The 72,089-nt window shown below is 39.9% G+C and overlaps 2 protein-coding genes across 4 annotated transcripts; both read right to left on the bottom strand.

Annotated features, from left to right (window-relative positions):
• Positions 1–18,709: 18,709 nt before the first annotated feature.
• LOC135410174 (toll-like receptor 7) lies at positions 18,710–32,486 on the bottom strand. 2 transcript variants are annotated; one of them, XM_064646615.1, is made up of 3 exons: positions 25,776–32,486; positions 24,494–24,618; positions 18,710–22,211 (listed from the first exon to the last, which is right to left on the bottom strand). In XM_064646615.1, exons 1-3 carry the CDS (start codon positions 25,903–25,905, stop codon positions 19,071–19,073), a joined length of 3,396 nt encoding a protein of 1,131 aa, XP_064502685.1. In that variant the 5' UTR covers positions 25,906–32,486; the 3' UTR covers positions 18,710–19,070. The 2 variants fall into 2 exon arrangements, with proteins under 2 accessions (XP_064502685.1, XP_064502686.1); XM_064646616.1 differs by having other exon boundaries at positions 24,494–24,622; positions 25,776–25,866.
• A 146-nt stretch (positions 32,487–32,632) lies between these two features.
• On the bottom strand, positions 32,633–56,578 carry PRPS2 (phosphoribosyl pyrophosphate synthetase 2). Of its 2 annotated transcripts, XM_064646617.1 has the most exons (8): positions 56,388–56,578; positions 45,545–45,728; positions 42,905–42,925; positions 39,377–39,475; positions 38,167–38,291; positions 35,506–35,679; positions 33,766–33,925; positions 32,633–32,909 (listed from the first exon to the last, which is right to left on the bottom strand). In XM_064646617.1, exons 1-8 carry the CDS (start codon positions 56,507–56,509, stop codon positions 32,817–32,819), a joined length of 978 nt encoding a protein of 325 aa, XP_064502687.1. In that variant the 5' UTR covers positions 56,510–56,578; the 3' UTR covers positions 32,633–32,816. The 2 variants fall into 2 exon arrangements, with proteins under 2 accessions (XP_064502687.1, XP_064502688.1); XM_064646618.1 differs by lacking the exon at positions 42,905–42,925.
• Between the last annotated feature and the right edge of the window lie 15,511 nt (positions 56,579–72,089).

The following is a 72,089-nucleotide window of genomic DNA, read 5'->3' as shown; positions in this document are numbered from 1 at the left end:
TCTCAGAGAAGGTTAACCCGGACTAACCAGACAGTGCCTGTGAATTTACATTTAATTATCTCCAAGTCTTGTGATGTCGTTTGTTATTAGTCGTACTATCATTTGGTTATTCATCATGGAATTCACATTGGACTCTCACCCAGACGAACGCCACTGCGTAAGAGAGTTTACCAGCATTTTCAGCTCAGTCTAGCCAATCCCCTTGAGAGGAAGATTAACTTTTCTGATTTCCTGATGTAGGAAAGTCTTTGGATGAAAATGATGCATAAGAAGAATCACAGTATGTGGGGAGCAAATTTGGAAAAGATAATAAGCATTCATTTCCTCCCAGCTCCCTAGATCTTTTTCTTAAACTCTTTTTTCTCCACTAATGCAGTCAGGGATGTGAAAGGGAGAAGGGAGGGCTCTACCATTGCTATTCATTACATGGAAAACTGAAGGTCTTTATTCAAATGACAAGAGGCATTGCCAAAGAAAAATATAGAATCTTGTAAATATTTTGCCCACCTTCCTTCCCTTTTTTCCCAGGAGATATATCACATTATGGCTGTAAAAGATGGTATGAGACTAAAGAAAAGGCAGAGAGAGTCTATCCTAACCAAAGCCTATCCTAACCAGATGATGTTCCAGCACCTGCCTCTCTCCACCTCTTGCTTTAGCAGACCAATGGATCCCAGGGCCAGGATCATTGTCCAAGGCAGGTTCCCATGGAGCATGGTAGAGAGGTGGTAGGGAAACTGCAGAGACTCTGCACTGCAGGACATGTGGTTCCATCATATAGGTGCCATTAACTGGGCATCTGTTGATGCACAACACAGCAGAGCATGAAGTGCCAGTCGTCACCAGCCATGGACACAGAACCTGCAGTCACTGAGGGAAATACTGACAGTCACTGCATGTCAAACTCCAGGAGTCTTTCTGACTTTAAAAGAAGGAAGGTATACAAATGAGGCCTGCAGCCATGAGATATGTGGTGAAGGGATTTCCATTATAGCCTTGAGGTATGTTGTGAAGGGATTTCCATGAGATACGCAATGAGATATGTGGCTAAGGGATTACCAAGGGCATGATGGCATGCTGAATGGGTGATTATCAGGCAGACACTGGATGATCCTTTTACCTTCAGTCAAGAAGTAGAAGAGGAAGTGATGCTAAGGTGTCATGATTCTGTTCTGCTCTTGTGCAAGACTCACAGTCTTTGTAATCTCTCTCTTTTTTACTCTCAATATCCTTCATTTACATATAAAGTGGCTGCTCCCTGTCCCTCATTTATGAAGGCAGTAACAGAACATTTGACCACAGTCTCACCTCCACTTCTCCCAAAATTATATATTGGCTTAAATTGGTTAAACTGGATTTAAAATCCTCATTGACAGAGGGTGAGAATATGACCATATTGCAAAAAGTCAATGGTCTTGCTTCTCTCTCTTCCCCAAAATAGGGAAGATTTCCGTGGTAAGATTTGCACCTCGACTGCATTGGAGTATTCCCAGGAGCACTTACACATAACACTGTACACTCATGTTTTGCAGATCTAGTGAATTTATTGGGGAAATATGAAAGAATCTATAACCTCTTGCTTCAATAAACTGCACTATTAGTTAATCTGTGTTCATGAAGTTCTTATTGAACTTGACCAGATTTACAGTGATGAATCGGTAATCCTGACTATTGGTGAATCTCTGTTTGTAAAGGAGACCAAGACTGTAGTGTAACCTACATTATTGTTGCATCTGAGAACATGACCAGACTTAAGAGTGATAAATTGGCTAAAATCAGAAATCAAGTCCAGCCTCCACCAGCCCCTCTGCTCTCTGAAGACCAGCTGGAAAGAGCAAGGGCATGAGTTGTCTGCTGAATTGCTCCACTCTTAATGCAACAGAAGGAAAAGTAAATTAGATTCAACCTTTAAAGATTTGATAAACCAAAATAAACTCTGTCCAAGCACTAGAGCAGGACAGGGGCAAGGTGTGATTGCAGTCCAGATTGACAACACAAACTTCCTACATGAACTCATAAGCAGCCACTGCACTCAGGCCCTTAATTTCAGGTGCTTACCCAAGTTCCTCAATTCATTGCCACCAACCTGGGCTGCACTGACGTTCAAGAGAGAGTGGGAGAGGAGAGAGAAAGAGAGCGAGAGAGAGCAAGAGAGAGCAAGAGAGAGCGAGAGAGAGAGAGAGAGAGAGAGAGAGAGAGCGAGAGAGAGCAAGAGAGAGCGAGCGAGAGAGAGAGAGCAAGAGAGAGAGAGAGGGAGAGAGGGAGAGAGGGAGAGGGAGAGGGAGAGGGAGAGGGAGAGGGAGAGGGAGAGGGAGAGGGAGAGGGACCCCCTCTGTAGGTGCTGCTGGGCTTGAGATGGAAGGAGCTCTGACTGACTACACACCAGAGACTCACACTGCTGATTTAGGTGCCTGAAATCAGGTGCAATGAATATGGGCCTTAAAAGTCTTCATAAATATGTTTCTAGGTTTCTTAAGAAGTCAAAGAAGACCTCCGGAGCATTTACAATGCTCAGATTTTGAACTCTCACATATTACAGTATTATTAGGAACCTAAGTGTTGTTGCAGAGCCAGCCCAGCTCCTACCATCTTTGTGCTTCATTGCTTTGTATATTCTTCTCTTTCCTAATATCTTTGTAATGTATTATGTATTTTAACTGTAAGCTGTTGCATTCTGGTGTTGTATCTGACTATTTGCATGTGTAACACTTAGGAGCTGTTTAAGTACCAGAACAAGTAAAAAGACTTTTAAATAGGAGAAACAAGCAACATCTTTGCAACGAGAAGCTTGTTTAAAAGTACAGCTGGAGTGTGCATGTGAACTGTTCTTTTCTCTGTGATCTACACTTGGCTTCATAAGAAGTTCAAAAAGCAGTAATCTACTGATCCTAATGGGCATGTGCAAAAACCCTTAATGATTTAGAGTGTTCTTCAAATGTTCAGCAACAGTACAACTAGGTGTTTCTGAAGAAAGATTTTCTGCAGGGGTTTCGTATGTATGTAAAGAGTTGACAGGGCTAAAAGCTAGAGTAACACCTCAAAAGTTACAGAAAATAGCAAATATGATATTATACTCTTTCTGAAGTACAGTAGCATGGATAAGTGATAGCCAGTTAGTATGAAAGCAAGTAAATGCTTTCCTTTCCTGTCACAATGCACTGCAGCTTCTAACCACAATAGCAAAATTGAACATTTAGGAAATAGAAAAGCAGAAAATGTTCTTGAAAGTTTTCCACAACAGTTCCAGTAAAAGACGTCTAAGAGCAAATTTAAAATGAAAGTTTAACATACCATTTTCTGTGTGCTTTCAGGTCTGGCAGATTTGATGCTGGAAGAGACTGTAAACTGGAGCAGAGGAAAACAGCATAAAAATTGTTCCCACTGGTTCAGCTGAGGTGTAGAGGAGAGTACAATATGACATAACTCACTCAAGGCAACAGTAGTATACACAGTATCTTCTTTCTCTTCATCTGAACACCAAAAGAGGGCAACTATGAAATATTTAAAGAGAGACCATGAGATTAATCAGCTAGGAGATATGCATTGTGTAAGGGTAACATTCATGTGAGCAACAAATATTTGCAGAAGCTCAAGTTCCTTTTTTTCTTTTCCATATTTACTGTAAGCCGCATAAAGGGAGACAAAAATTGTTAATTGGCATGGAAGTCTAGTAATTTTTATAATAATTATTTGGAGTTTATTTCTGTAGCTAATAGCTTCAAGGACCCAGATCTTACTAAGAATCACTTGCATGCTAATATAAGCAGACAAATCTCTTAAACTGATTACTTTATGAAAGAAATGTCTATTAAGTTAATGGGACATATGGAAGGGAACCAAAACCAAGAGAAAAAGGGTAATGGTAAGGGCATAGAAAACTGAATACAAAAAGACAAAAACTGCATGGGAGAGTGCACACAAGCTGGATTGAGAATGCTTATTTCTTCAAGCATCCAACCACAGACCTGGTACATGACACTGGAATATGAGATGCTTAATGTCCACTTGCTTTAGTTGCAAGTAGGTTTTCTAAATCACAGTATCCAGTCACCCAATGCTGGAATTTTTGATAGGTGCTCAATGATTTCAGAGATCTTTCTCACACTTTATGCCTAAAAACTGTGGAAATTTTAATAGCTGTATCAACACTTAGCATTTTCATTTGGAATAATCCTGATTTTTTTTTTTTTTATATTAGGAACTTATTGTCATCCAGTGAAGAACTCAAGGGGTTTCAATTCTATGTAAAGTGAAACTGTAGCTTTAGCTGAATGCTAATGGAAATGCAGAGCACTTCTTTGTTTTTTGGTTTGTTTTGGCTTTTTTTACCTAAGAAATGTGGGAAGTAAAATATTTCCCTTCAACGAGTTGGAAGCAGGGTAAATTCAGGGGAGTTCAGAAGTCAAGAACTTCTGAACTATAATTTGATTTTTAGAGGCACAGGGAGTGCCTGATTTACTGATTTCAAAAGTTCAAATTTTCCTCAGATGTTGCGCAAAATCTCTTTAGTCTCCTGTGAAATACAAAGAAACTGAAAGCAGAAAAGTACTTCCTACTGCATCATGTGTTAAGGGAAGACCTACCGGTAACAGCAAATGTATACTGCTGCCTCACTGAGCAAAGAATACAATTTAAAATAAAGCAGGTGTCTTTAAATGCCTTAATCTTTTATGTAAAAGTTTGTTTGTCAGTTGGCTTGTAATCAGATTAGTGAACTCCCATTTCCGTTTTTTTCCCTTTGTGTTCTAAATGAAAACTGCAAGTTGCTTTAGCTTATTTATCAAAATCAGGATTCTTCTCTGTTCATCTCAAAGACGGATAATTTACTTAAAGTTCTAGAGAAAATCTTTTCTCTAAAGTGCTAATCCTCATATAAAGAGTGAGGATACAACCCCTCATATTCATGGTTAATACAACATTCACTGTGAGATTGCATAATTTACCCAGGAAATTATTCAAGGAAACTAGTTAAGTTACTCAATTTTTGAAATACCTAAGTTGACTCTTCAAATTGCTGTTGCTGATACTAGTTGCAGAAATGTGTTTGCAAGCACTAAAAGTAACCAAAACAATAAGGAGAAGACAGCAGTGGAGGAGATTGGCCAAAAACAAGGGCAGAGGAGCACTCAGAGCTCTGGTGAGGGAGGAGACCCAAACCACCCAGAGCGCTGAGGTACCGCTGAGGGAGCCTCCTGTACCACAGAAATAGATTTGGCCATTTCTGAAAGCTGAGGCTGCCCCAGGCTACATCCGTGCCAAGACTGACTGACTGGTGTTTACAACAGGTTAAACTTGTGTTCTGGAAGCAAAGGTGCCTGCCACTTTTACTGAAAGTGAGTTACCTTCAAGAGAGGCAGAAGGCATCCAGAAACACCTGAAATAAGATGGAGCTATTTTCCAGGCTCTCCAGGGTCAGCAATGCAGCTACACCTCTCCTTTTGCTTCTTCCTAAGAGACTGATAAGATAGAGTAGCCAGAGAGGGCATCCCTACCTTTCTCTGGAGTGCCAAGGCAGTAATGTTGGAAGCAGTGGGGCACGCTAATGCAGGAACTGCTGGCAAATAATAAAACTGGCCGGTTCAGAGGAATTTTGGCACTTGTAATTGGAATCCTACTTCTTAGTGATGAAATTACTAGCCTGCAGGACCACTGCTTTGAAAAATTTCATGTAGATAATTCTACCATGAATTGGGTAATCCTCCTGGTTTTTCTCAGGCAAAGGCAGTGAGGGAGTACTGGAACAATGTCTGCAGAACAACATGGAACTCAGACACTGCTGGACCCAAACAAATCACATAGCAGGAAAGCAGCTCCATATCAGCAAGCAAGTAACTGTAATGAAGCTCATATTAAACACCCAATAATATCAATTTATCATGAAATATGATATTCTCATTTATCATAGGCCTTGATATTGCCTTTCAAACAACTGTGCATGACATTTCTATGTGTAAGGGCTACTACTCAATAGAGGTTATTTTGATTCTAAGTTCATGAACTGCACTTGAAATTAATTGATTTCCTTTCTACCTCTATGTGTAGTTTTACATATGCAAAATATCTATATGCTATAGGAATATATATTGTGTAGTGTATATATATGTATATGTAGATATGGTTGCAGATACACCATTAAACAATGTCCTAAGTGTTTTAACTCGTGTAACCGAGGACAAAGGCCTGCCACTTACAGTGGTGCAGGCTTCCACTCACATTCCCCATGCCCTTCCTCCCAGGCCCTGGAGCCTGTTCCAGAGCCACAGGGGCAGATTTTCCCTTTACCCTCACACCATTGTTCTCTGGACCATACCCCTGCAAGCCTCAAGGGTCTCCTCAGAGCTGAGGGGCAGTGGCACATGCCTCACTCCCACTTTTCCTAAAAAGTAACTCTGGAAGTGAAGAGTTGATGTGTACCACTGTGACTGGTACGCTCTACTCTGCCCCCTGGTCATGTGGCTAACTAACAACATTTTATCAGGCAAGCAGCACCTGTGACTGAGTGGGTCATATTCTCTTGAGCCTCATTCTCAGGCTCTGGAGGTGTGTGAACCCAGAAGAAAATCCATACAGACATTTTTTCCCCTCCCTCCCAGCCTCAAGATTTTTGGGCACCAGGTCAATTCCTCCCCTCCTTATTGTCCTGGAGGGTCCCAGGCCCATAGTTTACCAGGCCACCCCAGAAGAGGGAGAAGAAGTGGAGCAGCACATGGAGCACTGTCTAGAGATCCAATTGGTTGCAAGGCATAATGGGGGTACTTGGACCTGAGCTGCTGCTGGACAGTGGGACCCAACACCCTCCAGTGGCAGAGACAATTCTACCATCATTTGCATACTCCGAGGATGAAATGAATGATGCATATACATATTTTGTGAGTCTAGATCATAATTGTGATATTGATGCAGCAAACTGTGGACCAAAATTTGACTTGATCTGCAGGGGGTTTAAGTCACTAGAAATCATAAGCAAGGATGTATTATAAATTCTATATTACACTACTTATAGATTGTACTACATTGACTTGGTTTGTAGAAATCTTGTGCCATTTTAAAAATAATTTCTGTGCTATAATAATCATAATATCCTGCCACAACACATGCTTTAGTTGTAACTACAAATTAGCACCATCATCATTCTGCCAAAGCCACCCACTATGGACCCTGCAAACAGGTACAGACATAGAATCATAGAATATGCCAAGTTGGAAGGAACCCACAGGGATTGTTGAGTCCAACTACTGGCCCTGCACAGTGACTCCAAGAGTCACACCATGTGCCTGAGAGTATTGTCCAAACACTTCTTGAACTCTGTCAAGCTTAATGCTGTGACTACTTCTCTAGGGAGCCTGTTCCAGTGTCCAACCACCCTCTCTCTGGGTGAAGAACCTTTTTCTAATATCCAACCTAAACCTCCCCTGATGCAACTTCAGGCCATTCTCTTGGGTTCTGACACTGGTCACAGCAGAGAAGAGATATAGAAAAGAGGCCTGCCTCTCCTCTCCCTCTTACAAGGAAATTGTAGACCGCAATGAGGTCTCCCCTCAGACTCCTCTTCTCCAGGTCAAACAGACCAAGTGACCTCAGCCACTCCTTATATGGTTTCCCCTCAAGGCCTTTCATCATCTTCGTTGCCCTCCTTTGGACACTCTCAAATTGCCTGATATCTTTCCTATATTGTGGTGCCCAAAACTGTACAAAATATTCAAGGTGCCAGTGCAGAGCAGAGCGGGACAATCCCCTCCTTCGACCGGCTGGCGATGCTTTGCCTGGTGCTGCCAGGACATGTTTGGCCCTCCTGGCTACCAGGGCACTGCTGGTTCATATTCAACTTGCCTTCAACCAGGACCCTCAGATCCCTTTCCACAGCACTGCTTTCCATCATCTCATTCCCCAGTCTATCTGTACAGCTGGGGTTGGCCCATCCCAGGTGCAGAATCCAGCACTTTCCCTTATTGAACTTCATGTGGTTGATGATTGCCCAGTCCTGTAATTTGTCAAGGTCTCTCTGCAGGGCCTCCCTGCCTTTGAGGGAGTCAACAGCTCCTCCCAGTTTTGTGTCATCTGCAAACTTGCTCAGTATCCCTTCCAGTCCTTTGTCCAAGTCATTTATGAAGATGTTGAAGAGCACAGGGCCCAAGATGGAGCCCTGCAGAACCCCACTAGTGACAGGTCACCAGTCCAATGTTCCCCCATTCACTGTTACCCTCTGTGCTTGACCCATGAGCCAATTGCTCACCCCCCACATGATGTGTGATGTATGATGGACATTTTGTACAGGATACGTGACAGACAGTATCAAAAACTTTACTGAAATCCTAAAAGATCACATCAACTGGCTTCCCTTGATCAAGTTAGGTGGGTTACCTTGTCATAAAAGGAAATCACGTTGGATAAGCAAGAGTTTCCTCTCATGAAGCTGTGCTGGTTGTGACCAATGACTGCATTGTCTTTCGGGTCTTTTTCAGTAATTCCCAGAACAATCTTCTCCATAACTTCCCTGAGCACTGAAGTGAGACTAACAGGCCTGTAGTTTCTGGGGTCCTCCTTCTTGCCTTTCTTGAAAATTGGAACAATCACCAGCTTCCAGGCAGCTGGGACCTCTCCAGATTCCCAAGACTGCACAAAAATTATCAAGAGAGGTTTTGAGATAACATCATTCAGCTCTTTGAGAATTCTGAGATGAATCTCGTCAGGCCCCATAGATTTGTAGGAAACCAGCTGGAGCAGTGGGTCCCACAAAATTCAGGGTTGACTAGGAGTTGATAATTTTCACAGTCATGGTCCTCCAGCTCAGGACACTGAGACTCCCTTGGTCCGTCATCTGTCTTGAAGACAGAGGCAAAGAAAGCTTTAAATGCCTCTGCCTTGTCTCTGTCCCTGTTTGTGAGGTGATCATCCTCATCCTGAGACAGGCCAATGATATTTCTATACTGCCTGATATTTCTACACTGTTACCATTAATATATTTGAAAAATCTCTTTTTATTGTCTGCCACATTTCTGGGAGGTTCAACTCCAGTCGAGCTTTGGACACATGAATTTTCTCCCTACAGTGGCAAGCAGTATCACTGAACTCTTCCCATGTCACTTGAAGGGCCTTGAGTGGAATCTGTATGAGGAGCCCCTTGATTCTTACCTAGAGGCTCTCAACTGTGCCATTGTCAACTAGGAGCTCCATATATTCTAATCCTTCTATTACATACAGTGCCAATCGTCCACCTCTTCTGCTCTGCCTATCCCTCTGAAGAGCCTGTAACCATCCGACAGGGCACTCCAGTCACAGGACCCATTCCACCAGGTTTCACTTATGTCAATGATGTCAAATCTCTGGGACTGGGCCAAAGCTTCAAGCTCCTCTTGTTTGTTCCTCATGCTGTGTGCATTGGTGTAGAAACATTTCAGGTGTGGTACATTGTAGGCAATACCTCATGAAGCAGATTGAGGCATTCCATTAGTGCTGGTTTTCTCACATTTTGGCACACCATCCCATCACTCATCACTGATGAGCCTGGGTTTTCCCCTTTCCCCTTTCCAAGCTAGTTTAAAGCTCTATCAATGAGTCCTACTAGCTCCTGTGCTAGAGATCCTTTATGTGTATGTATATGTGTGTGAGTAAAACTCCTAATTTGAGCAGGGAATGCAGCAAATCTCTGTGATGTACCTGTTCTGTGCAAGGTCTTTTATCCTTTTCCATCTTCTACATTTTCTTACAAATACAGCACAACTCAGGCCTGGAGAAGAGACGGATGAGTGTCCACAATCACACCGCATTTGTCACACACAACTGCAGTGGGTCTGGCTGGAACAGAGCCCATTCTCTCCACAGCAGCCCCTATGGTGCTGTGCTTTAGACTGGTGACCAAAGCAGTGTTTATAATACACCAGCATTATGCCCGTTTTGGGAACTTGCAGAGGCTCAAGGCCTTCTCACACTGGTGAGCAGGCTGTGGGTGGGCAAAAGTCTGGGAGGGGTCACAGCCAAGTTTCCAGAGCCCAGTGGACCAAAAGGAAAACCCAAGCCATTATGGTTCCACGCCCAGCAATAAAATTGGGGTGGAGGGTGGAGGGATGGGGATTTAGCTAAACCAGCTGTCACAGAGATGTCAGCTGGGTGTTGCTCTGCTGGCAGGAAGCAGTGAGTGATGGCTTTTTGCACTTGCCTTTTTTTCTTTTTCATATTTTTTTAGTTAGTTTATTAACCTGGCTTTTTCTCCACTCAAGAGCTCCTCTGAATCTGCCTCCCCAATCCTCTTCCACACCGGGCTGTGTGGGGCATCACTCAACACACCAGAGACCACAGCATTGGCATTGACAGCAGACGCCTGACAAGCAACTGAGAGAGAGTCTTGTACAGTGAAAACATGCTCAGATTTCACTCCCAACAGTCCACTGCTTCAGCAACAGCCTCTCAACATCTGACACTTAAAACCCCTGGAGTCTTTGGCAAGAGGTTCCAGAAAGGCTGCAGATGTCAGGTACTCTGAAAGGCAAAAACGTATACTTCCACGAAGGCAGGAGAACAAGGCAAAATAAGGTTTCTAGACAAATATGAGCTAAATCCTCTAACTTATGCTATGCAATGTGGCTTTTTTCATCATTTCAAAATGATGCTGCTGAATGAGGAATGTTTCCCACCAGGCTGAACTGTTAGCTGATCTTCAGACCAGAATCCAGGCATGGAGGGGAGAGCATAGAGCATTAAACGCCAAACACCTCACAATTCTCTGTTTCCACAGCTTTAATTCTGTCAAAATGGATGTGGTTTTCACAGAGCTGCTGGAATTCACCCATAACTCTTCATAAGCATTTCAAGTGCGCAAAAGGCAGCAGACACAGTTAGCTTAATTCTGCCATTTTCCTTCTGCTCTTTCCCCATCTCATTCTGTTAAATAGCGTTGAGTAGGTTTACTTACAACCATCTGAGAAATACAAACTTCAACTGCTCATGAAATGTTAACTCAGACTCCCAAGGGAATTTAAACATTGTATCCCTTCTGTCAGACCACAAAAAGAAGAAGGACACCTTATTATAAGGATGTGTGCCAGTCTGGTGTGATTAACAGTTCATCTGTATGTCCAAGACAGCTGCAGCACAATTCATGAACAAGGTTGACATGACAGTCGATGTCTACATTCTTCCCCATTTGGCCTGTGCAGGGCACGGTCTCCAAAAAAAGAGATTCTTTTGAAAGATTAGAATAGAAGCAGAAGCAATCTCTTGGCACAAGTAATTTTGAAGCTGTATTTATAGGACTTGTGCACAGAAAAGGCAAATGATTCAGAATTTTATTTGGAACAAAGATATGATCTATAAAGCAACTGAATTGATATCATGCATTAACTGTATTGTATACTTTTTGGGCAGTAGCTTTGGTAAAATTATGTGGTTAGAGTTGGGGGTTAACAATTTAATTGCAGAGTAATATAGGTTAAATTATCTTATATTTAAGAAATTTCTTTACCAAATAAAACAATACTGTTAATTCATTGTGTTACTGTGTTATAGGCTCCTCAGGAAGGATTGGCAGGGCACACAAGGCAGGTGATGGATCTGTGTATAAGAGAGGGGTTGAATTGTATGGTACCTGCTTTTGGTGATGACATGGTTGAGAGTCTTTGGGTAAGGATGAAGATGGATGTTATGGGACTCTACTATCAACCACACATCCAGGACCACAACACTGAAGAAATATTCTATAAACAATTAGGGAATATATCTGAATGAACTGCCCTTGTCCTTATGGGTGATTTTAACTTCCCAGATATCAATACCATATGATATGATGGAGACAAGCATTCCTGAAACATGTTGAAGATGATTTCTTGGTGGAGGTATGAAATGTGGCCACTGAGATTTGTTGTTTGTAAACAGAGAGGGGTTCATGGGCAAGAGGGGATTGGTCATAGTGACTACAAAGTAGTTGACCTTCACATTGTTGCATGTCCCACGCTTTTTCACAGCATAGTTAGGGCCTTGATCCCATCTTTAGGAGTAAGTGAATTGGAAAAGGCAATTGTTATTGAACAAATTCAAAATCAGGCTTCAGATGCAATCGTAGCTTTACAAGAGGAAGCCCACAGTTTGTCCTGTATTGTACTACAAAACCAAATGGCTCTCAACTTTTTGCTAGCCTCACAAGGAGGCGTGTGTAAGGTCATCAACACCAGTTGCTGTTCTTACATAGACCAAAGTGGAAGAATTAATAAAGATTTGGCTGCAATTCGGAAACACACCAAAATTCTACATCAGGTAACTCTCAAAGATGTCTCACTGGGTTTGGGAGACATTCTCCACAAACTTACTTCATGATTACCAAACTGGACATGGATAAAACAACTGTTTATATCACTGATATACATAGTTAGTGTTTGTATAATAGCTCATTGCATGAACCAATGATGTAGATATTGGTCATCTCTTTGGTATAATGCTAGGTATAAGTAGTAGAGATTGGACAAGATCTTTAAGTTTTGTTCAGTCTCTAAAGGGGGGACTGATGCCTCAGAGGTTTTGATTTTTTGATTTTTTAATTTTTATAGATTTTAGAAGTAGCTATGTAGTGGATGTAGATTTTAATATCTCAGTATTTCCAGTAGAAGTAACTACAGCAGCACATAACTCAGGTATCATTTCCACACTGAGGTCTCTATCAGCATAATTAACATGCATTCTTTTACTGTCTCACTGTATTATATCTCTTACCAGTATTTTCCAGTAAAAGTAATGGCTGTAGCTTAACGGTTTCACATACCAAACCCCATCCCATATCAATCCCTCAAAATTCTGTTAGCTGTTTAGTCTTCTTTTCAAGGTGGAATTGCAGAAAAGCACCTTAAGGCCTGCACCAAGGATGTAAACATAGGCAAAAGTGACCTTTAAGCCCGGAACTTTGGAGGGCCTCCAAGGATTCAATGTGCTCCGAGGAGGATGAAGATGATGAAAGAGGGGTCCCAAAGTCCCCCAGACTCAATTCCCAAGGGGGTGTGCTGGGGGGCAGAATGAGGCAGAACCAGGAGGTGGTTGAATGGGGGCTGGATGGACATCATTATAAAATCATAGAATCTGTGTCCGAACACACGCGCGTGGGTTTGTATCTCTGTGGGCCAAGGCTCATTAAAGCTCTGCTCTCCTTATCTTTTCTCCAACCTGGAGTCTTTTTTTCTCCTTGATCTTTTAGACAACAGTTTGGCAGCAAAACTAGATATGGGGAGAGCAGAATTCTGACTGCTGAAGGAGCAAATTAGTAAGGTCCCCTGGGAATCTGCTTTTGAAGGTATCGGGCTCCATGAAGGCTAGTCACTTTTTAAAAGCCATCTCTTCAGAGCACAGAAGGAGGCAATTTCAAACTCTTGGAAGTCAAGCAAGCAGGCAAAAGTCCACCTTGGATGAGCAGGGATATTCTAAAACATAGGCAAAGTGGAGTTTACTGCCTTCTTCGGCTCTGTCTTCAACACAATGAGGGGCCCTGGGACCCCTGGAGCCCTGTACTGGAAGACCATGACTAGGGGACTGATAAACTGCCAGCCAAATCTGAACCTTTATGAGACTTGTTGCTCCACCTGGCTCCATACAAGATTCATCCCAATGTACTGAAAAAGCTGGATGATGTTGTCATAGGGTCTTTCTTCATTATTTTTCAACTGTCTTGGGAGTCTGCAGAGGTCCCATTCAATTGGAAGCTGGCAAATGTTGTCCCAGTTTTCAAGAAGGGTAAGAAGGAAGACCCCAGTAATTACATGCCTGTCAGTCTCACTTCAGTGCCCAGTAAAATCACAGAGAAGTTTATTCTGGGAGTTGTTAAAAAATACTTGAGAGACAATGTAGTCACTGGTCATAGCCAGCTCATAACCACAAAGGGAAATTCCTGTTTAACTAACTTAATTTCCTTTTATGACAAGCTTGTCCATCTAGCTGACAAAGTGAAACCAGTAGATGTGTGGGGATTTTTGGACTTTAAGAAAGCTTTTGATACTGTTTCTCACAATCCCTTCTGGACAAATTGTCCAGTGTGCAGCCAGACAAGTCCCTAATATACTGGTTTGGGCTCAAAGGGTTGCCATAAATGGGGTACATCAGATTGGTGGCCAGTCACCAGTGGGGTTCCCCAGGGCTCAGTTGTAGGACCAGTGCTCTGGAATATTTTTTTAAATTATCTGGATACAGGGATTGAATACACTCTAAGGAAGTTTGCTGATGGTAATAAAATAAGAGGAACTGTGACTCCCTTGAGGGTAGAGAGACCTTACAAAGAGATCTGGATAGACTAGAGAGCTGGGCAATCACCAGCAGTGCAAAACCTAACAAGAACAAATGCCTGAGACAGATTAATCCTGGCTATACATACACATTGGGGGATGAGAGGTTAGAGAGCAGCCCCACAGAAAAAGATCTGGAAGTTTGGGTTGATGGCAAGTTGAATTGAATTAACAGAGTGTCCTGGCAGGCAAAAGGGCCAGCAATACCCTGGGGTGCATCAAGCAGAGCATTGACAGCCAGTCGAAGGAAGTGCCTGCCCCACTCCGCACTGCACTGGTGCAACTCCACCTTAAGTACTGCATGCAGTTTGGGGCACCTCAATATTAAAAAACCTCAACCTATTAGATCGTGTCCAGAAGATGGTGATCAAGACGGTGAAAGGCCTTGAGAACAAGAGTAGCAGCTGAACTTGGCTTGTTCACCTCAGAGAAGAGAAGGTTGACAGATGACCTCATTGTGGTCTACAGTTTCCTCAAGGGATGCAACTGAGGTGAAGGTGCTGATCTCCTCTCTCTGGTGACCAGTGATAATGATGCCTAAAATGGAAGAAAAATTCTCCAAACAATATTAGTTAGTATAGATAAGATAGAGAGCAGTTCTTTAATGAAGGTCTTCAGATGCATGCAATACACAGGTGTGCATGAGTATCCAGGTGTCCTATAATTTTATTGGACTAATCCATCCAATACGACAATTATCTGATCCCTGATCCTCCCCAGATCTGCCCCCTTGCGGAACTGCCATTATGATTTAAAGGCTATGATGGACACATTACTTGACAAAACAGAGAAAGAGACAGATCAGTGAGCTGCTTGAGCGTAGCTTGAAGTTGGAATAGAGGCAGGAAACCTTCAAGGGACAATCAGTGATCATTTTCCTTTACAAGATCCAAGATGGGATCCCAGTGTAGCAGAACAGATAGAGAGGTTGAGACCCTATCAGAACTGGGTGGTGTATGGTATAAGACATGTTATTCTGAAAGTAATAAATCGGTCAAAATTATACAAGGTAAAGCAAGACAAAGATGAATCTCTGACACACTTCTTGAATAGGTCAGAAGAGAATTTTTCTTCCATTTTAGGCATCAAGACACAAGGAATGATATGAAGTTGTGTCAAGGGAAGTCCAGACTGGTCATTAGGGAAAGGTTTTTCACTGAGAGATTGGTCAATTGCTTGAACAGGCTCCCCAGGGAAATGGCTACAGCATCAAGCCTGTCAGAGTTCGAGGGCTATCTGGATGACACTTCTAGTGATATGGTTTATTTTTAAATAGTCCTGGAAGGAGCAGAGTGTTGAACTGGCTGATTCCAATGGGATGAAGTTCAATAAAGCCAAGTGCCGGGTCCTGCACTTTGGCCACAACAACCCCATGCAGCGCTACAGGCTGGGCACAGAGTGGCTGGAGAGCAGCCAGGCAGAAAGGGACCTGGGGGTACTAATTGACAGGAAGCTCAACATGAGCCAACAGTGTGCCCAGGTGGCCAAGAAGGCCAATGGGATCTTGTCCTGTATCAAAAATAGCGTGGCCAGCAGGACCAGGGAAGTGATCCTTCCCCTGTACTCTGCGTTGGTGAGGCCACACCTTGAGTATTGTGTTCAGTTCTGGGCCCCTCAGTTCAGAAAGGATATTGAGGTGCTGGAGCGGGTCCAGAGAAGAGTAACAAGGCTGGTGAAGGGACTGGAGCATAAGTCCTATGGGGAGAGGCTGAGGGAGCTGGGGTTGTTTAGCCTGGAGAAGAGGAGGCTCAGAGGTGACCTCATCACCGTCTATAACTACCTGAAGGGAAGTTCTAGCCAGGTGGGGGTTGGTCTCTTCTCTCAGGCACTCAGCAATAGGACAAGGGGGCATGGGCTTAAGCTCCGTCAGGGGAAATTTAAGTCGGATATCAGGAGAAAATTCTTTACAGAGAGAGTAATCAGGCATTGGAATGGGCTGCCCAGAGAGGTGGTGGATTCACCATCCCTGGAGATTTTTAAACGCAGATTGGACATGGCACTGAGTGCCATGATCTAGTAAATGGACTGGATTTGGACCAAGGGTTGGACTCGATGATCTCGGAGGTCTTTTCCAACCCAATCGATTCTATGATTCTATGATTCTATGATTCTATGATTCTATGATTCTATGATTCTATGATTAGTAATTCTTATGTGTCCCTTCTGACTCAAGATATTCCATGATTAAGTTGGGGACTCAAATGCCTCTGTGCAAACTCTCACAGTATTGGGAATAAACAAGAGGAATTAGGAAAGTGTGTAAACCTAAAGGGCTATAGTCTTATTGGCATCACGGAGATTAGGTGAGATGGCTCCTATGACTAAAGTGTTGGAATGGAAGGATATAGGCTCTTCAGGAAGGACAGGCAGGGGAGATGAGGAGGGGTTGTCACCCTCTATGTCAGTGACCAGCCGGCTTTAAACTGATAGAGGGTAACTTTAAATTAGATATAATTGATAAATTCTTTAATGTGAGGGTGGTGACACACTCAGGTTGCCTAAAGAAGCTGTGGATGCCCCATCCTTGTATTCAAGGCCAGGTTGGATAGGGGTTTGAACAATCTGGTGAAGTGGAAAGTGTCCCTGCCCATGGCAAGACATTTGAATGGAATTATCTTTAAGGTCTCTTCCAACCCAAACCATGGTATTATTCTATGATTCTACCTCATGAAGATAGCTGTATTAGAGATCATGTTCTATTTAGAGACACAAATTGTTTAGGTTTACAGACAGCCATGAGAAACCACAGAATCATAGAATTGTTAAGGTTGGAAAGGCCTTCAAGAACACCAATTCCAACTGTCAGCTCAGCACCACCACTATGTTTACCCTTCAAGTGTATCCTCAAGTGCCATATCCACATGTTTTTTTCATGATATCTAATGTAAACCTACTCTGGCATAGCTTCAGGCCATTTCCTCTCATCCTGTCACTTGCTACCCGGGAGAAGAGATTGACTCCCACCTCACTACAACATCCTTTCAGGTAGTTATAGAGAGCCATAAGATCTCCTGTCAGCCTCCTTTTCTCCAGCCTAAATAATCCCAGCTCCATCAGCCATTCCTCATAGGACTTCTGTTCCAGATCCTTCACCAGGTTTGTTGCCCTTCTCTGGACACTCTCCAGCACCTCAATGTCTTTCTTGTAGTGAGGGGCCCAGAACTGAACACAGAATTTGAAGTGCAGCCTCCTGAGTGCAGTTGGAAAATCACTGACCTAGTCCTTCTGGCCATACTATATCTGATATAAGCCAGGATGCCACCAGCCTTCTTGGCCACCTGGGCACACTGCTGGCTCATGTTCAGCCAGCTGCCAATCAGCAGCCCCAAGTTCTTTTTCACCACCAGTGATCAGCTGCCAGCTGGATGTAACTCCATTCACCACCTTTCTCTGGGCCAGGCCATCCTGGTGAAGAGTACATCTGTCCACATCATGATAAGACAGTTTCTCTAGGAGAATGCTATGGGAAATAATGTCAAAGGCTTTACTAATATCTAGACAATAATATCATCTGCTAAGCAGGTCATTTTGTCACAGAAGGAGATCAGATTGGTCAAGTAAGACCTGCCCTTCATAAATCCATGCTGGCTGGACCTTACCCCCTGGTTGTCCTGTACTTGTTGCATGATGGCATTAGAGATGATCTTCACGACCTTCCCTGGCACCGGTGTCAGGCTGACAGGCCTGTAGTTCCCCAGATCCTTCTTCCAATGTCAAAATAAAACCATAAAACACTCACTCTTCTAAATAGGCCCTGCTCTTTCTCCTGCTTCTGTTGTTAATTAGTAACACCACTATGATAAATTTGGAGGAAAAACACCCTTAACTATCTGTAATATTATTATATGAACATTAGTTTTCTTGTTTGTGCCTGTGATCTTGCCTGCTTGCCTACAACTAAATCAAAAAGGAACTATTTAAAGAAAGGACCAGACAGGAAAGCTAGGAAAGGAACCACCAGAGGCAGCTGAGATCATAGAATGGTTTGGATTGGAAGGGATCTGGAAGATAATCTATTTCTTTGTGTCTGTGGTCTAATTGATTTTGTCCATCTGCCTTGTGCCTCTCCCTCTGCCTATCTGCTATCCTAATCCCTCTTCTTGCTTCCATGCAGCAGGTCCATGCACAAGGACTCCCTTTATCTTATAACTCCTTCCCACCCACAGCCTACAAACCCTTCTGAACTTGTTTCTCAGACACCTTCCTATTTTAGTCCACACACATTCTTCAAAGTTTCTTCAGATTTACGAGGTTTTTGGCAGTGCAACAGTGGGAGAGTTCCTGTACCAGACACAAACCTCTGACAGAAGCCTCAACAGAACTTCTTATCCCCAGAGATTAGGACTGTTCCCCACTCGGACAGAAGTGGCAGACTCAGAAGCTGGAATCCTAACACGAAAAGAGAAGAAACCTTGTATTTTCCCAACTCCTAAGATCAAAGCATGAGTTTTACTAAATGCATTTTCAGAGACAAATATGCCAGCAAGCATTTCTCTTGTTTTTCATAAATACCTCAAATACAGAAACTAAAATTTTCTATGAAAATCACATTTACTCCAACAATATCTGAACAGCAGCAATTTCAGGCATGGTCTCTCCTGCAGTCTGTGTAGTCGAGTATGTTGATAAAGTGTCTAACCCACACTTGACCCAACCACAGGAGATGCTAGAGGCCTCTAGTGAACTGAAAGCTGGAAGTGGCAATTTTGTTCTAAACCAGTGACTTCCAGGGTGTAGTGCATTATCTCTTGCTGTGCAGTAATAAATCCCAAGCAAGGTGCATGCGCATCATAACAAATTTTATGGGGAAGAGTAGAGCTAAACAGTTTCTTGGAGAAGCTTGTTATAAGCCAGCAAATTGTTTGTAGCTATGGCATTTTTCAGGCACTGCCAGAAGAAGGGCTGAGACTGAGGGTTAGTTGGCCATTCCAGGACAGAATTTCGACACAGCCTCTTCCTCAGACGGACATAGCGCGACTTCTGCAAAACCTTCTCAAGAAATATCAAGACAATGACATCCAGTTTTTCATCTAGAAGCCGCTGGTGGGCCATGTAAAAGGTTGTCCTGAAACTGCCACTTTTAATATACTTATTGGTCAGCACAAATACAGTCTTTTTGCTCAGCTGAATGCTCTGGGAAAGGTTGTCAAAGACCGGCTGTCCCGGGAGCCAGTCCCTTGCTTCCAGGCATAAATTGAACTGCCTGGCTTTTCGGTCTTCCAGCCTTCTAACCAGTTCTTCCATCACCCAGTCATTCACAGCTGGATCTTCATTGTCATAGGCAATAAAAGCATCGTAACAGGCATCTGGTAAAGATAAACGCCGATAGCCCTTCAGCTTGGCGGTGCAGTAATGGTAACTATACCACACATCCCAGAAGTACAGATGGCTCGTCACCGCAAGCACCATAAAGCTGAGGACGGTTGAAGCTGATAGAGCGTACAGGATCAAATACGAGGTGTCCAGCTCACAGGTATACAGATCCAAGAAAACCACGCTCCTTCCCTTATGTGCCCCTGGGCCAGCACAGGTCACGTCTGAGGCCAGAAGAGGAATAGTCACCTGAGTCTGATTGATCCACCAGACAAACCACACGGCCTCGCAGTTGCACCTGAAAGGGTTGCCATGCAAAAGCAGCATCTTCAGGTTGTTGATGACATTTTCAGGGAAGCTAGATTTCTTAATTATTTCAATCTTGTTTGAGCTGAGGTCCAAATACCTCAGTTTAAAAGCACCTCTGAGAAAATGTTTGGTTAGCTGATGAATATGATTGTTTCGGAGCATCAGTTCTTGCAGTGATGAGGAGCAATTGGACAGTTCTCGGGGAACAGTGGTCAGAAGGTTATTGCTCAGGTCCAGAGTTACTAGTTTCTTCAGATAGTGGAGGTTTTCCCAGTTGAAACTCTTCAATTGATTATTGGTTAAGTTGAGGAGCTTGAGTTTGGGAGGCATTGCTTCAAAAACAGTGGGAGGCAAAAAACTGAGTGAGTTGAAGGAAATATCCAGTTCTTCCAGGCTGGTCAAATTCTTGAAGAAGGATAAGTATCTAGCATTGCCATCCATCCATAAAACATCTAAACGATTTCCTCTAAATTCTAAAATTTGAAGAGATTGGCTTTCCATTCCTGTGTTAATGGTGGTAGAAATGTCATTATCGTTCATCATCAGCTTCCTCAAATGGTCGAGGTTTTTCACAAAATTAAGCACATGAGTAACACCTTCTGCCAGAAAATAATGTTGATTATTGCTCAGGTCAAGAATTTCTAAATGTTCTAGCTCTTTGAAAGCAGTTTGGTACAGCAAGTCAACCCTGTTGTTAGAAAAATCCAGATATTTCAATCCAGACAAGTAGGAGAATTCACTTCCATTTAAAGTTTGACTTATTGCATTATCTGACAAGTTGAGACATGTAAGGGAGCTAAGTCCCCGGAAGTCTGAGGGGTTAATAAAAAATACATTATTTCTGCTCAAATCCAGAGTTTTTCCAAATTGCAGACAATCTTCCTTAACTGAAGATTGGTAGGAAGCAGCCTCTTTATCTTTGGAACGGCAACTTCGCCCATACACATCATACCTAAAATAATGCATCTCTTGTAGTACTTGCCTGTTGTACTGCTCTACTGAAAACCCAAGATTAGAGCAGAATCCATTGGAGTTGCTTTCCCCTGAAGAAGGAGAAATTTTATTCACTGAGAGGTCTATGAACTTAAGAGCTGGGAATTCTTCGAACACTGTCAGGTTTGCAACTTTAATAAAATTAGTCCCAAGATCCAAGACGGTGAGATTCCTAAGACGGAGCAGTGGGCGTAGATCCTCCTCTCTCAGTTCTTTAAAGACATAACCCTTGAGCCTCAAGGTTTCCAGGTTAGAGAGGGAAGAAAATGTCTCAGACAGTTTCAAGAAGGGAGAATACAACTGGAGTTCAAAATTAAAGGACAGATCAAGCTCCACCAGGCTGGGGACAAACTTCAAAAACTGAGCATCTCCAATCTCCTTCATGAGGAAATTTTGGGAGAGGTCAAGTTCTTTGAGGTTCTTGATGTTTTTAAACCAACTGCGGGGTACGCTCTGGAGAGAGTTACTGTGAAGTCGCAAAATTCTTAAATTTTTCAAGGAATCAAAAGCCTTTGAATGTATCTGAATCGAGCCACTGGTGCAGGGAGTGCAAGGATATGGGGCATTATAGCAACGTGGGCAGTTGCCACTTAGATCGAGAATTTCTAGGTTGGGAAGGGCACTTAAATCCTGCTCTTGAATCACTTGAATCCTGTTATTGTAAATATACAGTTCCTTCAAAGTAGATGACAAATTGGGTGGAATATGTGTTAAGTTGTTGGACTTCAGGGATAGTATTGTTAATTTTTTCAGCTCCAGAAAGGCTGTTTCCTCAATCTCAAATGAAACATTGCATGGATTGCGGTAGTAACAGTTCTGTCCCAGATACAATACCTCAATGTTTCCTAGCTCTGACAAGTTGGCTTTTTGGATAGAAAAGATAGTATTTGCTTCCAGGCTCAGCAGGGTTAAAGTAGCAGGAAGACCTCGGGGTATTTCCAACAGCTGGTTTGCATCCAAGTACAGTGACTTCAGTCTTGTCAGGGCAGCAAAACTGCCATTCTCAATCTCCAGTCTTCTGTTGCAGACAAGATCTTTGGGCCCCAGTCTGACAGGCACACAGTTGCATCTGAAGTCAATCTCCATGAGGTTTTTAAGTTGAGCAAAGGATGTTGGATAGATATGGGGAATATGGTTAATACTCAGGGTGAGGTTGGTAGCGTTTTCAGGGATCCCTCTGGGGACTTGTGTGAGACGCCGGTAGGTGCAGTCTACTGTCACAGTACCTTCTGAAGATTTAACATCACAAGGCAAAGTTTTGGGAAACCAAGCTCCAGACAGCAGCATCGGAAACAGGAAGAGCAAGACAAAGAGCAAAGCATTTGACATCTTTGCACGAGGTACCTAAAAATAAGGAAGCACAGGTATTAGTTTAAGGTAATTAAACATTTCACCCACACACTGGGGCAGACCAAATAGGTCTACACTTGTAGATGTGCAGGTAGGATTATAAGTTTTGTTGGTATTTTGTTGGTATTCCTTACTTTATTATCAGGATGTATTGCAGCGTTAATATAAATATCACTCTCTAAATAAGGAATTGGTAAAAAAATCTACTGAAAAAATGGCAACACAGGTGATTGAAATTTACATCTCTGTGAATGTTCTTTTCTTTTAAGGGGAAACAGGAGGTGTTAAACTTCCAGCAGATTGCCATTGCATACTGGAGTAGATGAGCAAAGTTACTGTTTCATAGTGTATGATAGATAAAATCTATAGTCCCTTAAAAACTAGCGTAGACTTTCAAACTTACTGAAGCATCAGCACAGGTGGAGGGTTGACCTAAGCCAGTCTATGGTTTTATTTCCATAAGGTTTAATATCACCTTGCATTTTCACTCTTCAATAAGGACAGGGGGCTGAGAAAACGCTGTAGCAATGTAAAGTGTGAAAATGAAAATCAAAGACAGGTTTAAAATTGAGCATGTTCCATGTAAGACTCATAAGCATTAAATACCCAGAGCCAAAATCCCACAGGCATTTAAAGAAACTTTCAAAACATTCTCTGTGTCTGTCAAGTCTTTGTGCTCTTGCCTACTTTATAGATTTATGTGTATTATGGGAAGGACAATAAGCTTTTAATATGTCACAGCTTACCCCTTACTTCCTCAGCAGTGGTCAGTGTCAAAGGAACCCTGGTTGGCAAGCTGCCAGCCTTGGCTTGTGTGACACAGGCAGAGAGGCCGTGACCATTTTGCTGCACTGCCCAACATCTTAACTGCTGGTTAAGGTCAGGTCTGGCCATTTCTCCCTTGAAAACTCAGTGTTGAAGGCTTGGAGATGCACGGCACATAGAGGGCTCTTAAATAAGCAGGATTGTCTGGATAATATTGATTAAATGTTAAAACCCAGGTAAGCAGCAGAAAATTGGATGATCCGGTAAAATGTCCAAGACACAAGGAAATGGTTTTTTCTCTTTAGCTGGGGCACAAGAATATACAGAGACCTGCTCAAGCAGTCTGTGCAAACCCTGTTGAGTGCTACAAAGACATGCCTTGCAGGTGACACAGACTTGAAGTGAAGCGAGCCTTCCTGTTGTATGCTCTGTTTACAGTGTCTCCTAGACAACTTTGTGCTTTTGTGTTGCCTTATAGAACTATGCTAAACCTACCTCTGCATCCATGTACCTGGAAGAGTGACCTGCAGGGCAGCAGATGTGTGAGAAGGCAGATCATGTCTCACACAGCACTGCACTTCTGCTATCTAGGGTCCACAGCCTAATGGCGTCACTTTGGGGGTTCAGAGCCTCAGTACAGAAGAAAAATTGTACAAGTCCACCGCAGATGTAACCTAGTAAAGTACTACACCCCAGCCTTTCCTATTCCACATTCTTTCCTATTCCCTGGCAATGGTACAGTGCCACTTTCTTTTCAGCAGATCCTCTTAGAAAAGGCAAGGGAGCTAAATAATATGGCTGATAGGAATCAAACTAACCACCATTTGGTTATTCATCATGGAATTCACATTGGACTCTCACCCAGACGAACGCCACTGCGTAAGAGAGTTTACCAGCATTTTCAGCTCAGTCTAGCCAATCCCTTTGAGAGGAGGATTAACTTTTCTGATTTCCTGATGTAGGAAAGTCTTTGGATGAAAATGATGCATAAGAAGAATCACAGTATGTGGGGAGCAAATTTGGAAAAGATAATAAGCATTCATTTCCTCCCAGCTCCCTAGATCTTTTTCTTAAACTCTTTTTTCTCCACTAATGCAGTCAGGGATGTGAAAGGGAGAAGGGAGGGCTCTACCATTGCTATTCATTACATGGAAAACTGAAGGTCTTTATTCAAATGACAAGAGGCATTGCCAAAGAAAAATCTTTATAGAATCTTGCAAATATTTTGCCTTCCTTCCTTCCATCCTTTTTTCCAGGAAATACACCATATTATGCATGTAAAAGACATTATGAGACTAAAGAAAAGCCAAAGAGTGACTATCCTAACCAAGTGGCCTATGATGTCCCAGCACCTGCCTCTCTCCACCTCTTGCTTTAGCAGACCAATGGATCCCAGGGCCAGGACCATTGCCCAAGGCAGGTTCCCATGGAGCATGGCAGAGAGGCCGTAGGGGAACTGCAGAGACTCTGCACTGCAGGACATATTGCTCCATTGTATTGGTGCCAATTACCTTTATCTGTTGATGCACAACACAGCAGAGCATGAAGTGCCAGTCGTCACCAGCCATGGACAAAGAACCTGCAGTCACTGAGGGAAATACTGACAGTTGCTGTACATCAGACACCAGGAGCCATTCTAACTTTAAAGAAAGGAAGAAAAAGTAAATTAGATTCAACCTTTAAAGATCTGATAAACCACATTAAGCCATTCTATCCAAGCACTAGAGCAGCACAGGGGCAAGGTGTGATTGCAGTCCAGATTGACAACACAAACTTCCTACATGAACTCATAAGCAGCCACTGCACTCAGGCCCTTAATTTCAGGTGCTTACCCAAGTTCCTCAATTCATTGCCACCAACCTGGGCTGCACTGATGTTCAAGAGAGAGTGGGAGAGGAGGGAGGGAGAGAGAGAGAGAGAGAGGGAGAGAGGTGCAATGAATATGGGCCTTGAAAGTCTTCATAAATATGTTTCTAGGTTTCTTAAGAAGTCAAAGAAGACCTCTGGAGCATTTACAATGCTCAGATTTTGAACTCTCACATATTACAGTATTATTAGGAACCTAAGTGTTGTTGCAGAGCCAGCCCAGCTCCTACCATCTTTGTGCTTCATTGCTTTGTATATTCTTCTCTTTCCTAATATCTTTGTAATGTATTATGTATTTTAACTGTAAAAGCTGTTGCATTCTGGTGTTGTATCTGACTATTTGCATGTGTAACACTTAGGAGCTGTTTAAGTACCAGAACAAATAAAAAGACTTTTAAATAGGAGAAACAAGCAACATCTTTGCAACGAGAAGCTTGTTTAAAAGTACAGCTGGAGTGTGCATGTGAACTGTTCTTTTCTCTGTGATCTACACTTGGCTTCATAAGAAGTTCAAAAAGCAGTAATCTACTGATCCTAATGGGCATGTGCAAAAAACCTTAATGATTTAGAGTGTTCTTCAAATGTTCAGCAACAGTACAACTAGGTGTTTCTGAAGAAAGATTTTCTGTAGAGATTTCATATGTATTTTAAAAGGTAACAGGAGAAAAGTGTAGAGAAAAATGAACACCTCAGAAGTTACAGCAATTAGAAAAGACGTTATTATACACGTTCTGTAGCACTGCAGTACAAATACGTATTAGAGCAAATAAATGCTTTCCCTTCCTTTCATAATGCACTGCAGCTTCTAATTGTAATAGTAAAACTGAACAGTTAGAAAGCAGAGAAGCAGAAAATGTTCTTAAAGTCTTCCACAACAGTTCAGGAAAAGAGGTGTAAAAGCAAATTTAAAATGAAAGTTTAACATACCATTTTCTGTGTGCTTCCAGATCTGGCAGATTTTTTGTTTGAAGAGCCTGTAAATCAGAGCAGAAGAAAACAGCATAAAAGTGGTCCCCACTGGTTCAGATGAGGTCCAGAGGAGAGTAAAATATGACATAACTTACTCAAGACAACAGCAGTAATCACTGCTCTATTATTACTCTTCACCTCAACTGCAACTTGAGAAATAATTGAATGTGAAACAACTGTTGCAACCCACTTCCTCAAATATTTGTACTTAAAACAACAGTACCTCATTTTTTGCTCCACCCCTAAGAAATAATGGAGTACTCTTATTTTCCCCCTTTTAAACAAATTTTCACATTACTCATAAATTCACGTGCTTTTATTCTGCGATTTATATGCTGCAATTTACCGTTTTCTTCGTTATTTTTGAAGTTTTCATTTCAGACTGTATTTTACCTTGCTACAGTGTCACACCATAAAGAACTATAAGACCTACTCAGAGGAGATAAATATCCAAGCCACAGGGAACTCTGAAGGGGGACAGTTGCGAACTATTTGGCCACAAAGTTTAAAATCAATCAACTGGGAGACAAACGCACTACATAAGGATAACCAGTCACTTCAGACAATTAACATTTGCAGGAGATCAAGTTCCTCCTTTTACCCATCCCTCTTTTTTAGTATAAGTTGCATGAACAGAGATACAGACATAGTCAACTGATGTTAAAAATAGTTTAGATTTAGAAGTTTAGTAATTTTTATAATTATTATTATTTTTTCGGCATTCATTCCTGATGCAAATAGCTTCAAGAACTGGGACAGTTCTAAGCTGAATACTTTACAGAAGAAATGTCTATTAAGTGAATGGGACTTTGGGGAAGGGAACCAAAATAAAGCATGATAAAAAGTATAGTGGTAAGGGCATAGGAAACAGCATACAGAAAGGTGAAAATTGCATGTGAGAATGTAGAAGGGTCAGAATTAAAAATTACAAGGATAGACTTAAGCTGGTGACAATCCAGCATTACACAGAACACGGTGTCTGTCTGAGAGTTTCTTACTTAGAAGTCTCTGTGCTTAGCAGAACAGACTAGTTCAATGATTAGGATATTTATTAGGTGGAGTTTGTGGGGTTTTTCATGTCTTCTTTCCCTACATATTTTTATTTACATTTTAAATAGCAATTCATAATTTCTTTGACCATGATGGAGCTGAGAAACTCATTTCAGATGCCTGGAACCTGACGAATGAACAGAGAAAGAATTTGCAGTCATATTTGCAAATTCCCTGTGTTTAGAGTCTGAGTCATTTAGAAATGAACACAAAAACAAGAAAGTCATTGCCATTTTAATCAGGGCCTAGGAAAAGGCTCATTAATTCCCAGCTATATTAATTCGGGACTATATTTCTCACCCTTGTGGCTGAATACTAAAATACTACAACAAAGTATGATTCCTCTGCTCTTTATTGATAACTGGATTTTGCTTTTCACGCAAGATGCACCAAGGTTTTCACTGAGTGCTACTGTAACTAATGCAGAAATCTTACTAAAATCCTACTATGTGCTGCAAGGACATTCAACACATTTCTAGTAGGATGGAAACCTGCACTACAAACACCACACACTAGTTATTCCGCTCTGGATTTTTCACACTCTATGTGACCACAAAGGGAAGTTACCTTCCACTCGTTTATAATTATTCACCAAATATGCTTAATTAATCATGAAAGAAGAGAATGAGTTGGCACAAGTTTGACTGTGTATGTTGATTTCTTCAAGCACCCAGCCATTCCCTGGTACATGACACTGGAGCATGAGACACTTAATGTCCACTTGCTTTGATTGCAAGCAGGTTTTCTAAATCACAGTGTCCAGTCACGCAACCCTGTAATCTTTGGCAGGTGCTCAGTGTCCTTGGAGATCTCCCTTGCAGCCTAAACCTACAAACTGTGGAAATTTTAATAGCTGTACTGACACTTAGCATTTCCTTTTGGAATAAGGCTGACTTTTTTTATATTAGGAATTTGCTGTCACCCATCTAAGAGCTTGAGTTTCAATTCTGTTCAAAGTGAAACTGCAGCTTCAGCTGAGCACCAATAGAAATGCAGACTACTTTTTTTCCGTCCTTTTTTCTTTTCCTTTTTCTTTTTTTTTACCTAAGAAATGTGGGTAAAAAATTACAATATTTTCCTTCAAAAGGTGGGAGTAAATGTACAGCAGCGTAGAAGTCCAGAATTTCTGAACTATAATTTGGTTTTTAAAGGCACAAGGAGTCACTGATTTACTGATTTCAAAAGTTTGGTTTCCATCAGATGCTGCACAAAATGTCTTTTGTCTCTATTGTGAAACACAAGGAAACTGAAAAGCAGTTACTGCATCACATGCAGGGAAGATTCACTGGTAACAGTAAATGTACATTGCTACCTCTGTGAAAGAAGAATATAATTTAAAATAAAGCAGGAGTCCTTAATTGTCTAAATCCTTCGTGTAGAGGTTTGGTTGTCAGTTGGCTTGTAATCAGATCGGTAAACTCACATTTCCTTTCTTTTTATTCCTAATGTCTTGCAGCAAAATCTTTTCTCTATAGTGCCAACTCTCATATCAAGAATGATGATACCACCCCACATATTCATGGTTAATACAACATTCAGTGTAAGATTGCATAATTTACCCAGGAAATTATTCAAGAAAACCAGTTGTTGTGCACTTTTGAAATAAATAAGCTGACTCTTCAAAGTGATGTAGACAGATGTACGAAAAGAACCACAAAGAGCATGGATAGGAAAATTGAGGAAATTAAAACAAAATTACTTGCAGAAGCCTTAAAGCTTCTGTATGTATGATCTGTGTATGTAATGCAGGATCCTTGCTGACAGCAGTGCAGAAATGTGTAGTGAACACTAAAAGTAACCAAAACAATAACGAGAAAACAGCAGTGGAGGAGATTGGCCAAAAACAAGGGCAGAGGAGCACTCTGGTGAGGGAGGAGACCCAAACCACCCAGGGCACTGAGGTACCTCTGAGGGAGCCTCCTGTACCACAGAAATAGACTTGGCCATTTCTGAAAGCTGAGGCTGCCCCAGGCTACATCCGTGCCAAGACTGACTGACTGGTGTTTACAACAGGTTAAACTTGTGTTCTGGAAGCAAAGGTGCCTGCCACTTTTACTGAAAGTGAGTTACCTTCAAGAGAGGCAGAAGGCATCCAGAACTACCTGAAATAAGATGGAGCTGTTTTCCAAGCTCTCCAGGGTCAGCAGTGCAGCTACACCTCTTCTGTTTGTTTCTTCCTAAGGGACTGACAAGATAGAGTAGCCAGAGAGGGCATCCCTACCTTTCTCTGGGGGATGAGGAGGAGGAGTAGTGCCAAGGCAGTAATGTTAGAAGCAGTGGGGCACGCTAATGTAGGCAAATAATAAAACTGGCCGGTTCAGAGGAATTATGGCACTTGTGAGAGAGATATCCTCAACTCCTACTTTCTATTGATGACATTACTAGCCTTTTTTAATGTTTAATATAGGCAATCTTGCCATGGTTTATGAAGTCATTCTCAGGCAAAAGCACTGAGGGAATACTGAAACAACGTCTGAAGAACAACATGGAACTCAGACACTGCTGGACCCAAACAAATCACATATCAGGAAAACAGCTTCAAAGGAAATAATGGCCTAAGATTAGGGCAAGCAAGTGTAATGAGGTTCATATTAAACATACAAGTGTGTTAATATTGTGATTTATTATAGTATTTGATATCGCTTTTTCAAAAATTGTGCATGACATTTTTATGGCTGAGGGTTACCACTCAACAGGATATTTTGATAAGAAGGAAATGGAGCTGTTGGACCAAGTCCAGAGTAGGGCCACAAAGTTGATAAGGGGACAAGAGCATCTCTCCTATGAAGACAGGCTGAGAAAATTGGGGCTGTTCAGCCTGAAGAAGATTTCATAGCAGCCTTCCAGTATCTGAAAGGGGCCTACAAGGAAGCCAGAGAGGGACTCTTTGTCAGGAACTGTCCTGATAGGACAAGGAATAATGGATTGAAATTGAATGGGTTCAGATGAAATAGAGGAAAGAAGAAATTATTTGCTCTAAGTGTGGTGAGGCACTGGAACAGGTTACCCAAAGCAGTTCTTGGGTGGAGATAAAGCTGGGTTAATAAATTAAGAAATAAAAAAGGGTAGATGATGGAAAAATGATCACTCACCACCTCCTGACAGCAAAGCAATGCCCAGCTGGCCTCACAGTGACATCTGGTTTTGCCAAACCTTCATCCTTCCACTCTCCATCCCAATTTTATTGCTGCACATGGAACTACAATGGCTTGGGTTTTCCCTTTGGTCCGCTGGGCTCTGCAAACTTGGCTGTGTCCCCTGCCAGACTCTTGCTCACCCACAGTCTGCTCACCAGTGCAAAAAGGCCTTGAGGTTCTGAATCTGCCCTCCCAATTCTCTCCCAAACCAGGCTGTGTGGAGTTTGGCTGCCAGCCTGGGGCAGCCACCACTCAACACACCAGAGACCACAGCACTGGCATTGACAGCAGATGCCTGACAAGCAACTGAGAGAGAGACTTGTACAGTGAAAACATGCTTAGATTTCACTCCCAACAGTCCACTGCTTCAGCAACAGCCTCTCAACATCTGACACTTAAAACCCCTGGAGTCTATGGCAAGAGGTTCCAGAAAGGCTGCAGATGTCAGGTACTCTGAAAGGCAAAAACGTGTACTTCCACAAGGGCAGGAGAACAAGGCAAAATAAGGTTTCTAGACAAATATGAGCTAAATCCTCTAACTTATGCTATGCAATGTGGCTTTTTTTCATCATTTCAAAATGATGCTGCTGAATGAGGAATGTTTCCCACCAGGCTGAACTGTTAGCTGATCTTCAGATCAGAATCCAGGCATGGAGGGGGAAGCATAGAGCGTCAAACGCCAAACACCTCACAATTCTCTGTTTCCGCAGCTTTAATTCTGTCAAAATGGATGTGGTTTTCACAGAGCTGCTGGAATTCACCCATAACTCTTCATAAGCATTTCAAGTGCGCAAAAGGCAGCAGACACAGTAAGCTTAATTCTGCCATTTTCCTTCTGCTCTTTCCCCATCTCATTCTGTTAAATAGCGTTGAGTAGGTTTACTTACAACCATCTGAGAAATACAAACTTCAACTGCTCATGAAATGTTAACTCAGACTCCCAAGGGAATTTAAACATTGTATCCCTTCTGTCAGACCATAAAAAGAAGAAGGACACCTTATTATAAGGATGTGTGCCAGTCTGGTGTGATTAACAGTTCATCTGTATGTCCAAGACAGCTGCAGCACAATTCATGAACAAGGTTAGAATGTAGGCATCGACTCTCATGCTATTTGGCCTGTGCAGGGCATGGTCTCCAAAAAAAGTTTCAAAAGAACAGAAGGGCAAGAAATCTCTTGGCACAAGTAATTTTGAAGCTGTATTTATAGGACTTGTGCACAGAAAAGGCAAATGATTCAGCATTTTATTTGGAACAAAGATCTGATCTATAAAGCAACTGAATTGATATCATGCATTAACTGTATTGTATACCTTTTGTGTACTATTAAGTTGCAAACTTTGGTATACTAAAGTTGTTACCCCCCAAGTCTGTGGCCACTTAACTGCTAAGTAATATTTTCAAGACAATAGGTTAAATTATCTTATATTTAAGAAATTTCTGTACAAAACCCCCAGAATTCTGTAAATTTGTTTCCACTGTGTTATAACAGTTTTGAAAATTCAACTGTAATGAGGAATTCCTCTGAGAACAAGTGATTTAACTGAATTTTCATCACAATAACTTATATACCCCATTTCTGTATTCATCACTGAAAGCAGTACAGGTGAAATTCTGTTTTACTCATTCCCATGTAGGAGGAATAATTCCACAGAAGCAAGAGAAAATTACTTGGGGGAAAAAAATGAAGACCAAATAGATTTATTCTCAGAGAAACAAACAAACAAAATAAAAGGCTGTCTTAGCTGGAATGAGAAAATCCTCTTTATAAAACAGCATTTTATATAGGTAGAGTACCATAGTTCACTGGTTGTACAGTAAGTATTGTGGTACTTTGTAACAGAAACTTGATGATCAATTAACTGTGCAGTTTGAAAATAAAAACAATAAATATTTCAGCTACTTTTTGATCACGTAGATATGGGTAGAGACCAGTTCATGTAAGTGTGTTTAAGTTTTCTGTTTGGACTTTGCACAGTAAACATTTACAATATTAAAAGGAAAACTGCTACAAAAATATTCATATTATCACAATCCAAGAATGGTAAAAACTACAAAGAAAAAAGGAAATTTAAACCAAATTGCTAATGATTAAAGGTTGGTCCTTATTATTGAAATAAGGGATACTAATAACCCCAGGAACACTGAAACGTTAGTCTTACAACTGCAGACAGTAACTGCATGGAATGGATGTTATGCAAATCATTTAATGTAATGAGAGGTTTACAAAAGGAAACAGCAGCCCCATGTATCTTGTGGGTAAATATGAACATGAAGTGTACGAAACAGTTAATACTATGTGTATGTCAACAGTTACTCAAAATTAGCATGACCTTTACATACTGTTAGGGCTTACAAAATATTATTCATGGTAATTAAATATAAAAAACAAACAAAAAAACCAGCTGCCTGCCCAACAGATTAATAGATACAAGATACTCAAGTCTGCAGTACTTAGCTGAACACAGAAAATGATCTTACACGTATACATCTCATTAAGATCTGTGAACAATTTGTAGTTCTCTATGGAAAAATGGATTCAAAACAGCAGTTTGGTAGAAAGTGAGGACAGGCACATAAAAGAGAACTTAAGCAACACAGAAGACTTTCAGACTCTTGAGGCAATTCATAAGGTTGCTTCAAGATGGAGATTTATTGCCCATTTATAACAAACAAGTGGTGATTTCAAGACAAATATAATAATTAAACATACAAGCTCTGGAATTGTACAAAGATACTCATTTCTTGTGGTTGATGTCCATCATTAAAAACAGTGCTAGCTTAAGGGACCTTTGCAGTGTAATCTCCTGCAGTTACAAGGGCACATGACTGAACAGGTAGGACACAGATTCACCATTGTGTGTTCTTCGAATTGCCTCTGCCAGGATCATGGAAATGTCAATAAACTGAAAGAAAAATCAATAAGAAAAATTTTATGGGATGCCAAGAACAATAAAACTATGCAGTTTATAAACATATAGACAAACATTCAATCTACCATTGTGCTCTCTTATTTCTAGGAAGAATTATAACATTAAAACTTTAGGTATTGAACATATACATAATAACTGCACTGATACAAAGTAGAACTCAAAAACTGAGTAAGAAAGCACTGACTAAGATTGCTGCACAGTAATATCGTTAAGACTTCTGATAAAAGGCATGTTGTGAAAAACCCCCACTATTCTTGCCATCAGATGGCAGTGTCTGCTTGATACAAATACAGTTTAGAGGAAGTACACCTTTTAAGTGCTTGTCTTGTTTCAATAAATACCAAATAAATGTTAGGCTTTTAAAAAAATCCAATAATGCATTAAAACCCCCAATCTTTTATGCTTTTCTCCACTCTATACTAAAGAAAACCTCCAATGAAACACATTACTTCCCAGAACAATTTCATTAGTGTTTTTCAAGAAAAAAGTCTAAGATTTCTGTGGCCTCCACAATAACATAAGTTTCTGCATGAAAATATTGTATGATTAATATTCATTAAAAAAACCCCACCAAAATCCAGTCAATTTTACATTTGCCACTCTTTCACAAGCAAGCATACTCAAGGTGCGGCAAATATCAAATATTTTGCAATGCTCTATTGTACTACCTGAATCCCCTTAAACAGTTCTTTGGCATGTTTTAGCAAAACTTTTTGCAAACCATGTATTTTAGAACATTAATTTCCTCTCAAGGCACAAATTCTAGCACCAGTGAACAGTAAAACACAAAACCAGAGTTTAAAGAAATTAAACAAAAATACCACTGTACCTGTATTTTTGGGCAGTGTTTCATTTTCTCCTCTTGGGGGATTGTATTGGTTACCACAACAGCCTCAAACGAAGCATTATTAATCCGAGAGAGGGCAGGACCAGAAAAGATGCCATGAGTGAGAATGGCATAAACTTTAGTAGCTCCAGCAGACACCAACCTGTAGAACATACAAGAAAAGTATGACGTGATGCATGTTTACATACACAGCTAAAGCCAGATACGAATCTCTAAAATACATTTTACTCACAAATTCCTACACATAAAATACCTACAAAATAATTCAGACATTTGTATAAGCTGAAAAAGTTTAGAACTGTCTCAAAAGAAACCAAAAACCCCATACACTGATAATTAAATAAAAGAGTTCTTATTTGCAGCAGCGATACTAATTTAAATTGCTGCATTTTGACCTTATCAGCACAACACACAACTGAACTCCAGTACAAGTTTTCTATCTTAAAATCAAGTAGGTTGGATGGCAGCATTCACAACCCTATTGTGTTTCCATTATCGTCCACCTTTATTTTCATCTGCAATTCAAAGAGTTCTGCTTGGAAGGAGTTTCTGAGGAAGAACAAATGTTAATGATTAAAAGCCTAGCTTGCTGCAAGGTTGAGAGAAGACATGCTGCTGATGCAAGCACTCAGCGAACTGGTGCAGCAGAGGAGGAAGAAAAAAGAAAGTATAAATCAAAGAACTAGAACACCTTGTGAATAAGTCAAAATATCTTCAGTTTGGTTTTTTACTGTCCTCGATGGCTCTAAATGCTCAGCTATGTCCTAACTGCTTTTCTAGCCTTGCAAACAGAGACCCTGAAGCATGGCATGTTATCGGATCATCACAAAGGCACAGGAGGAAGCATAAGAGAGAGAAAAAAACCCACAGAAACATCATCTCATTTTGAATGACTAAAAAAATCAAAGTTTTCTGGTCATTCTCAGAAATACATTTCGTAGCTGCAAGGAGGTAAGTAACCTCCAAGGAAGATGCAGCTTGACAGAGTGGGTACCAAGGGTATGTGCTTAAGTTTGTACTGAAGTTGATCTGCTGTATCTGAAAATACATTTCTTAGTTCATCTGCTTGATATGCATCTAGGTTGCTAAGATAAAAGGAGTTCTAAGAAGTATTTTGGTGATCAAGTCTAATTAAACACAAAGTACATCCCTCCTAGATTTGACTTTACTGAAAAGCACTACTTTATGCCAACAATATGATATAAGGCAGCATCAGTCAAGCAAATGCATCTTTCTTAGTGAACACTGCGGATACTTTGAAGGTGTTTGATGGTTTTAAAATTTGGTCTCTAGAAATCTACTGCAGGTAAATAAAGAGTGCTTCTTTCATAACAGGAAAAAAATAACGGTCTTCTTTTTGACAGGAATTAACTTCCTCTAAGCACAGGAGTATAAAAAAAATATTGTTGGCTAGGCAGTTTGTGATTTTGACTGTAAAGTGCATTAGACAGCCCAAATCTCTTTCAAGTTATATGACATTTTATTTATTCTGTGCTCTTCCTAAAAATAAATAATGTATTTCTGTAAATATTTTCTCAATTCCATGTTTTAAAGAAGGACACAGCTTGATCACAGAACTGTGACCTATAGACGCAAGGATCAGAATGACTTCATGCTACAGATGTCAGGCGGGGTTATAGGCATGCAGGAAGACTGCATTCATCAGCTGTCTCCAGGTTGCAGTACAGTGAGAATAGTGAGCCAGTTCACAATAATACTTACTTCTCTGCTGCATGACATATTGTGCCACATGTGTCAGCCATATCATCGACAAGAATTGCTACTCTATCTTTCACGTCACCAACCAAGACCATTCTGTCCACTTCATTTGCCTTCTTTCTTTCCTTATGAATGAGAGCAAATTCCACATTCAGTCTATCAGCAATTGAAGTAACCCTGAGTTATGGGAAGAAATACACCATATTTAGAGAACCATTTTAAAAGAAAGAACAGTCATACATATGTATTTGTCACAAAACACAGTTTTGTTTCCTGGCTTTCAAATTACCACAGCAAAAACTTTTGCAAGGAATGAGACAGGCAGAAATAATCTTAATTCATTGCTAATAAATACAACCAGAGTGTCTTAAGCTGTACTCCAAAAATTGATTTTTTTAATTGAATTGATTTTGGTTTTCTGTCATTAAGTGCCTGGCTTTGAAAACATTTCAGCTTTTCACAAGCTTTTATTAAGCTGCTGCAATACAAGTCACACTAGGTAATTTAAAGCAGAGGAAATTCTAAGTCAATTCTAAGCCTACTGGAGCATGCACTTTAATATTCTAACTGAAAAATACCATTGCAGGATGTGAAACCAAACCAAAGGGGAAAAACCAAAACAGAGATTAATAATTCTTTTCACAGTACTTGAATAGTAATCAAGTAGCTTACTTCATTAATAATTCCCTCAGCGTACATTTGCTTGACAAAGATCTTTTAAAACTACTCAGGGTGACCTCTGCTGGCCAGACAAACTTCCAATAATAAATTTAGCTTGTAATAGACTTCTGGTTGCTTTCTTCAGTTTAATATAACAGAGCTGATAAGTATCAAGACACAGGAATAAACAATTCCATGCTGTCTCTTTTTAAATGCTAGTGCAACCTTGTAACCTGTATTTTTAGAATATATTTAGAATGTTGTTAACAAGCTTCCTAACATGCATGGTTAATAGAGAATACAGTTTTGTTTCTTTACCACTTAAATATGAAGGAGTTGTTACGGTATTTCAACAACTGCATAATAAACAAAAAATCCAAAAGTTTTGAAATTTTTTGTGAATAGTGTGATTTAATATCAAGTCTCAATATCTCAGAGCCTCAATAGAATTTGTATGCCTTATTTCAGTCACAACATTTAATAAGCTGGGGAACAAACAAACAAATGGGAAACAAAAAGAATTCAGATATTTTAAATAAGTGCAAGAACATGGATTTTTTTTTAATTAATCCTTACTGATTTAAATTTTTGAGCCAATTCACATTCAATTTTCACATTCTATTCACTTTCCATTAAGTATTACTTTGTAGTTCTACATATTTTAAATGGAAAGGTCAAACCATATTCTTCACATTACATTGCAGGAGGTGAAGGAGAAGCTGTGACTTTATTGAAAGCAACATCCGCCCCTACTTAACCAGCAACTGTTTGGTTGCATTACAACTAAGATACTAAAGATAGACTGCAACTACCTATATTAAATACAGTGAAAGTGATCTTAAAAAAATAAACTTATATGATTAACTTAATCATAAATACTGGGCAGGGGAAAAAATGCTGTCTTGTGACTTGAATTCTAAGCAAAGGTTGTATTTTGTTTAAAAACAAAACCAAACAAAAACAATTTCAAACAAAAAACAACTGTGAAAATAACAGTATCCAGACAGGAATGAACAAAGAAATTTAATCGACTGAGTCATCTGACCCTTAGAATGCTTTCTATAGTTTATATTCTTTACATTCTTAACTTGATTAATCTAAAAACGAACAACTATGGAGTTGTAATCAGTCTTATTTCCCTACTAATCATTACAACATGAACACTCACAAAAGACCCAAAGATTTCAATTAAAAGAAAATGATGACAATCTTTCACATTTTCCCCCATACTACATTTCAGAAATATAAATTGCTATGGACTTACAGGATTATTATTTCATTTTTCTTTGTTCCCTTTGCAGCAGCAGCACAACCAATAAAACTTGAGAATAAGCACCTTGCCTCAATGGCATGCTTTATTGCCTCACCAGTCAGTGTGCTACTGAGCTTTTGCAATGGTTTACACTCAATCGATACCAAATAAAAGATAGTCTGCTAAGTGAGTAACACATGCTGTGAATGAAGAAACAAACTAAGTTTTCTATTTTTTCCTTTTGCCACTTCACTCCCTTTTTTCAGTATTTATAATGCAAAACTCAGGGTCAATAGGTTTACAGCTCGAATGCAATAACATAAAGAAAAAGGAAATACGAGTCAAGCAAGCTCTTACCTAAATGCCAGCAGGTACAGTGGGAATAGGCCATATGTTTTGACAGAGAATGGAAGCTTAGGCAATTCCAGAGTGAAGCAGGAAGAGGTGCAGCAACTGGACTAAAGAAGCAAGCAGCAGGAAAAATCTCTCCCCTCCTGTGGAGGGATTCAGCTAATGAGGCCACATCCAGGGAGAGAGAAAAATATTTTCTTTAGAGTATAGAAAGGTCCTGAATGTTTTCAAGCACGAACAACATTGGAAGGACTATTGTTCTGTTTTTACAATGTAGTTGGATTCATCAGTGATGTACCCTATATCTCACACATTTCATAGAGGAAAATAGAAGACTAGACAAACTAGTTCATTAATCACTAACTATATGTAAAACTAATAGTTTTAAGCTTGTATAGTACCTTTTTGCACCACCTGCATCAGGTGAGACTATGATACAATTTCTCCACTCAGGAATGTTCTCTTTAATCCACTGCAGCACTGCAGGTTCTGCATACAGGTTATCTACTGGAATGTCAAAGAAACCCTAGTCCAAAAAAGAAAGAATTTCATGAATATATGTTTGTATCTTACCTGAAACAAAGACACAGGGAAAGAATCAAGCCTTTGCCTTTCTGAATGGTAGAACTTGAATTAGTATTTTACACTGGCCTAATTCTGCCCTCTGATACTACTGTCAAATGCTGCTCAAGTCAAACAAATACTAAGGTCTCTAAAAATCTCACTCAAGAGTAGTGAATCAGAGAACAGATGTTCTCAATTGACATAAAAAAAAATCAGAAAAGGTGATCACCTTCAGGCACTCAAGTAAATTTATGCTAGTGAAAAGCTCTCAAAAAATCCATTGAGTAATACATAACTTTCATAAATTTCAACTGCTTGACATGAACAGCAGTATTTCAACACAGGGAAGACTCCAGCTAGTATTACTTGAGCAGTAGAATCTTTGTTTTTGTCCGAATTGTAAAGATAAGAAACCTATGTTAAACCACAAATGAAACTACTTCTTATTTGAGTGACAGCCGTCTAGCATAAGAAGAAATTCTGATTAAACAGAATGCCAGACCTGGAAGATAAGATATTTTCCAGAAAAAATAAGGTATCTTAAAACAAGGTACACATGAGAATGACAAATGATGTCTGCTTTATTACTGAGCAAAAAGTTTTGTGATTTGCTGGATTCAGCAGTAATCCAAGTAAGTGTTGCCAACCTTCATCTCCACTTCTTTTAAGAGAATACTGTACCCTTTGTTGTAACAACAAAACTCTACCTAGGGCAACACTATAATTCTGACAAGGCTCAGATTAAGAGAACTTGCCGCAAGCCAGTATATTTTATGTTCTGGAAGCTCTTACATTAGGCTTGGCAAATTTTACTGAAGACTCCAATGCACAAATATTTGAAATGCCTGCAAAATCACCCCATAAAATCAAGACTGGTATCTTTCTAAAAGGGAATTTAATTAGAAACAGGTAGTGAGACTTTCATTGAACCCTGGGAGTCCTGTACATAGCCTATCAAAACAATGAGAAAAGGCAGAGAATTACTACTAGCCTTTCCCATCAGTTCAGTAGAGCTCCTAGGCACAACTAGTAAGAAGCAATAGTTACCTGGATCTGAGAAGCGTGCAAGTCCATGGTGATGATGTGGTCAGCCCCTGCAACTGACAACATGTTGGCAACAAGTTTTGCAGAGATTGGTGCACGACTCTGAGGAATAAAGCACAAATGCTTTAATTTTAACAATATTTTGACTAGATGCAAGAAGTAGTTTAGTTACTTTTATTGTTTTTTTTTTTTCTTTAGAATATTTGGAATCTAAATACGAAAAGTTCCAAAACTTTTGCCAAACTATCCTGTCAATAGCTTGTCTTGCTACTAGGGTTTTGAAACTCAGCAAAGTATTCAGGTATATCTAAATCAGTTTGCACAGTCTGCCTAATAATGCTTGGTATTAAAAAGATATAAAATTGGGGATATAGTTTTCCAGTTCTTCTGCTTACAACTTTCAAATATCTTTCCTATAGCAGAAGACAATCTCTATTTCTCTAATTCACTACCCTACACAGACATCCAATTCTAAAGCAACTACCCTGTTCTAAAAGCACTGCAAAAACCATAGATCAAAGGTAAAGTGAACCCAACTTTTGAGAACGCTGCTTTAAAACAATGTTAGTATCAAGCATTTCTTCATGACACATTAAAGTCCATAGCAGATCCTTATCGGTAAGGGTCTTCTACCCTAGCCTATTTATTTATTAATTCTTTTTTTGTTAATTCATGTTTAATTCTTGGATGCAATTAGGAGTTTAGAATTCCCAAAAGGGACAGGAGGAATGAAAAAAAAAACCCTAAGAAGTGAAAAGAACAAAAGAAGAATAAAAATCTTATTAACAAGTTAATGCCAATGTCAAAAGCTCTTTAAAAGCATGCCAAACAAAGAGCAAAGTTAAAAAAAAAAAAAAAGATAGAAACTACGAGTGGAAGACACCCCACTTTTGATTTTGGAGCAACTTCAAAATTTTATCAGACTTTTTAAGCTCTGTAAAAAGCAATGCTGCCCTGGACAGCTTTCTCTAACAGAAATACTAAACAAAACCTGCTGCTTTCTTTTTGTCAGTCTTTAAATAGGGCTAATAGCTGGCAATAACATTAGCATGAAGGCAGAACTGCCATTCAGTCTCTGTCTCACTGGCAGACTGGTTTTTGCGGGCACAGTATTCTCTCCTGTGAACTCTCTTTATCAAACATTTAGCCTCCTAGGAACCTCCTCTCCATCCACACCCCACAAACAATTACAGAGTATCTCTGCTTTACTTCCATTGATGCTCAAGGGCATAACTGACAATGACCTGAATCACTTCCAATTTAACTTAGATTCTTTTCCGTCTGTGTCCTGTCAAGGAACCAATATTTTCCTTAAAACTTCTGCTAATTTAGGTGGAAACTTGTCATTTCTGTTTTAACCTACAGATTGACAACATACTTCCAGAACAGAAACTGAGATACTGCAGCCTTTCTCATGGCTAGATACAGCATATCACCATCATTACTTAAATTTTTCATTTTGAAAACCATGCCTTTTGGGCCCTGTGTTTCACAGAACATCACCACCATTTGGTCTGTGTAAGATACACAGAAGGCAGATGCAACAGCTAGCACTTCCCTAGATCTCTGCAATTCAGATGCAGAAGATGCAGATTCCATAAGAATTTATCATTAGCACTTCAGCACAGTTGATTTTCCACTTACTGAGGACTGTGGTGCTCTTAATTTAAGTTCAGTTCTGTAAGGTCGAAGTTCTCCAAGGCTTTCTGGATATTTCTATTATTAGTAGCAAACATTTTGTTTGTGCCATTTGAATTCCTGATCATAGCATCTGACATTTTTAAGCTGGACTTCAAAATATTCTCAAATCTCTGGCAACATCTAACAAAAGAAAGACTTAGTATCTACTCTTTTTATTCTATCGCAGCGTTATCTTACCAGCTCTTCGCAAAGATTTGTTTTAAAGTTTCCACTTAGCTGGACTAACAGGTGATGCTGAAATTAGAAGTTTGCTCCCCTGCTTGTCCCATCCCTGCTTTCCAGGCTAGACACTTCCACCACTTCCCTTGTGCTGCAGACCAGGACTTGTCTAAACCAACAGCAGCCATGTGAGTTAGCTGCTCAAGTGGAAGGGAAGGGAAAAGAAGATGACAAACCAGGACCACCCCCACTGGTAGAAACAAGTAACTAGTTCAGGCTAGCAGCTAAAGGCAAATTACATTCTTCTCAGAGTGTGGTTTGCCATTTTCACTCTATCCAGCACACTGAATTTTGCCTTTGGTTTATTTCATTTTGTTCAATGTGAATACCATTCAGTTTTTCTCATGTATCAGTACCATGAGTATCGCTATCACAAAGAAGACCCAAACAAAATACTTTCCTGCATCACATACTAATGTATACATTACCAGTTGGTACTTCTTTCAGCTGCTGGCCTTGCAGGCTGCCTTCCCAGAAGGAAGAACTTGAAGTTTTACCACTAGGTAACTTGTTTTAGCAGATATGCACACATCACAGATTGCCTATGTGTTGGTGGACAGAGGGTCTTGTATGGAAAGTTAGCCAGACACCAATATCTGTTTTCTCAGGAATGGGCTAGTAGGACATTAAGACAAAAGAAGTTTGGAGCTGACAGCTTCCTTTACCCAAAATTGTGCATTAAAAGAAAACCCACATGACACATTCAAAAGGATTTAATATTTGCATTAATATTAATTTAATATTGCTTGCATAGAACGTCAGTTTTGTGCTACAGTATGATCCAAATTGAAGATTATTTTAAAATCAAAGACAGTATATTCATGGGAACTTCAGATAACCTGGCCTCATTATTCAGAAACTTGGATGACAAAGATGAGCAGTCATGATTTTCTTTATATTGCAGTTTGTAAGGTTTGCTTCTGACGAGAGAGGTAAGAACAGAGATTCACAGCATTCATTGTTCCATTCTTTGATACAATTTTAGATTGGTTTCAGAATTATTAGTGTGAAATGCAGCATTAAATTAGGTACAGAAAGTAAATTGTAGAAAAATCACTTGAATTACCAGGAGCAAGGGGAATCCACAAAGCTAACGTAAACAACCTAACAAGAGTAACTGTGCAATGGACACATAGCTGAAAGTAAAAGTTGTCCACCAAGATCAAAGCTCTGTTGCCTTCAAGCATCTTATTACATTGTCTTGCTCAATATTCATCACATGCATGCTGAACAAAAAAAAAAAAAAAAAAAAAGATTTATAACTGGAACTTTCACTTCCAAGAAAGCCAGTTGTGAAGTGTATGGATACTGAATGTTCACTAATGTATTACCCAAATTTATCATTTCAAAAATGAGATATGCTTTGAAGCTTCAGAAGTTGACAGCCATTATCTTGAATGTCCAAATAAATTTTTAACCAGAATCTAGGAGTTTTCTTAAAGCAAATTATTCTAAAGGATTACTGTCATGGCCTAGGTGAAACACAACTGAAATCAAGAAGTGAAACTGGAAATGTTCCTAGTTATACATAACCCAGTAAGTTTCACCCTTTAAGGCCTCATTAATGGAAAATGCATAGTGTTAGATTTAAAAAAAAAAAAAGATACCTACCCAACGCTCCACGGACCCCTTCTACAAATCAAAAAAACAAAGTTACATGAGTGGTAGAACACCAAACTCACCTGTCACTGTACTTCTGACTTATCTCAAAGGCATCTCTGCAGTATCCTACAGAAATGTGTCCTGCCCACAGCTTGGAAGGTTAGCATAATTACAGGATATATAAATGCAGTTATGGCCAAAGCACAGACACACTTGAGCTAATTTTAAGTTAGCTAGCTTGTGCATCAGAAATATTCTGGTTCAGGGCAGCACGTGATTGAGTCTAAATTAATTTGCCAACTTCTCTATGATTCTCAGTAAGCCTTTTTTTTAACTTCTATTTCCCATTTAAAGCTAGTCCAGGTTTAGTGCTAAAATTTCCCAAGTAGATTTACAAAGGCCTTGCTCAGAATAAGATTTGTACTGCTAAGCCCTTTCCTTACATAAACAAGTCAAGAGCACTTTTATTGTTCTCAGCAATCATAACTACAGAGAGGTATGAAGAATACATGGTTATTTTAAGCAGAAAGGACTCAGTCTATTTAGTTCTTAATGAATTAAAGTCAATAACTTAAATTCAAACCAGAAAATAGCATTGCACTAGTGAAGATTATACTGCTTCAGTGATAAGTCAAGCAAACTACAGCAATATCTTTCACCATAGAAGAAAATCTGTGTACAATCATAGGAAGAAAATGGCTGGCACTTTACTGACACTTCAGGCAGCATACAAAGCTTGTGCACTCAACATGGGTCAAAGAACAAGTCATGTGATGCAATCCAACAGCAGGAGGAAAGATGTCCCTGTCAATAAGCTGCCCCATGTCGACAACTATATTATAGCTTATTTTGCAACATGGGGGTCAACTACCAAGGTTAATTTCCAAAGATGGCAAACATTTTCTCAACTGCAAAACAGAGGGGAGAAAAAAACCCCAACATAAACAAAAAAATGCATTTTGTCTAAAATTGTGGAATTAGAGACACAGAACAGCCTGGAAAAAAACCTCTAAATTCCTGTTAATCAAAATCATTTTCCTAGGCTATCCATCTTCACATGCCATTTCCAAAATACAAAATGCTCCTTGATGGCATGCTGTGCCACCACACTGGGGGTTTAAGTGTCTCTTGGAAGTCTGCCAGATGGATTTTGACTACCCTTGACAAGACATAATCTAGATGCACAAAAAATTTGGAATATACTCATCCTTTTCCTACACCAAGAACTTAGAGGATGGTCTGGCAGAATCTTCCCATATGAATTGGTAAAATCAAAACATAGTGAGATGCTTTCCTTCCTTTTCAACAAAATGTTTTTTGGTTCACTTTCAAGGTCTTTCGATATAAAGAAGTATTTCACCTCTCCGGATCAAGGGAAAGCATTGTTCAATACAAAACACAGCAAAAATGAAGTACCAAACATGCAGGTAAAGAACAGGGTATTATTATTTAACTCCTGAATTCCATTTTTGGAAGAATAACAAGTGGGTCTTGGTAATATTAATATGGTGTTACAGAGCCTGCACTTAAAGAAAGAGTATACCAGAAAAAACCTCTTGTATTTAGTTTTGTTCTTAGACATCACATTATATGTTTTGTAATAACTGCTATTATTTTTAGCTTCTGCATTATTTCTCAGCCTGTTATTTTTTTAATAAAAGAATATAAAGAACAACAGAAGGCTTTCAGGATGGGCTTGATGCCCAAAGTGAAAGGGAGAGGGCAGTGCATTTATGGGAAGTACAGGAGAGCGGTAAATTTTCCCAAAAATATAATCACTGCAATCCAATCTTTAAAGCCAAAATCACATTTCTTATTACTTCTTTTCAAATGAGTTTAGGTAAAAGTAACATTCACATAACCAATCAGAGAGAGAAAAGTCTAGTCATCTACTTTTCAAAATCAGTCTTACTTGCTATAGAGAGTTTGTTACTGTGTTACCAACTTGGCTGAACTGATATATTTATCAGTTATGACAAATCAAATTCAGGAAAAGGGCACTAAAATCAGAAGAGTATTTACGGGATTTCCATACAATTTTTGGTCTGCATATATCAAAGTAATTGTTATAAATATTAAAACTTCTTTTTAATCTGTCTGGCATCAAAAAATAATGTTTTTATTAATTACTGTTACGAACTGCAGATTTTATCAGTTCCTTCCATTTCACTCTGTTTAACCATATAGGCTAAAACCTACCTGCATAACTGTTACAGCAGTTCAAATTTAGGATTTAATTCCATGCAATTAACTTGCTAAAAAGGGTGTATTCTCTTCATATATAGAGATGGAAAAAACCCCAAACAAACCAACTCCAAAACTTTGAAAATGCAGGCAAAACCAATCCCATAAGGTGAGGTTTGCTAGCAAAGTACTCTGCAATACACCACACACAAATAATGTACCTATTTTTGCAAACTGAAGGCATGTCAATTAGCAAAACACAAGCAAATAAAAATTGTCTCACTTCATTCACTTATAAATAAATTAATTGAACATTTAACCAAAAAAAAAAAAAAAAAAGAGATGGAGGAGAGGGGGATCAAATCTTTCAAATCACTTAAATATTTATGAAAATTATTAATCTCCAAAAATTCCAAGTGAGCAAGCTGAACAAAAGCCTTCCAAAATGACTCAGTTCTTACCTACCTTGTCTTTCTTATCTTGCCTGGCATATGGAAAACATGGAATTACAGCAGTCACTCTGGAGGATGATGCAATCTTGCAAGCATTGATCATGATGAGTAGTTCCATTAAGTTGTCATTTATTTCTCCACAGCCACTCTGGATAATATATACATCTTCCCCTCTCACACTTTCACCAATCTCTACACTGAAAGAGCAGGAGATGACCATTTACCATTTCAACACTTGAATTACTTAAAAAGCACTACTAAAGAATAAAAAAAAACAAAACAAAACAAAACAAACAGTTTTGTTTTAACAAACTTCCATAGGTTTTCCATAAACTCTCCATTTAGATTAGGATTTTTATTTTTTTAACAGCAATTTGAATAACTGTCTCCTCGTAACAAAGACTATTTCAAGACAAGCCAGTCTAAAATTTACTTTAGTCTAAATATCTTCTTCATAAGGTGAGCACTAACCAACACATAATTACAGCTATAACAGTGATGCAGCTCACATTGTTATTAAATTTGTTACTGCTTTTTTTTAGTCTATATGTTCTGTGTCCTTGCCATCTCCCAGGTAGATGGCCATTTAAAGAATAACCTAGATGATAAGTACAGAAATAGCATATTCAACTTCAGGCATTAAGTACTCCTTGCCTCAAAATACCTCCTTAAAAAAGGCAATTATATTTCTATAATTATGATGTTACTATGTACAGGAAGCAGGTGTATTTTAGAAGCTGGATATATCAAACCACACTCCAAAGCCAAACATCTCATTAAGATCTACACCATGATGTTCGAGTATTTTTAAAAGAAGAAAACCTTAGAGGAAAGCTACAAGGGCTGCTCATGAACAGCTTACCATGGCTCAATTCTCATGTTGTGTCCGTTGCTCTATTCACTGTAACTGTACTTACTTGCTTTGGTTCTTTATGACAGTATCTAAAAGAAATTTTATTCTTCCACAGATTTCAAGGCAAATTTTGAGACCAGTCACTGCTCACACCACAAAATTCAAAAATTAAATAGAGTTTAAAAATGAACAGGAAAAATAAAACTATTGAATGTATTCTTTCTCAATTCTAGATCTAAACAAGAGAAACATACTGCTGAACCACATTAATTTTCACATCTGTTATTCCAAAACTTATGTATAAACTCAGCAGAATAATCTTCATTTTTCCCTAAATCCATGCACAACATACAAAAAACAGACTTCCTAAATACTGAGGTGATCACACCTTTTAAACCCATGCTCTACTAAGTTAGTCCCAGTTATTAAATGCTAAAATATAGTGGGCCTTTATTTAAAAGATAGCATCTTTACCCAAGGCACAAATGAGCAAAAGCTTCTAGCTGGAAACCTTTCTAATGGCCAAGATATAGGTAGAATAATTTCTCTGATCATAGAATCAAATGGGTTGGAAAAGACCTCTGAGATCATCAAGAGAGCCAACCCTTGATCCAACATGGTCATGGTTACTAGACCATGGCACTAAGTGCCACATCCAATCTCATCTTAAAAACCTCCAGGGACAGAGAATCCACCACCTCCCTGGGCAGCCCATTCCAATGTCTGATTACTCTCTCTGTAAAAAGTTTCTTCCTAATATCCAACCTAAACCTCCCCTGGTAGAGCTTTAGACCATGCCCTCTTGTCCTATTGCTGGTTGCCTGGGAGAAGAGACCAACTCCCCCCCCCCCCCCCCCCCCCCGGCTACAACCTCCTTTCAGGTAGTTGGAGAGAGTGATGAGGTGTCCCCTGAGCCTCCTCTTCTCCAGGCTGAACAACCCCAGCTCCCTCAGCCTCTCCTCATAGGACTTGTGCTCCAGTCCCTTCACCAGCCTTGTTGCTCTTCTCTGGAACTGCTCCAGCACCTCAATATCCTTCCTGAACTGAGGGGCCCAGAACTGGACACAGTACTCCAGGTGTGGCCTCACCAGCACTGAGCACAGGGGCAGAATCACTTCCCTGGACCTGTTACCACACTTCCTGATACAGGCCAGGATGAGTCCTTCAGCGCTGAGGCTTGTGGTGGTCAAACCCAGTTCTAAAAACTTTTGTTTATCAACTTTTTTAATGTAAAATTCATTAGCTTTCTGTAGAAAGGAGTTTACTGCTTTAAAACATCTTAAAACATTTATCAGCACCAAGATAGTTAAGTTCATGTTCTTAGCTCCCCTATTCGTCTCCCCTGCAGTCCCAAACAAGCTACAGTAAGATCCTGTCTTAATTTTTCTCTGTAATTTAATACATTTTTTTGCCCAAGAATACTACTAGCAGGATTTCTTACGATCCAAAAGAAAGCGAACCACCTAACACCAGGTCTCTGGAAGGACAAAGAGTTGGTCAGGGACAGAGTCATATGCAGATACGTCAGGAAACTTTTTGGAGGCTTTCATCATGGCACAAAGACACAATTTTCCAGATATAAAACTGTTACTTTCCTGTCCAACTTCTTGATCAATGAAATAGGGCCATTTAGAGAAAAGTATTTTGATCAAAATATTTTCTTAGCTTGTTTTCCTTTTTGGAGCGGAAAAAGTTTTGGTCAACATAACTTAAGTTCAGCAAGATACTAAGTATATTGCATAATTGGAAAAAACTACCCAGGTTTAAGTAGAAGCCCTTCTGAACACAAATCCAGCTCTAAGTAAAGCATCTACCCACTAGATGGATGTAGCCTCAATCATTATTATAGCTTCATGGTTATTATGAGGGCTCTAAAAAATTGTAATTGCCACTCGACTCAGCACTTACACAGACCTGCTTTATAACAAGTGTTGTCACATACCACACCTTTGGAATACATCCAAAGAAAAATTATTTTAGTACTTAGGTAAAAAAAAAAGAACAGCTAGTTTAACAGACATTACACATTAGGAAAAAAATTGCCCGAATGACATGATCTTAACGTTCATTATACACTGAAAGAACACTGAGCTATAGCATTCAGAGTTGTTTTGTTCCCTAAAAGCACATCACTAAAAAATAAGAGGTTTCAGAGGGTCAGGAAATATACTTTAAGATAAATATAGGTCTGGTTAATACAATGGACCTGAAGCGATGCTTTTTCCATTGTCATTAATTGTATTTTCTTTCCTTGTGCTCGTAGTAACTTTTCCCTCTTGTAAACAACTTAAAAAACAAACATGCTGCTTCTTTCTGTCTTGGTGCATTTGAAAAAAAATTCTTTATGCTTTTAAGACTAGAATGACATTCTTATTTGTCCCACAGAAATGTGAGTAGTCACATTTCCCAATCAGCTAGAGAAAGCTGTGCAACCAAGCAGTATCTCTTATTACCTATCTTCTCAAAGATTGGTATTGAGAGGTATTGTGTAGACTCAGCCAAGAGATACACACACAGCTGCCTATTTTACCTCCACCAAGCCAGAGAATAAAGGATAACCAGTCACTGTGTTGCAAGTATTCCATCAGATACAGCCTGTACTAACAACACTGGTGAGGTTTTGGGTAGTGGGTTTTTTTGTTGTTGTTGTTTTGGTTTTGGGGGGAGAATGGCAGTTTGGGTTTGGTTGTTGCTTGTTTTCAGCTTTTTTCGCCCCCTCCTTTTTTGTTTTCGTTTGGTTTGGGTTTTTTTTACGTATTCAGACAACCAACAAAAGGCTATAAACTACGGAATCAGATATGTGAAGTATTGTATCTCAACTATCTGTTAGATAACACTAAGCTAACAGGAGTCAAACTGTGTTAGTTATCTTATTAACATTACTACTAAATTCCCCCATCTATATCATAACTGTTTGGAAGGTTATTTAAACAATTTCACATAGTGAGGACACAGAGGAAGGACATAAGAACAAACTCTTGCCTCAAGATTACGAGCTTTGTTTGGTTTATGCAATTTAATCAAATTCCGCTATTTGGTAACAGTTTAAATAAATGTCTCATTCAAGAAGAGTCAACAGAACCTGTACATTAAAAGCCCTGACATCACACAGTTCTGTTTAAAAGTGAAATTCACAGAAATCAATAGCCCACAAAAGGATTTAACTTTGAGTGAGTTGCTTGGAATTCACAAGCACAAGGCTCTAGCTGAGAAAAATACACATATGACAGGACACGATGAAAACCAAGTTTAAGTGTTAGTATCTGCCTTCAACTTGCAAAGGCTGATTTGAGAGTTCAATTTAGTAAGCAGAATCTTAGATGAACTAATAACCATGAATTAAGGATAAGGCTCAGAATCTACTTAGGTTACAAACATATTTCAATGACTGAAGCATCCATTAAGCAAAAATCAGGATCAGGAGTAACAGCAGACTGAGCTCCTGAGCTAGATTTACAGTATACTCCCATCAGAACTCAGTGATAGGAATTTTTAATTTGTACCTTCTAACCAAAAAGCAAACAGTTGTGAGGAATTAGGGGAATAAATATGCAGAGCCAGATTAGGATGGTAAATAATATATCTGTAACTAGGATCCTGTTCAAATCATGCACTTACAAGGGCTCTACATACCTTTTTAAATAATTACAATAGATTAAGTTTCTAGCCATGTTTACAAGAAGTAAGATTTCTTAAGCAATTTAGGTGCCAATAAGGTAGATGTGTACTTCAGGCCCTTTTAATACCCAGAGAAGAAGCCAAAATTTAAGGTCTAGAGTCCTCATGCAGTGTGCAAAAAGAATCAATATCTCAAAAGTGATCAAAAACCTGCACATGCTGAGCTTGCAACTCATTGAAACCCAGCCAATGGCAAGCGCTCAGCAGTGGGGTGTGTTTGACCTCCTACCTTTGGGAACACATTTTGCAGAGTAAAGTCTTTTAACGCAAGGCTTCCAACTTAGTGGACAAATATTTCAACTGACACGATGTTACATAAAGTGGCTACTAGCAAAGCCCAAAACAACAAAGAAATAATAAAAATGCCAGAGTTGGTTTTAAGTTTACAGGGATCCCTTATGTCCTGGTCTCCCCTCAACTCTAGGCTCTTCCACCTTAAAAGCTCTAAGACAAACCCTCTGCTAAATCTTCATTAACAACTGCCTAATGGTGGGAACTGCTGTGGTAAGTATCAGAAGACAGGAAATATCTTCTTACTCTGGCACACAGCCTACCATTGCCAAGAGGAAAACACCCTTCCTTGAGCTAGCTCTGGGTTTAGCCACATGCAGTCCAAAAGGAACTCTCAGAAATTTGGAAACAAAGGTCTAATAAGTCTGAAAATGGGCAAAAAGTCTCCAAAAGCTGAGTACCAAACTCTGCAGCTAAGGACATGTGGGTTTGTTAGTCATTATTCTCAATAGTCTTTTTTTTTTTCATTTCAAGCTTTTATCATCTACAAAAAGATAAATAAAAATATAGATAAATATAATAAAGATATCTTTGTGATAAAATGCACAATCAATACAGTGGATGCCTCAAAACAAAAGCATTGAAGGATTTGGGGGCTTTTCTGATACAGAGCAATGAACGATGTAAGAGATGGCTATATTTGCTGCATCCTCAATTCCCTGTACAAACAAAACACTACATTGTTGTGGCTTAAACCATGACAAACACACACAACGTGAAGTCTAGAAACTATCTTATTCAACCAATCCGATAAAATCTGTTTCTCCAGCCTCCCCTTGCTCATGACAACGTAATTGAGTGGGAAGGGAGGGAAAGAGCTGCCTCCACTGACACAGGCAGATCACAACCACTCCAGTTGCAAACCACTGCTCAGCAGCTGTGCAGTGCGAAGACACAATTCACATCTCAGCATGTTCCCTAATCCCCACTGCCTTCAGCTGATGTAACATCAGTTTATGACCTGAGCTTGTTCATTCCATGAGTAGAGATCTGCGAACATCATAACCATCTACTCCAGAGAGGGTGATGCAGCTCCTGGCCTCCACATCAGCTGAACTCAAACCAGGTTACATGAGATGCAATCAGGTCATGTCTCATCTGAGACAACTGCAGTACAAGATTTGGAGGATGCTGAAGGGAAGATAAGAGGGACATTTTACAGCCAGGTGCTGAATTGTGCATTCCTGATATATAAGTTTCTAGGTTTGTTCTTGCTTCTTTCAATTATTTACTTGATAGAAAAAAAACAGTTTCATTACCCCACTTTGTGTGAAATAGAGACCCAAACCCATCCTTGCATGAATTCTCCAAGGAAACATCCGCTACTTTTTCCTAACTTCCAAGATTAAATTTCAGTCCAAGATACTAGTTTTGTTTATTTAGTTACAAACACATGGCCCTCATACCAACAGCACAGCTTTTCCCATACAGCACGCAATGTCCCTTGGTAGTCAAGCCATATTTCCCTCTGCAAAAGCTAAATGGCATTCACTTTAAGCTGATGTTTCTGAAACAACCCAGCTTCAGTAGCTAAATAAGGCTGTGGGTAGGAAGCCTTCAAATTCACATGTCCCAGGCAGGACTTTAAAATCCTTCCTCTTGGATCAAGAAAAGATTCACTTCAGACACTGAATTTGACAGGAAGAAGCAAGGAAGCTCACAGGAATGAGCAGGAGCCCCAACTTCTTTCACCAGGAGAGATGTATGTAAAAGAATCTACCACTCTAGTTTCTCCAGTTTGAGAATAAAAAGTACTTTAAGGGTAGAGTTAAAATAAATAGTCTTTAGAGAAGCAAGAATACCATATCTTGTAAGAAAATATATTTATTTATGAAGTGATATATTCAATGATTTTTTTTTTTTTAAAACTCAGTTGAGTCATCAAAAATATCTGCACTGGGGTTTATTTGTGTATCAACTATAATGAAATGCCATCTCAGTGTATTTGGTGACAATTTTGTGAAAAGCTTCAGTGCGTTTAATATCTGTATGCATCTGTTACAGACATGTTTTACATGTCTGTAAAAGAGAGCTTCAAGATGCTGAGGCTACAACAGCCACCCCTGTTTAAGGACTTCCATTCCTTTCTTCTTCCTCCAGCCTGCACAACTCTGCTGATGACAATTGCTTGTCGGGTTTGAAGAAGATAAACTGACTAAGCCCCCCACTGCAGCCCTTATCATTTTGCCAAATAAATAAGGTGGTGCCACCCAAGCTCCTACCATGGCACTGTGGCTGGCACATAACGGACACAGAAGCTTTGAATACTAAACAGACTTATCTTCCACAACCAGATATTACTGAGGTGCTCTCTCACTGCATTTGTTAGGGTTGCTTGACTTTAGTATCCAGCTGAAGGAAAGCATTTCCACACAGTTTAGAGGGAGGGAAGAAAAAAATGGGGCAGTGATTGAGTCTACCAGCAACTTCCCTCACTTCCTCTAGCACAAACATTACACTCATCAGTTACACACCTGCAAGAATACTGAATGCCTAAATCAAAAGAGAACTGTGACACCACTAGATATACCAGTCTCAGAATAAACTAAAAAGAGAAGCCTTTCTCACTTTAAATGTTCTGGAGTTGGGACTGTACCTGCCTATTTAGCCACAGTGCTTGTCAGTAGTGGTCCTATCCCTGGCTAACCTCAGCATTACTTTCTCAAACCCACTTACACCTGCTAAGGACTGGGACTGAAACCTAAAGCCTGTTTGAGTGGAAATATAATGGCTCTTCCCTCCAGTAAAGAGCTTCCAGCCAAAACCCTTTGACAAGGATTTTAAGCCTGGGGCTGCACACAGCTATCAATTTAGGCATCATTTATATTTAAGAGAATGCAGCAAAAAGCAAAATAGAGTTTTTAACAAAAGGTAAACCTTCTCTGCAACTTGCTAACTTAACAGATCTGACAAAACGAGTTTGTTGACCCTCAGACCCCAGCTTATCTGTTTGCACAGGGGTTTGTCCGACTGCCACTGGGAAGGTTTACGGTTCTTTGAACTTTTTAACTATCAGGTTCTAGTATTCTGCAATACTGCACGTGTATTTTGTAATGCCAATACACTAGTTTATAAATTTAAAAATGCAACAAAAATAAGGGGGAAAAAAGACTGTGCATGATTCACTTGATATGGGAAGAATTTTTGCTTACATACACACACAAAGAGATTTTGTTATATAGGCACACAAAATCCAAATGCCTTACAAAAGGACCACTGCAGCACAAATATCAGCTTTACCTTTAGTTTAATCTCAAACACATTGTTGAGGAATTCTCTTATTACTATTGCTAATTATTTTTTTTTTTTATTAAGGACATTAATCTGGAAAACTGGAAAGTCAATATCTCGAAATAAGTTGCTAAGGATATTGCAAAAATTACCCACTTAAAACATTATATAGAGGATACAACTTTATTTGCTGAAGGGGAAACAAGAACTTTGTATTAGAATCTCAAAAGTAGAAAGTTGTAAAAACAAACAAACAAACAAAACCAAAAACAAAACAAAAAAAAAACCCAACTAAACCAAACACAAAGATTTAAAGTGGTAAGGCATTTTAGTTCAGGGAATAAAAGAAAGATAATGTCAGCATCACGGTGTTGCAACAGAAGCAACTAGAAACATGTTTCTGTTAAGTACATTCCTCATATCTATACCACACTACATCCCTACTTGCCTAAGAAAATAAACTGGCACTACGAGATTAGCCAAACCACTGACATACTGTAGCCACCACTACCTTCTTTGTTAATGGCAGAGGTCAATATTCCACACCTGGAAAAATAGGTGGAATGACAGACTAGAGATTATGGCATCCTGAAGCCTAGAGTTTAACTTACCTCATAAAATAAATATGCAAACTTTGGAGATAAACTTCTACCTTGGATGAAATCTAAATCAATTTAGTTCTGCTGTTTGTTATGTTTTAAGCAGAAATTAAGATAAGTGTCTCTGGAGAACAAACATTAAAAAAAAATAAATTAGACAAGTTAGCAAGAAAGTCATGCAACCAAATACACAAATTAAGTTTTATCATGCAGAAAGAGATCAAAGAGCAATAAAGTGAGTATGAGGCTGGAAAGACTTGAGAGAAGATTTAAGCTTTCATTTAATCAGGAATGAATAGAAGAGCTAGAGTGTGCAAACATTAGGTTGCATAAACACCAATGGAAGCGGGTTTATAGTAATGCCAGTGAGCATAACTAGAACAAGAGCAATTAAACTGAGAATGCAAAAATGTAGACAGAAGAGAAGGACAAGCTTTGTGAGAGTAACTTTAGAATACATCATGTTAATCTTTCAAAGGAAGCAATGGAAACACACTTTTTCAGGAGTTTCAGAACAAGAACAGATAAAAATAAACATACAAGAACTTCAGAGACTAGTCAGCTACTTATAGTCAGAAAGTTGTGTTTCAGAATAAGCTGGCAGCCTAGACTGACACATCTATATAGAAAACAGCTGCACAGTTGTACCAGCTCATGGGATGAACGTACCACTTTCACCTGAATTTAAAATTCTTCATTAAAATTGAGCAAAATAGGTAGGTCAGAAAGCTAAGATGACAAACTAGTAAAGAGAAATAATATTGGTAGAAAAAGCACTGGCAAGCACATTCTCAGAGAGTCCAGGTGAGCAAGCTATCCTGATAGTTTCATGCAGAATTTTTTGCACTGTTGCCAGAGTTATTTTCTGCATTTGGCTGGCCAGGAGCATGGTATGACTGCACTTTTAGGAATCGGTATAAAATTTAATGATCTTATCATCTGCAGGCACCTTTTGGGTAAGGCGGCACAGGTCAGTATAAAATTTATCTTTTTCAGCAGGGTCGGCTTGGAGAGTTGGGGCATATACACTAAAGAGGACAACATGTTCCTTGTTGTGTAGTGGAAGGCGTGAGGAGATAATGCGGTCAGAATGACCTGTCGGCAGATTTTCAAGTTTAGGGACAATAGAGTTTTTAATCATGAAGCCAACTCCTGAGAGATGCCTTTCGGTTCTGGGTTTACCTGACCAAAAGAGTGTGTAACTGGCACCATGTTCTCTAAGGCTGCCTTCCTCATGGAGACAAACTTCACTGACAGCAGCAATGTTGATGTTGAGACGTGACAGTTCGCGGGCAATTAGGGCAGAACGACGCTCAGGACGTCTGCTATCTGCAGTATCAAGCACGGTTCTGATGTTCCAGCATGCAAGTGTCAATTTGGGTACACCTTTGGAGGCAGGTGTATGCCTTTGTCTCTTAAACTTTGTTTGACCACATCAGAAGATGCCCGTTGACCACGGTTAACCAACCAAGTACTTTTAGGAGTAAGCCAAGGCCATCACAACAACTGTATTACCCTCATGCATGACCATCAGTCTTGGGCTATGGAGGGAAGCCATACAGGAGCTGTAATCAGTCCACCACACGCACAACTGGCTGCTGATGCAAAATAACGACCGGCTGCGACAAATTCTGTGATTTGCCCTTTTTAAAGTGTCATCACCATCCTGTCCTTACAAAACTACATAACATACTGTAGTTCATAAAATCAAGATGATTTTTTTTCAGGTAGACAAAGCTGATCAACCGCATAGTTAACTACCTGCGAGCAGTGGGATGCACCTGTTGCCGCAGACGGGCCGCCTGTTGGAAACACCATCCTCACCTCAGAGGAGGCAGGATGCTCTTTGCCCGGCCGAGGCCGTGCAAGCCCTGCTCCGTCCTAAGAGCACCCGACAGGAGCGCTGCCCAGCCGGGCCAGCACAAGCCAGCCGGGACGCCTCCCGTGCGGTGCTCGTGCTCCGCAGGCGGTCAGGGAGGGTGGGACAACCAGGAAGGGACCGGCCATGACCCAGCGGACCACCCCGTGTCCCCGCGCCTGCATCTGCACCTGCCGGGGGGCACCCACACGTGAGACCCGGGGGTGACACCGGGCGGGACCCGCCGGCAGCAGCAGCCCGGCCACGGGGGTGTGTCCAGGGCGCGCCCGTGACGCCAGCGGGGCGTGAGAGGGGGTAATGCGGGGAGGGGAGGTCCGGGACGCACCTGGTTTCCTGGTTGCTGAATTTCTTGGTGACCACCTTGCCCAGATCCAGCCCGAGCCGGTCGGCCACCCGCTGGGACAGGTCGTGGTGGGAGCTGCCGCTGAACAGCACGATGTTCGGCATGGCGGGGGCGAGCGCGGGCCGGCGGGCGAGGTCCGGGCTGCGGCGAGAGGGACAGAGGAGCGCGGGGACCGCGGTGCGGGGCCAAATAGCCGCGGTGCGGGCCCGCCCCCGCCCCGCCGCCCGGAGCGGGAGGGACCGGGGCGGGGCGAGCCGGGGGCGCCGCGGGGCACAGGTAACGCCGGCGGCCCCAGCGGCCACGGGGGGGCGTTCGGGGGGGCCCTGCCCCTCCTGGTCCTGGTCCTCCTCCTCCTCTTCTTCTTCTTCCACGTCCCGAGCTCCAAGCCCAGGTGACCCCCCAGCTGCTGTCCTGCCTCTGGAGCAGCGTTCGGCCGGGCTGTGCCTTAGGCGTGCAGAGCTCTGCCTGCGCTTCGCTCCCGCACTTGAAGAGAGGCACGAAGGAAAGATCCTCACATGAGCTCGGCTATGGGAATATGTGGTTCAGGTGACACCGTCACCTAAAAAAAGCAATTGTCAAATACAGCTATAGGTAGGTATGTGTTTGGTTAGATCCATATCTAACTAGTTTTATTTACCAGAGCTGTCCTTAAATAACCCACGACCGATTCTATATACACACTGTTCATTTTCCACTAACATGTTTTTGTCGATTGTTGCTTAGAAAGAAGCTCACGACCAGACTGCTGTCTGAAAATTGACAAAGACAAAAAGGTCTTAGCTTTCAGGTGAGCTGTTTTAGGTTGTATGTATACAAATAAATAAATTGCATTGGATAAGTGACTTCAGAACTTTCTCAGTTTTCCTGCCTTAAGCAAACCTTTGCCTCAAGGAGCAAGGTCTTGAACATATGTTTAATATTGTTCTGTCAGTAGGATAATCCATGACTAAATAAACACCTGTGTTGCATAGTTCACTAGAACAGACAGGTTTAGAACTGCTCAAAAAGTCCCATCGGTAATTTTTCAACCGAACACTGAATTTCAGTAAGTAACTTTCTCAATTAAAAAAAATAAAAATCCAAACCAAGCAAGTTTATGTCCCAAATCAAATGTTTTATTCAACAGCTGGGTAGTAAATGGTTTGGGTTGGGGAGTTAGGGACTAATAGTTTGTGTTGCTGTCATTCCCATTCTCTGGTGGTCTATATACTTGCATAAATCATAGACACTTCATGCTAAGTATTACATCATTGCAGAGGCAATAAAAACAAGGGATGCAGCTTATGGACAAGAATGGGAAAAATAAGTATTGTGACTTACCACAGCATAATTCCAGAATTTATTCCAGTGTTTGATACATTGCTAATACCTCAGTATATGATAACTGTTTAGTGGCCCACTCACCCTTTGTCCTCTTTGTATTTTCTCTTTATGCAATGAAAAAGAAATTTGTTTAACTGTCAGCACTGTAGGCTCATAAAAGCATCTCAAGGTTAAACCTGTGATTCTTCCAGTTCATACATCCTCTTCAACAACTAATTTTGTAGGCTACATTTTATTCTGAGTTACTTGCAACTCTAAATTTTGTCCACTCTCCTGATTTTGTTGTGATTTTTAATACTGGTTACTCTAAAATCTTTAGCTTCTATGACAGGACATCTCAGGTTCCATTAAGACTGCAGGTTTCAAATCTGTGAAAAAGAAAATTTGCTTCTATGACCTCAGGATTATCAGAACAAAAAGCATTGCTAGGCAGAAAAGGGCAATTTAACTTCAAAATAATATAATAAAGGAAAACCATACTTCATTGTTGACTGAAAACAACACTAGAACTTTTAAAATGGACTGTAAAATCAGAAAAAGACAAGAAAACAACTTGGCCTGCCTAGAGTTTTTTTAATATATGTTTGTCAGTACTGAACCTTACAATGAACTTGGTGATTGTCATGATCCACTCCCTTTTTTTTTCTCGTAAGGTTACCAGTTAAAACTCTTGTCCTCACATTTAGTACATATTCCATTATTTGCTGGCTTAGTGGGATGCCCAGACAATTCTTTTCAGTCTACTAAGACTTTTGTGCCCAACAGCTAATTAGTGTTTATTCAGTAGCTACAATATAGAAACTGCAGTCATTAAAACTAGCTCTGGAGGCTGTAATACAAAAGAAATAATGCTGATTGACTTGCTGAGTATGATTATCTTTCCTTTGGTTGTGATAGACTAAAACAGTAGCCCAGAATTCAAAAGTTAGTGCCATCCTCACTTGAAGCTGTCTACTATTCTAGAGAAAAAGAAATCATTTTTTGATTCAATGAGAACAATAAGGAAAATACCTGCCTAACAGCAGAAAGTAAAACTTTCAAGAGGAAATTGCTTTCTTCCTTTTATCATCACATTGCGTTTAGAAACAGTCATGCCCGATATAGGATGTAATAATCAGCAAAGAACAAGAAAATGCTGTTTTCTGGTAACAAGTTGTCAGTAAGTATTGGTCAATTTAGCCAGAACAAAGAGTGAAACAACTATGAGTCAGCTGGATCTGAGAAAGCATATGTAATTCTGCTCCTGCGACAGAAAGCAATTCCAGCAAAGGTATGAGAGCCAAGGAAAAATAAGAGACTTTTAAATATCAGAAGCAGAAATTGGACTACCGAGAGACTTTGATTTACATAAAACTGAAAAATTTCTGCCATCTTGCTTTCTCTGCAGTGCGGTTTTGCAAATCGTGCCATACAGCTTGCTCTATGATTCTCCTTCCAGTTCCCATACTAAAAATTGCTACACCCTGAAAAAATGTCAAAGTAACTCAGGGCTTTTGAAGTTTTTGTGTCACAATGACTTCTGACTGGTTTTTTTCTCTTTCTGATTACAAAATATTTTTATGGGAGAAAAAAATCAGTTGGGAAAAAAAATCAGCCTTTTAAAAGTACTGACAAAATCCCTGTTGGATCCGTGAAAATACAATCTGAATATCAAGGTGCTTCATTCCTTCCTTTCACAGTCATAATTTGTAACAGAATCCATTGACCAATTTCTGCCCTCAGTTACATCATTTAATTATCAAATGTTAGCAAATCGTGGCTCTGGTCTTGAAAGAGTTGATTGTGAAAAATCTGATTTAAAATAAACAGTTTCAGGCTATTTTTGTTGTGTGTATTTGTAACTGTTAGTGTACATTTGAGTGATGATTTCAATATTTTCTCAGAATCTCCTTTAAAAAAAAAATAAAAAAAAGCTAATATTTGCCTCTAATCACATGTCTTCAAGCGCTTTGACTTGAAGAATAAACAGCTACTATTAGAGGCCTTGATATGGAATAGCAGCAGCTGACAGCATTACAGTCACATCTGTCCAAACATATTATCTCTGCATTTTGAGACCTGTGATTCTATTGTTTTCAAATGCTGATCTGGTTCTTCCAAAGCTTGTTCTATCCTGCAAGTATAAAAACATAAAAAGTTGTTAAATGAATAATCCTACTGAGAAAGTGTAAAATTTTGTCATAAACCCCCTATAGTTGTTCCCAGTGCTCAGTAACTTACCATTTTCATCATGATCTGGGCCACCCACAGCTTCCAAATTCCCCTCGACGTACCCAACTTCCACACAGCTCCAGTAATCTCCCTCCCAGCTGTCTTCCAACTCTCCATTGCTTCCTTACTTGGCTCTATGGCTTCCAATGATAATTTCTAATGTTACCTCTGGATATTTTCTGAATATTGAATATTTCAGCTGCTGCTTCTATTTCAGATCCACAGGTCTATGATGTACTGTTCAGCTGCTATTGAAATCTCTTTGATCACTTAGCTCCATTTTTCTTTGTCAGCAGATCCAGCTCCTACTGTCTCACCTACTTTATTCTGTAAAAGAGCTTATTGCCTTCTTCTGAAGGAAGACACTAAGCCAAACACCTTTCATAAATTTCTTCTAATGTGCATCATAACACATCTTTCTCAGCTCTAATCATCATCTAACATATGCACCTTATACAATGTATGATCAATGGAGGGAAAAGAAAGAATTTTTAAATTTCAGGTTACATAAATTTAACTGTTCACTGCATGCTTTGTTATCTGGACATTTTCACATCGATGGTCTAGACTGTTCTTAGCCCCCTACTTATCTACACAGTGATGTTCTCTGCTTCTCTAACAGATTTTCTCTTAGACTGCCTTTGATTGACCAACAAAAAAAATGTCTTTTGCTGCTGAGAAACCCAGAAAACTCACCACTATTTTTCCAGTCTAATCTTTGGTGGCCGCGTTTCAACTACAGTAAGCAATCATTTTGTTATTCTTGTAGCTAGGACAAGTTACAAAACTTAAACATATATGCCACCTCATAATGCTGCAGTTTTCCCAGACATCTTACAAAGTACCTTTCAGGTGCCTTTCAAGATTCTTATATCTAAAACTGTACTATCTGGGTTCTGTTTGTCTTGAGCATAAATCTTCTGCCACATAACAGTAGCTAAAATGGTAAACTGAAAATATTTTTTAGGTAGTGTAGATATTGCTATTGTTTTGTTCTAGCAGTTTAGACTGGGATCCTTCCATTTGAGTTTCCAGTGAACCATGAAACGTTTTAATTTTTGCAGGGAGATGTAGTTCCTACTACTAAATGATTTCTCAACTTTTTCAATGAAAACAACCATATACTGTTTAAATTCCTTTTCTCCCCAAGTGTTTATTTCCAGTTTCTGTAATACCTCTTTCTTTAATTCCTTTTCACCGTTTTTTTCTTTCTGCCATGATTTTGCCCACTTGAACTCCAAAGGAACAGTAGCTCATAATCTTCATCTGTGAATAGAATCATAGAATCATAGAATCGATTGGGTTGGAAGAGACCTCCGAGATCATCGAGTCCAACCCTTGGTCCAAATCCAGTCCATTTACTAGATCATGGCACTCAGTGCCACGTCCAATCTGCGTTTAAAAATCTCCAGGGATGGTGAATCCACCACCTCTCTGGGCAGCCCATTCCAATGCCTGATTACTCTCTCTGTAAAGAATTTTCTCCTGATATCCAACTTAAATTTCCCCTGGCGGAGCTTAAGCCTGTGCCCCCTTGTCCTGTTGCTGAGTGCCTGAGAGAAGAGACCAACCCCCACCTGGCTAGAACTTCCCTTCAGGTAGTTATAGACGGTGATGAGGTCACCTCTGAGCCTCCTCTTCTCCAGGCTAAACAACCCCAGCTCCCTCAGCCTCTCCCCATAGGACTTGTGCTCCAGTCCCTTCACCAGCCTTGTTGCTCTTCTCTGGACCCGCTCCAGCACCTCAATATCCTTTCTGAACTGAGGGGCCCAGAACTGAACACAATACTCAAGGTGTGGCCTCACCAACGCAGAGTACAGGGGAAGGATCACTTCCCTGCTCCTGCTGGCCACACTATTTTTGATACAGGACAAGATCCCATTGGCCTTCTTGGCCACCTGGGCACACTGTTGGCTCATGTTGAGCTTCCTGTCAATTAGTACCCCCAGGTCCCTTTCTGCCTGGCTGCTCTCCAGCCACTCTGTGCCCAGCCTGTAGCACTGCATGGGGTTGTTGTGGCCAAAGTGCAGGACCCGGCACTTGGCTTTATTGAACTTCATCCCATTGGAATCAGCCCATCTCTCCAGTCTATCCAGATCCCTCTGCAGAGCCCTCCTGCCTTCCAGCAGGTCGACACTCCCTCCCAATTTAGTGTCATCAGCAAATTTGCTGATGATACACTCAATCCCCTCATCTAAATCATCAATAAAGATGTTAAACAGGACTGGGCCCAACACTGATCCCTGGGGAACACCACTGGTGACCGGCCGCCAGCTGGATGCAGCTCCATTCACCAGCACTCTCTGGGCCCGACCCTCCAGCCAGCTCCTAATCCAGGAGAGGATACACTTGTCCAAGCTATGGGCTACCAGCTTTTCCAGGAGTATATTATGGGAGACAGTGTCAAAGGCCTTGCTGAAGTCTAGATAGACCACATCCACAGCCTTCCCCTCATCCAGCAGGTGGGTCACCTGATTGTAAAAAGAGATCAGGTTGGTCAGACAGGACCTGCCCCTCCTAAACCCATGCTGGCTGGGTCTAATCCCTTGTCCATCCTGAAGGTGCTGTGTGATTGCACTCAGGATGATCTGCTCCATAACCCTGCCAGGCACTGAGGTCAGGCTGACAGGCCTGTAGTTGCCAGGGTCCTGCTTGCAGCCTTTTTTGTGAACTGGGGTGACATTCGCCAACCTCCAATCATCTGGGACCTTCCCAGAGAGCCAGGACTGTTGGAAGATGATGGAGAGCGGTTTGGCAAGCTCTTCTGCCAGCTCTCTCATCACCCTGGGATGGATCCCGTCTGGTCCCATAGACTTGTTAGGATCCAGCTGGCTCAGTAAGTCGATAACTACATCCTCCTGGAATACAGGAGGGCTATTCAGCTCTCTGTCTCTGTCTATCTGCTCTAGAGGCCAGAATACTACATCTCAGCATAGTACCAGGGCTTTTAACTCTGATCCCCCCAGTTAGACAACTGCCAGTCTCAACATCTTCTGTGTTACCACATGCCTGAATAAATAAAGGCAAGATAGGAGATTAATCTTGGAATTAAACAAGCACTAGGGATTGCACTATTGGAGAAAAAAAGCATATCAATGCCAAGGTAAGGTGGAAGTATAGAGCCAATCTTTGTATATCATCCATTCAGGTATCAGAGGCAAAAGACCAAGACTCTCCAGAAGACTGTTTTCTACCCCTCTAAAAATAGCCTAGTTCAAGATAAAAGATCAAAGATTTCTGTTTCTTTTGTAAGACAAAAGCTTGTGCATTCTGCTTTAGGCTGATTTAGAAAATTTTATCTTGTCTCTTATACATCTTGATTCTAAGTAGGGGCAGCTTAGCCTGGGAGCCTGTCTTATTCTTTAATCTTCTACTAAATGAACATATGACCATGCTGTGTCTCAATTCTGTCAAATCACATTTTCCAAAAGAAAACCATTCTGCATGGACATTTTTGACTGGAAAAAGATAAGGAAAGAGAAGCAAAGAAGAGAAGAAAGTAGATCACAATCTGAGACTGCACTCTTTCACATCATGCTTGCACAACCACAGGCACTTGCTTTTGACTCTAGTCAGAGGCAGAATGTCAGGTATGTCTCTCTCAGATTTGAGCTGACCCAGTACAGCCTTTCTAATGTTACATTCCTGTGTTCTGACAGTATGCAAATCCAGAATGTCATGTCAAACTAAAGAAAAGTCTCCTTGAGAGTAGACAACCCCCAGTCTATTTTGAAAGTCACAGGGTAGATTGCTGCGATGTCTGTGATGCTCACTTTACTAACATTACTGCACTACTATTACTTTCAAAGCAAGATCGTGCATTCAGATTACACAAACTTTCCATCAGCTTTGGGTAAAACTTGCCTAGGGAAGTTTTTAGGAATTGCCTTGTGGTTTCTCTGGCTGTAGTTATGCAATGAGACACAAGAAGACTTCCTTGCTTCCACATCTGAGTGAGTATGCCATGTCAGAACAAGATTTGTAAGTGGACAATTACTTATCAACTACCTCTTGGTAACAAAAAAGAAGCACACCAAAAGGAAGAGATCTAAAGTTCACTCTAGAAACAAAACAGGACTGAAAAAGAATTCATCTATTACTGAGTCAAAACTTCCATTCTCCTTTGTGTTCCCACAGTATGATTGCTATTAAATATTGCTAGTTATTTTAAAAATTGGCATAGAACCTTAATACCAGGAAAAAGAAAGCTTTTTATAATATTTGGGGGATAAAAAATCCACAGAAAATTGAACTAAGGATTTGGCAAAAAGTGGAAAAATTCTTTTCCATAAATATGCTGAAGAAGGTTGAATCAACTCCACTGTAGTGTTATTATTTGAGACAGCTGTATAAGTTGTGTGTTTTACTCAAAACTGATGTGAGAAATATTTTCTTCTCTAGATACAGGCATGTAAATCAAGTTTCAAGAACACCAGCATAACAAGTACTAAAAGTTAGATGAAACATAAAAAGACCTGGTACCCCTAATTCACCTTCAGTCATTTCACCTTCAAAATGTTTCTTCATGTTGCCTGTGTTCATATATAAATCAGACCAAATTAAATATATATCACTAATATTTGTTTATTTTTTAATATCTCAGGCTGATTTCAATGATAGCTTCATTAGTTATGTGCAGAATTGAACTCATGGGGTTTTACTTCATTTTTACTCCAGAGAGAAATTACAGTGTCTTGTGTTTATTAGCTTCATTCTCATTAAAAATAAATTCTTTCATGCCCCATGATCAGGTGAAGACTTATTATGAAGTGGAAGGAAGGAGAGTGAGAGACCAATATAGAAGTGCTGCTTCTGTGGTGCTTGAATTCCCAAGTGAAGTAGGAGCTGCCATGGGCCCGCTGAGACTGCCAGTAGAACTGCTAACCTCCTTAGTGAAAGGTCATTAATTTCTAAGGAGGAACATATATGTAAAGAACATTTCCATTTTAAAGCAGACCTACTTAAGTGTGGAATTTTATATCACGATTCTTAGGAGACACATACTGGTTTAAGGCATTTCTGTTCAGTGTCAGGACTGACAGTTAATTTTCAGTGCTTAAAAAGGATTGCTCTACGTAGAAAGAGTGGAGAAGATAGACAAATGTAAACATTCCTAGAATGTGAAATGCTTTTGATAGAATCTTCCACAGTATCCGATAGCCAAAATAGTGAGATGGGTGCTATTGAGGTGAATGATAAGTTGGGTGGAATATTGGCTCGCTCATCAGGCTTGGAGGGTTGTGGTCAACTGTACAAAGTTCATCTGGCAACTGGTTACCTGCCACATGCCTGAGGGATTGGTACTGGAGCTAATACTGTTTAATTTATTTATTAACAACCTGAGCAGTGCAACAGAGGTGCACTCAGGAAGTTCATGCACAATACCAAATGGAGGAGAGGGGCTGATATGCTGGAGGACAGGTCTGCTATTCGGAGAAACTTCAATGGATTGTAGAAATGGGAACCTCATGAAAACCTCAACAAAGGTAAATGGCCTGAACCTGAAGGGCAGTAAGCCCAATACATGCTGGGGACAGACCAGCTACAACACAGTTTTACAGAAAAGGATCTAGGGTTCCTGGTGGAACACACTGAATATGAGCCAGGGATGTGCCTGAGGCAAAGGCAGCATATGGCAACCTGGGCTGCATTAGCAAGAGTGTGGCAGCAAGCTAAAGCAAGTGTTTCCTTCCTCCTCTGCTCACCCCTTCTGGGGCACTGTGCAGACCTTTGAACTCCCCAATACAAGAAAGACACAGACAGACTGGAATGCATTTATCACAGAGCCGCTGGGATGGTTAGAGGGACAGCACACATAAAGGAAGAGGAGAGGGCAAGAGAACTGGGCTGGTTCAGCCTGAAGTAAAAACAGAGGAATATTGCTGCTGTCTCCAAACACCTACTGAGAGGATATAGAGATGGTGGAGCCAGACTCTTTTCAAAGGTGCACAGTGATAAGAGAAGAAGCAATGGATACAAGTGGGAACATGGGGAATTCTGATCAGAGACAAGAAAACCTATTTCACCTTGGGGTGGTCTGACAATGAAACAGGTTACTCAGGGAGGCTGTGAAATATTTGTCCTTGGAGATAATCAAAACTCAACAAGTCCCTGAGCAACTCAATCTGATTTGATCTACTTTGAAAAGGAGTCTGGACTTAAAAAGTTCATTAAAACATATATGATTCCATGATTTTAAAAAAGTGCTGATTGATTTTTAAGGCAGTCAAGAGTTAGAACTGCTAGATATCTGAGAGGAGCTATCCCTTTCCTTCCTCAGAAAATGTTTCCTCAGACAATTATAAACTTGCCTGCAGTAGAAACTCTTCTTTGTAGAATCTGTGTAGATTTCATATTGAATCATAATATAAAAATAAAAACCTTGATATTCCTCTCCTGACTCCTCCCTGCCCGTCATAACGAAAACAAGAGTGAAGCCAAGCCTAACATGTCCAAGGAGGCAACATCGCTTTTGCCAGCAGCCTGAAAATTAGAAGTCTTGTCATCAGTTGAAATAATTCTTGGTCTAAAACCATCCAGAGGAGTTTCTCTGCTTCAGAGAGATGCCTTTTTGCCACTGTTTTACACTTAATTAGAAATCTTTCACCCATTTCCAATAGTTCCAATCACCTACACAGCATGGAAGGATCTCTGTACTGAGGACTTAAAATTGGACCATTAATTTAGATTTTCTATTTAAAGAATTAATGTTCTGCACATAAGTATTTTATCAGTGACAGGTGCTTCAAAATTACAGAAATAATAAGCACCTCTTAACACTAAACTACAGTACTCCCAAGGCTATACTGTGGACTGGGGGAGAACTCCTTAATATTTATTTGTTCCCTACAGGCTTGCCCAGATTAAAAAAAAAAATCAGACACTGCTCTACAGCAAACTAAAGGCCATTACTAGGGGCAGAACAAAACTGCTGCTAGGGTTGGTCTATCTTCTGTAGGCATAAAAATTTTTAAGTTTATGCAATGCCGACAATCTACAGCGAGACTACAGATAAAAGGACTAATTTTCTCTCTCTAGACCTGAGTATAAGTGCTTGTGTACAACAGAATTTCACTTTCTGCTATCAGGTCTTACACAGTTTCAAAACCTAATTCTAATTTGTCATCGTTCTCAATGATTGGAACAAAAATAAACTATACATGGTTTTCTTCAGTGTAAGGTGACTTTATGCTTTTCAGCCCTAGTATTCTTATCATTTGGCATAAACATTCTTGTAAAAGTGAGAACCTAACCTCTACATGTAATTTAAGAGAAAATACATTATTATTCAATGAAGAACATCACTGACTAGGTTGGAAATCGGCACAAGTAACAGGTGAGTCAGGCTTTAATTACCTTGGGAAGGTGAGGCCATTGTAAAAGCTGCTCTAAAAATTTTCTCTGTCTTCATATTTCGAATTATATTTTCCTTCCACACTATGTGTGTGTTTGCCTACATTTTTATCATTTCCCCTTCACACATTAGGCTGGTGCTGTGTAGTCTTATCTGGGTCTGATCACAGCTGCATGCATATTCCGTTTCAGTAGCACTCCGTAAGAGAGACAGAGAAACAAGATAATATGCAATCTTTTTTTCATTAAATAAATCAGTTTCAACCTGATGTAATGCTTTGGTAACATCTCATTTTTTCACAGTTTCAGAACTAAATTCCTGACTGCAAGGTCTATGGGACAAGGCTACTGTTTTCCCCTTATTTTTTAGTACAAAAGTTGTATATTATGGACATTATATAAGATACAGCTATAATGATCTGAATTTCATTACTTCCTTCTAGAGTAGCTATGGGATTTTATGCAAAAGGTTATGTAGTCTAGCTATGCTCCTTATATCCCCCATCCTCCAGGAAAGAAAATCAAATGGAACACTTCCACAAATGGTCATGGACAGAACAATGATCTCGTTAGGGAGAGGGCGCTGTGTTCTCACGAGAAGAAAGCTTGCCAGTTTTCTTCGAGTGTTTCAGCTGAGGCTGGTATGTGCCTTGCCTTTCTATAGGAGGAATTGGTCCCAGCTTTTTGTAGATCCTGAGGGAGGGCTGGAAGATGACTACTATCACACAGCTTTATAAATCTGCTGGATTTTATTCAATTTTTTTCCTTGAAATAGAGAATAATCTTTAGGGTACAGAAGCAGAATTGTAGCTCCAAACAGTATTATGCCTTTTTTCATCCTGGTATCCTTAAAAGCAAGGGAAGATGATGCATCCTTTCCCTTCCATCTTCTGCACAACCAGACAACTTTGCCTCCAGTCACCAGATCACTCAGCAAAAGAGCACTGGGCAAAAAGTATGTAGAGATGTTGCTGCTTCTTCCACCTCTATAGACATGAAGCATAGAGGCTAGGTATGAACTAGGTATGAACTAGGTATGAAGATGTGGGAGAGGACCTACCAAAGAGCGAAGAAAACTTTTATTTCTACTTTTACCCTTTGCAAAAAACATTCTAGTATTATTAAGTGAACATTCATAAGGCCTTCAAAAGCCTCTGGAATACATAAGAACAAAATATTATTGCTTTTTGGTATTTTGCAGACAGGCCTTATGCTCGTACCTGGACGATTAAGATATAAAAATGTCAATTCAGTTTTATTGCAGAAAGTAGCTTAATCTAGTTTATTGTGAACATGGAGAAGTTCTTCAGTAGTTTTGCAAAGGCAGTTTCAGGCACTGGCTTGTTTAACCTATTTTTTATTTTATGTTAATATTTAAATTTTATTTTTATGTATATAGTTATACTGCAGCCAGATTGGAATGGCCCAATTACTTTTTATCTCATTGTCATTCTACAATGTTCTGGCACTGTAGTATGTGATACTGTAAAATAAACAGTATTTAGGATTCAGATGATAAAACTCTGGATCATCAGCAAGAGGATCCTTTTAGTCCCATTTCAAACCTATTCTTCAAAGGCAATTTTAGATTCAAGTAGTACTCAGTTCACATCACATTTATCAAAAGAAGAGCAATATTTAAGTGAATGTTACCCATGAAACACGGTGCAGAGGCTGAGGAAGGAATGAAAACAAAAAGAAAAAGAAAAGATGCTCTTAAAATACATGAAGAGAAAAAGGGAACCAAAACCAGAAAGAGAAACACTGCTGAAACCTCCATGCCTAAGTTTCAAAAGGAAAAGATTATCTGTAATTCTCAACAATGACTTGCAAACCACTTGCTTGGATCACAGCATAATAGAATGACTACATGACTAAGCCCTTCAAACTCCCCTGTGTTATTTATCTTCTCCAGTCACTGATATCCAGCTGGTCAAATGCCTATTTCTGAGAGCCTAAAGGGATCATTAAAAGCAAAATTATTCAGCAATCGTATTTATTGTAGCAAGTTGAAAATTAGCTACTTTGTGGCTCTAATTTAAAGATAAGCAGAAAAAAGAATGCAAATTTTACCTACCATCCATAATTTTTTGAAAGGACTCAGTGAGACACAAACAGAGAACACCCAGTGTTCCTCTGTGGGACCATCCAAGTCTCTCCTTGGAAGTAACAACATGCTAATAAAAGTCTAGTTTTATTCTCTTATGAGTTTCCACATGTTTATTAATTTCAGATACAACAAATTGCAACCATGCTCTGAAAACTAAATTAGGTTCTTCCCAGCTCAATACTGCTTCTGAAGCCCTCTTTTGTTCCCTTATATACACCCAAAATGTTTTCGGATGACCCAACCAGATTTATGAACACTGATAGAGTGAGAACATGGGTATTCCATAGTGCACATTTATCTAGTGTATTTAGCCCAAGGGACATATCCTATGGGACAGGAGGAGTGAAAACTATGTGCAAACAGAACAAATTCATATTGTAAACGAAATTATTACATGTGGATGGAGTTGATATAATGGCTCATCCACTATGCTAGAGACTCCTGTTCAAGCATGCAGTGTAAAATAAAACTGCTGTCACAGGAGCAACAGTGGGACACATATTGTGGTTATACCCAAAGTAGGTTTAAAATCATCAAAAACACACAAAACGATGAATCTGAATTCACCTCATAAAATCTCTGACCAGTAAACTAAAAAATATAAAGATAAGACTGCTTTCTTCACAGTCGATGGTGCTTGGTTGTTTCTAAACCTGAACACTTTTCTTAGCAAAAACTATTTAGAGAATTTGACCTTCAGTCACAAATTGTTTTAAGGTGGTGCAGGCAATGAATTTACTATTTTTTGCAAATACTAAGTGTTACACATACTAATGCATGCCTATGGTTGTTTTTACTGTTAGAGCAAAGAAAACATGTACATTTTTTGAACTTCAAAATCAGAAAACAAACCTTCACATCTCCATAGAGAAATGCAATTCTTCTGATTGGTTCTATTTCTCCAAGGAAAAAAGTATGAAGGGGTGGGGACAGATGGGGGAACGATGTAGTCTGTCTTGTTCTTTCTGTGGTGTGGTTTGGTTGTGGTGTTTTTGTTTGCTTGTTTGCATGGTTGGTTTTTTGTTTTGGTTTGGTTTGGTTTTTGTTTTGTTGTTGTTGTTTGTTTGTTTGTTTTTCTTAATGTAATTTTGGTCATAATTACAGCAACAAAAAAACCAAAAAGCCCCAAAATCTTAGAAAAGAGAGGATTGTCCTTTCAAAGGTCAGAACTAAACAATTTTCACAAAAAAGTATTTTTAAAAGTGATGTTTAAAAAGCAGAAAAATTCAGCATAATGGAACTGACAGTTCCAAAAGATGAACCAATGAATGACATGGATTTACCCCTAAAGTTCCTTTCTTGGCCAGATGTGGGGCCACCTACTAATTGTCTGCTCAGACCACAACGCAGTCTCTCATCATGCCAAGATGGTTTTACAGAATAAATCCCTGTGAGATGCTTTGCTGATATATTCAGTGATCATCTACAGCTTTTATAGCTGTATGGATTTTACAGTACATTGAAAACTTTAATGAAAAAAATATGAATCACACGAACCAATTTCAAACTAATTTCCCTCTAGATGTTATAGGCAGTAGTTCTTATTGACCATTTTTTTTAATTATTATGTTAATAGCATTAATAAAATGTTAGTCATAAATGTTTGTCCATAATTCTGCAGAGAATAACTAGCAATTCACCAATGCTACAAGCTTCTGTGATTTGACTCAGTCTCGCAGGCTTAATGGATGTGATTAAATTATTTTATGCAGAGTAAACATTTGCAGTGTTTCCCTTCTTGCTCCTGTCCCAACCTAAGCAAATAAACTGACTGCCAGCATCAGTCTCATGCTTCTCATGTGAAACCTATTGTGAACTTTCAAAGCCCAGTACTGTAAGAGAGAACTTGATGTACTTCTAAATAAATTCACAGATTATTTGCTTAACAGTTTTGAACAATTAAGGTTATGGCCCCAGTCATTTGTCTAAAAAGTATTCTGTGGGAAATTAAATGCAATTAGGGAAGAAAATAATTCTTCCCCTTTTCTTTCCCATTGCTTCAAATGTGTCTCCAGAATAAAGTATTTTCCCCACATCCATTTTTCACTACACAAATAGTTTTTCTTTCTTGGAATTTGAAAAGAATTGTCAGGAAATACTGGGATCCTCTGCAGCTTTTAAAACCTAGGCTATGACACAGCACACTCATTGCTGGAGACATACCTAAAAGCAGAGCGAGATTGAAGATGAAGTCCTGCACTTCTGTAGCCAATGTGTTTCCAAAGGCCCTGGGCTTTGTGATTTCTGCTTCTGTTGATGCTGTAAAAATAATATTGGTGAGATGGCAGTAATGTACCCACAGCTGCAGCAGACAGATACACTGGGGGTCAAAATTTTTCTTGTTCAGTGTTTCCAAAGGACAGTTGTTTCTTAATCCCAGATCAAAGACCTCATGAGAAAAAGGAGAAGACTGGGGCCTGCTGCTAATGTTCCCTGCCCTAAATCTCACCTCTTATAATGACTTCCTCTACATGGTCTCTTCTATTAGGATATGAACAAACTTTCTAAGATAGACCTGTCTTGCCTACTTAGGCTAGCAACCAGAGGATATGACAAAATTAAGAGCTTCTTTTCAACAGGGTTATTTGTTTGAGGGGTTCGTTCTTCTTGTTAATTCAGTTCCCAGTTGATGACCTTCAGGAGTTACGAAATACAGATGGTAGCAGGAGTAACTAGGACAATTGCCT

This window comes from Pseudopipra pipra, chromosome 2 (genome assembly GCF_036250125.1).
Source record: "Pseudopipra pipra isolate bDixPip1 chromosome 2, bDixPip1.hap1, whole genome shotgun sequence".
NCBI lineage: Eukaryota > Metazoa > Chordata > Aves > Passeriformes > Pipridae > Pseudopipra > Pseudopipra pipra.
Note: the sequence above shows the minus strand (reverse complement) of the source record. Positions and strands in the feature narration are given on the sequence as shown.

What these genes read in the sequence shown, in the direction of transcription:
- LOC135410174 (XM_064646615.1), bottom strand. Translation starts at nt 25,905, where the DNA reads ATGTCATATTTTACTCTCCTCTGGACCTCATCTGAACCAGTGGGGACC. An exon ending in CTGGAAGCACACAGAAAATG is followed by an intron (nt 24,619 to 25,775) that starts GTATGTTAAACT and finishes CTTTAAAGTTAG; the next exon opens with AATGGCTCCTGGTGTCTGAT. An exon ending in TTGTGCATCAACAGATAAAG is followed by an intron (nt 22,212 to 24,493) that starts GTAATTGGCACC and finishes CCTTATTTTTAG; the next exon opens with GTACCTCGTGCAAAGATGTC.
- PRPS2 (XM_064646617.1), bottom strand. Translation starts at nt 56,509, where the DNA reads ATGCCGAACATCGTGCTGTTCAGCGGCAGCTCCCACCACGACCTGTCC. An exon ending in GGCAAGATAAGAAAGACAAG is followed by an intron (nt 42,926 to 45,544) that starts GTAGGTAAGAAC and finishes TTTGATTTGTAG; the next exon opens with AAGGGGTCCGTGGAGCGTTG. An exon ending in TGCACGCTTCTCAGATCCAG is followed by an intron (nt 38,292 to 39,376) that starts GTAACTATTGCT and finishes TTTTTGGACTAG; the next exon opens with GGTTTCTTTGACATTCCAGT.